The sequence below is a fragment of the Oncorhynchus tshawytscha genome, linkage group LG02 (assembly GCF_018296145.1).
Source record: "Oncorhynchus tshawytscha isolate Ot180627B linkage group LG02, Otsh_v2.0, whole genome shotgun sequence".
Taxonomy (NCBI): domain Eukaryota; kingdom Metazoa; phylum Chordata; class Actinopteri; order Salmoniformes; family Salmonidae; genus Oncorhynchus; species Oncorhynchus tshawytscha.
Window position 1 is genome coordinate 71,923,953 of NC_056430.1, and position 71,268 is coordinate 71,995,220.

Below are 71,268 nucleotides of genomic sequence, written 5' to 3' on the forward strand. Positions count from 1 at the left end.
TTTATTGTGTTGTCGTATTGGGGTTTTTGTAGGCATTGGGATTGTGGCTGATTAGGGGTGTGTCTAGCATAGGCTTGGCTGCCTGAGGCGGTTCTCAATCAGAGTCAGGTGATTCTCGTTGTCTCTGATTGGGAACCATATTTAGGTAGCCTGGGTTTTACTGTGTATTTTGTGGGTGATTGTTCCTGTCTCCGTGTAGTGTTCAACAGATAGGCTGTAATTAGGTTTTCACGTTTCCTTTGTTGTTTTTTTGTATTTATTTAGTTATTTCATGTATCGCTATTTTTTCATTAAAGAACATGAGTAACCACCACGCTGCATTTTGGTCCGACTCTCCTTCAACAGACGAACGCCGTTACAGAATCACCCACCACACTCGGACCGAGCGGCGTGGTAACAGGCAGCGACAGCAGGAGCAGCGAAAGGAGGAATGGACATGGGAAGACGTGTTGGATGGCAAAGGTTGTTACACTTGGGAGGAGATACTGGCCGGAAGAGATCGCCTCCCATGGGAACAGGTGGAGGCATTTAGGAGAGCAGAGGCAGCCGGAGATAAGAGCCGACGATACGAGGGAACACGGTTGGCAAGGAAGCCCAAAAAGCAGCCCCAAAAATGTATTGGGGGGGGGCTCAGGGAGAGAGTGGCAGAGTCAGGAGTCAGACCTGAGCCAACTCTCCCTGTTAATCGTGAGGAGCAGCGATCAAAGGACTTCTGGACTTGGGAAGAGATATTGGACGGAAAAGGACCCTGGGCACAGCCTGGTGAATATCGACGCCCCAAAGAAGAACTGGAGGCGGCGAGAGCGGAGAGGCGCTGGTATGAAGAGGCAGCACGGCGACGCGGATGGAAGCCTGAGAGTCGGCCCCAAAAATGTCTTGGGGGGTTCACAGGGAGTATGGCTATGCCAGGTAGGAGACCTGCGCAAACTCCCTGTGCTTACCGGGGGGCTAAAGAGACAGGGCAGGCACCGTGTTATGCTAGTGAGCGCACGGTGTCTCCAGTGCGGGTGCATAGCCCGGTACGGTTCATACCAGCTCTTCGTATTAGCCGGGCTAGAGTGGGCATCGAGCCAAGTAAGGTTGGACAGGCTCGGTGCTCAAGAGCTCCAGTGCGCCTGCACGGTCCGGTCTATCCAGAGCCACCTCCACACACCAGTCCTCCGGTAGCAGCTCCCCGCACCAGGCTTCCTGTGCGTGTCCTCGATCCAGTACCACCAGTTCCAGCACCACGCACCAGGCCTTCAGTGCGCCTCACCTTTTCAGCACAGCCAGAGCCTTCCTTCCCTCTAGCGCTGCCGGAGCCTCCCGCCTGTTCAGCACAGCCAGAGCCATCCTTCTCTCTAGCGCTGTCGGAGCCTCCCGCCTGTTCAGCGCAGCCAGCGTTTTCCTCCTCTCCTGCGCTGTCGGAGTCTCCCGCCTGTTCAGCGCTTCCAGAGCCTTCCTCCTCTACAGCGCTGCCGGAGCCTCCTGCCTGTTCAACGCAGCCAGAGCTGCCAGTCTGCATGGAGCGGCCAGAGCTGTCAGTCTGCATGGAGCAGCCAGAGCTGCCAGGTTGCATGGAGCAGCCAGAGCTGCCAGGTTGCATGGAGCAGCCAGAGCTGCCAGTCTGCATAGAGCTGCCTGTCTGCATAGAGCAGCCAGAGCTGCCAGTCTGCATGGAGCTGCCAGTCTGCATGGAGCTGCCAGTCTGCATAGAGCAGCCAGAGCTGTCAGCCTGCATGGAGCAGCCAGAGCTGTCAGCCTGCATGGAGCAGCCTGAGCTGTCAGCCTGCTTGGAGCAGCCAGAGCTGCCAGTCTGCATGGAGCAGCCTGAGCTGTCAGTCTGCATGGAGCAGCCTGAGCTGCCAGTTTGCATGGAGCAGCCAGAGCTGTCAGTCTGCACAAAGCTACCAGTCTGCATGGAGCAGCCAGAGCTGTCAGTCTGCATGGAGCAGCCAGAGCTGCCAGTCTGCATGGAGCAGCCAGAGCTGCCAGTCTGCATGGAGAAGCCAGAGCTGTCAATCTGCATGGAGCAGCCAGAGTTGCCAATCTACATGGAGCAGCCAGAGCTGTCAGTCTGCATGGAGCAGCCAGAGCAGCTAGATCCGCCAGTCAGCCATGATCTTCCAGATCTGCCAGTCAACCAGACTCTTCAAGATCTGCCAGTCAACCAGACTCTTCCAGATCTGCCAGTCAACCAGACTCTTCCAGATCCGCCAGCCAGCCAGGATCTGCCGGAGCCAACTACCTGTCTGAGCTTCCTCTCAGTACTGGGCTTCCCCTCAGTACTGGGCCTCCCCTCAGTCCCGGGCTTCCCCTCAGTCCCGGGCTGCCCCTCAGTCCCGGGCTGCCCCTCAGTCCCGGGCTGCCCCTCAGTCCCGGGCTGCCCCTCAGTCCCGAGCTGCCCCTCAGTCCCGAGCTGCCCCTCAGTCCCGAGCTGCCTCAGTCACAAGCTTCCCCTCAGTCCAGTGGGGTTCTGGGTGAGGACTACGAGGTCATGGTCGGCGGCGAGGGTGGACTATCACAGGACGCAAGGGGGAGGAACGAAGACATTTATGGAGTGGGGTCCACGTCCCGAGCCGGAGCCGCCACCATGGACAGACGCCCACCCGGACCCTCCCTATGGTTTTGAGGTGCGTCCGGGAGTCCGCACCTTGGGGGGGGGGGGTGGGTTCTGTCACGCCTTGGTCTTAGTATTTTGTGTTTTCTTTAATTATTTGTTCAGGCCAGGGTGTGACATGGGTTTATTGTGTTGTCGTATTGGGGTTTTTGTAGGCATTGGGATTGTGGCTGATTAGGGCTGTGTCTAGCATAGGCTTAGCTGCCTGAGGCGGTTCTCAATCAGAGTCAGGTGATTCTCGTTGTCTCTGATTGGGAACCATATTTAGGTAGCCTGGGTTTTACTGTGTATTTTGTGGGTGATTGTTCCTGTCTCTGTGTAGTGTTCACCAGATAGGCTGTAATTAGGTTTTCACGTTTCGTTTGTTGTTTTTTGTATTTATTTAGTTATTTCATGTATCGCTATTTTTTCATTAAAGAACATGAGTAACCACCATGCTGCATTTTGGTCCGACTCTCCTTCAACAGACGAACGCCGTTACAGAACTATTATAAATTAGGCGAACTATTATAATTTTAGCAACCAGGAAATGGCAGAGCAATTTTTGCATATTGCACCCTTAACATTAGAATTATTCCACAATACTGACAATGGATCAGCTCCTAGAAAGACACAGTATTACCACCTATGGCTGCAAAGATTGAGGGGACTTATTCTAATCAAGATTGGGGACATCATTGTGCTCATGTTAGGCTACACAAGTGGTGCAGCGGTCTAAGGCACTGCATCTTAGTGCTAGAGGCGTCACTACAGACACCCTGGTTCAAATCCAGGCTGTATCACAACCGGCCCTGATTGGGAGTCTCATAGGGCGGCGCACAATTGGTTCAGTGCTGTCCGGGTTTGGCCAGTGTAGGCCGTTATTGTAAATAAGAATTTGTTCTTAACTGACTTGCCTAGTTTCTATCATGATCTCCTAATCATCCCCCTGATTCCTAATTGGCATATATCACTCCTCACCTCTCCACCATGATAGGTGATGTGTGTTGAGCCCAAAATAGTTGCCGTCCATCACCCAAGTGGGTGCTACACATTGGTGGTGGAAGAGGTGAGTTTCCCCCTTTGCTATGTACAACGCTTTGAGGAGTGAGCATCTACTGTCGGTGGATCCAAGGCGCTACATAAACGCGATCAATCATTATTATTATTACTGTTATTATTAGAAGTTACAATGAGTGTACAATACAACAACAACAAAACTTCCATGTATCTTATCCATTGATGATGTAAATTCATTCATGATGAAGGTTAATTCTACACTCAGTAACTTGTATAAATAGCTTTTTAAACTCAATTTACTGTCATTACTGTGGTTCCCTGGTGTTGTCTCTGAAGTCATCACAGTTTGTTTGAGGTAAAAGCTGATCTGTAGATTACAAAGCCTCACCGTCTTCTGAGTTATTAACAGGCGAAGACAAATTTACGTCCCAAATGCTACCCTATTCCCTACAGAGTGCAGTACTTTTGATCAGACCACCGGGTTCTATTCAAAGGGAAGGCACTACGTAGGGAATAGGGTGCCATTTGGGACTCAAGCAGAGCCTACCAGAAGAAAGACAAAGGAAAGGGGGATATCAAATGGAGGCAGCCAATCTTGGCTCAGGATTACGAAGGAGGGAGGAGCAGGGAATAAGGCCACGTTAGGGCAAGAGTTAAATCTGTCTAAATGTTCTGCCTAAACAGAAGTTATATAACATTTAACCCACTAGTGCTGGGGGACTTCTGTACTGAACACCATTGGTGTTGGCAGATTCACTCCACGCCCATGTGGTACAGATGTTTACCTTGACACAGTTTTATCTTGTGTCTTTATTGACCTTTTATTTCAGTATTTGCACTGTCTCTATGCACACTCGCAGGGCCCTACACACTCGCACACACTGTCACTCCAACACACACACAAACACTCCCTCCATCATTTGCTCACTCACACATAATATGCACATACATTTATACTGTCTCTACACACTAGCACACCCACTCACATACAAGCTGCGGCTACTCTGTTGATCTCATATCCTGTTGCCTAGTCACCTTACCCCTATACATATCTACCTCCATCATTCCAGTATCCCTGCATTTGTAAATATGGTATTTGAATTGAGTTCTAAATATTTGCTGTATATACAGTACCAGTTAAAAGTTTGGACACACCTACTCACTAAAGGGTTTTCTTTATTTGTACTATGTTCTACATTGTAGAATAATAGTGAAGACATCAAAACTATAAATAGCAAATATGGAATAATGTAGTAACCAAACAAGTGTTACATATATATTTTATATTTGAGTTTCTTCAAAGTGGCCACCCTTTGCCTTGATGACAGCTTTGTACACTCTTGGCATTCTCTCAACTAGCTTCATGAGGTAGTCACATGGAATACATTTCAATTAACAGGTGTGCCTTGTTAAAAGTTAATATGTGGAATTTATTTCCTTCTTAAGGCGTTTGAGCCAATCAGTTGTGTTGTGATAAGGTAAGGGTGGTATACATAAGATGGCCCTATTTGGTAAAAGACCAAGTCCATATTATGAACAGCTCAAATAAGTGAGGAGAATGACAGTCCATCATTACTTTAAGACATGAAGGTCAGTCAATACGGAACATTTCAAGAACTGAAAGTTTCTTCAAGTGCAGTCGCAAAAACCATCAAGCGCAATAATGAAACTGCCTCTCATGAGGACCGCCACAGTAAAGGAAGACCCAGAGTTACCTCTGCTGCAGAGAATAAGTTCATTAGAGTTCCCAGCCTCAGAAATTGCAGCCCAAATAAATGCTTCACAGAGTTCAAGTAACAGACACATCTCAATATCAATTGTTCAGAGGAGACTGTGTGAATCAGGCCTTTATGGTCGAACTGCTGCAAAGAAACCACTACTAAAGGACATCAATAATAAGAAGGACTTGCTTGGGCCAAGAAACACGAGCAATGGACATTAGACTGGTGGAAATCTGTCCTTTGGTCTGATGAGTCCAAATTTGCGATTTTTGGTTCCAACCGCTGCGTCTTTGTGAGACGCAGTGTAGGTGAACAGATGATTTCCGTATGTGTGGTTCCCACCATGAAGCATGGAGGAGGAGGTGTGATGGTGTGGGCGTGCTACGCTGGTGACACTGTCTGTGATGTATTTAGAATTCAAGGCAGACTTAACCAGCATGGCTACCACTGCATTCAGCAGCGATGCCATCCCATCTGGTTTGGGCTTAGTGGAACTATCATTTGTTTTTCAACAGGACAATGGCCCAACACACCTCCAGGCTGTGTAAGGGCTATTTGACCAAGAAGGGGAGTGATGGAGTGCTTACTTAGTGTTTTTCATATTTCTTATTACTATTATTTTTTTGTCATACATTGTTATTAATTATTGCATTGTTGGGCTTTGAGTTTGCAAGAAAGACATTTCAATATACTTGTGCATGTAACATTAAAACTTGAAGTTGTAAAGTCTGCTTCCAACTCTCACCCTCAAACACGTAGATCCCCTGAACACAGCTTACTTTCCAGACCATTTTCCGGCTTACACTCTCAAACACCTAGATCCCCTGAATGCAGCTCACTCTCTAGTTCCCAATCACCTGAATTCTAATCACCTGTTCACACACCTGTATGTCATTATCACACACTATTTAGTTCAGTTCTTTGGACCCCCACTGTGAGTTATTGTTGGTTTTGTGACACATGTCTTTTGGAGCACTGTTGCCTGTGATTTTTGCCTATTCCCTGCCTGATTTCCTGTTATCTACCTATTGCCTGATCTCCCGGACTACATTACTAGCCTTTTCCCTGCCTGTACTGTTGCCTTTTGGACCCCCTGTGTATGACCTTCTGCCTGCCCCTGGACCCAGCTACCTGCCTCCTCCTGTGGTCCTTTGCAATAAACACCTGCTGCGCCGCGCGCTTGAAACCAGCTCTCTGTCTCCCCTCGTGTTCATTACAGATGTAGGACCTTAATTTGAGTCAGTTTACTACAGCAGGAAAACAATCCTGCAGCAACAGGAAATGTGAATTATTATGTGGATTATAATTTATGGACATTTTTTTATGGGTTGATGGAATTTTCAAAAGGGAAAATCAAGTCTGAAATGTCAGTGGATTCTTTTGTATTTATTCCCTACATTGCAGGAAAGTTCTAATTAAGATCCTACATCTGTAAAGCTAGTCCCGAGAACCAGGGAGTCATTGATTTCCACAACAAAAGCGTCAGTCTATATGGAGATTGTGCAGACAATATTATATAAGACATTTGAAGACACCCTTCAATTAATAAATTCCATTGAGTTGCTATGGGCAGGTTGCTGAGAATGTATCTGTTTTGTTACATTGCATTACAACAATGATGGCAAGAACAAGTAAAGACTATAAACAAACTGACCACAAAGTTGGTTGTCTAACACATATACAGTGCATTTGGAAAGTATTCAGACCCCTTAACTTTTTCCATATTATGTTACATTCCAGCCTTATTCTAAAATTGATTCAATTGTTTTTTTTTTCATCAATCTACAAACAATACCTCATAATAACAAACAAAATATCACATTTCATAAGTATTCAGACCCTTTATTCAGGACTTTGTTGAAGCACCTTCAGCAGAAAATACAGCCTCAAGTCTTCTTGGGTATGATGTTACAAGCTTGGCACACCTGTAAGCTCTGTCAGGTTGGATGGGGAGTGTCGCTGCACAGCCATTTACAGGTCTCTCCAGAGATGTTCCATCAGGTTCAAGTCCGGGCTCTGGCTGGGCCACTCAAGGACATTCAGAGACTTGTCCTGAAGCCACTCCTGTGTTGTCTTGGCTGTGTTCTTGAGGTTGTTGTCCTGTTGGAAGGTGAACCTTTGCCCCAGTCGGAGGTCCTGAGCGCTCTGGATCAGGTTTTCATCAAGGATCTCTCTGTACTTTGCTCCATTCATCTTTCCCTTGATCCTGACTAGTCTCCCAGTCCCTGCTGCTGAAAAACACCCCCACAGCATGATGCTTCCACCACCATGCTTCACGGTAGGGATGGTGCCAGCTTTCCTCCAGACGTGATGCTTGGCATTCAGGCCAAAGGGTTCAATCTTGGTTTCATCAGACCAGAGAATCTTGTTTCTCGTGGCTTGAGAGTCCTTTAGGGGCCTTTTGGCAAAATCCAAGCGGACTGTCATGTGCATTTTACCGAGGAGTGGCTTCCATCTGGCCACTACCATAAAGGCCTGATTGGTGGAGTGCTGCAGAGATGGTTGTCCTTCGGGAAGGTTCTTCCATCTCTACAGAGAATTCTGGAGCTTTGTCAGAGTGACCATCGGGTTCTTGGTCACCTCCCTGACCAAGACCTTTCTCCCCCAATTTCTCAGTTTGGCCAGGTGGCCAGCGCTAGAAAAAGTATTGGTGGTTCCAAACTTCTTCCATTTAAGAATGATGGAAGCCACTTTGTTCTTGGGGACCTTCAATGAGGCAGACATTTTTTGGTACCCTTCCCCAGATCAATCCTGCCTTGGAGCTCAACAGATAATTCCTTCGACCTAATGGGCATGACTTGGTTTTTGCTCTGACATGCACGTCAACTGTGGGACCTTATATAGGCAGGTGTGTGCCTTTCCAAATCATGTCCAATCAATTGAATTTATCACAGGTAGACTCCAATCAAGTTGTATAAACATCCCAAGGATGATCAATGGAAACAGGATGCACCCGAGCTCAATTTCGAGTCTCATAACAAAGGGTCTGAATACTTATGTAAATAAGGTAAAAACCTGCTTTCGTCATTTTTGGGGTTCTGTTTGTAGATCGATGAGGAAAAATAATAATTTGATCAATTTTAGAATAAGGTTGTAAAGTAACAAAATGTGGAAAAAGTGAAGGGGTCTGAATACTTTCTGAATGCATTGTATATTTAAGAGAGAGAATGAAATAAATAACATTGGATGATTTCTTTGTTTAACCTCAGAAGACACCCTCTGAAACCATTTGTTCAGCTGAAGATGGTGGGAACATTGAACAAAAACCTCTGAATTTCAACATAGGTTTCCCATGAAAAATTATTTGAATTTGAAAATGAATCACCAAAAAGTGGAGAGTCCAAAACACATAATGGAACAAGGACTATGTTCACAGGGCAGCTCAGCAGTTCAATTCATGGGTCAATTCATAGTAAAACTCACGCAAACCCAGATCCTTAGTATGATTTACCCATCATTTTAAACATTTACACCCAGATTTCCTTAGCGTTTGAACCAGTTTTTTTTTCCAAAAGGGGAATTCAACATTGAGGAATAAACAAAAAGATCAAATGAAGTTGGAATAAATTATAAAACACGAATGGCTCTATTCAATCCGTATCATGGCAGTGCAGCGTTACAGCGTGAATGAAATTAGCGGGGACTGTGTTCACAGTCAAATCTGAATATGTCAGCTCAATCGGAAATGACTTTTACATTTCTATCACACAATCGGTAACACTTCAGTGAGACAGATTGAATAGAGCCCAAGTGTAAATCCTACATAACGTTTGTTTTAGACTCGTTTTTTGTTGTAAACACTTAGTTCAACTGGGCCTTAATAAGACTACAAAAGCTCTTCTCTTAGTATCTCTGCAGTTAACACAATTAGCCCTTGCAACAACTACAGACCACTGATACACTACCCTCTCACCCCTACTAAAACAGTCCCTCTCTCCCTATAAATACCAACCTGAAGCTTACTTTACATCAGGGTTACCAATGTGTGTTCATCCATTCAATTACACAACAGCCTACACTTGCCAAGACATTATACACTGCTGTACATACTCAAAGTGGCCGGTGCCATGTGTAAGCCTATTACAGGGCCTTAACTCTGCAGGAACGTGGCCCAGAGTGGATATACATATACACTGCATCCAAAATGGCACCTTTTTCATTACCCATAGGGATCTGGTCAAAAGTAGTGCGCTATAAAAGGAATAGGGTGCCATTTGGGACTCGCTATATGCTCTGGATGTTATGTCAGGCCAGCTAGCAGCATAGGACGGGCTGGTGGCCAGTAAACACCCAGTAGGATACACAGTACACACGGTCATGCATTGGCCACTGGGTTTACCTCAGGTTGACCTGCAGAGATTAACTCTGACCTCTGGGACAGAGTGCACGAGCGACAGAGCAAAGGTCAGAGGGGATTAAGTCAGAGGTGTATAAAAGGGGAGGACAGTCAGAGAGAAGGAAAAGAGATACAGCAGGATCTCAGTAGGATCAACCCAACTCCGGAGAACTGTTCACTACAGACTGCAAAGACAGGTAGGATGAAACTGCAGCGTCATGTTACGCTCAGCTCTGAGCATTAGTTACCTTTATTGCATGCCCTGTAAGGGTCATTTGACGTGAATGCCTTAGACAATTGCAGAAAACATTTTAAAGTGCAGAGAATTCGCTGGAAATATTGTACTGTTTCCATGGAGTTGTCTTGTTGAGATTGTGCTACATTGCTGATGGTCATTGACTGGTTAGTGTTCAATGCACTTGCTTTAGTGCTGGCCTTGGAGAAGGACTTTTGTGGACTTCACAGGAGGTTGGTGTCACCTTAATTGGGGAGGACGGGCTCATAGTTGGAACGGAATAAATGGAATATCAAACACATGGTTCTCATGTGTTTGATACCATTCCCGTCACTCCATTCCAGCCATTATTATGAGCCGTCCTCCCCTCAGCAGCCTCCTGTGGTAGACTTGTGTGCTGTAGACTTGAGACAGCTCACACAACTGACTCTTGAGGATGAGAGCAGAGTCTAATAGAGAGGCTGGAGCTTTTCATTCAACACACTGATAGACAGGGAATTGAATTGTGCTGGAGGACACTAGGGGGAGACCAGTAGACAATACCAGGACACTAGGAGGAGACCAGCAGACCAATTGTCAATACCAGGACACTAGGAGGAGACCAGCAGACCAATAGGCAATACCAGGACACTAGGAGACCAGTAGACCAATAGGCAATACCAGGACACTAGGAGGAGACCAGTAGACCAATAGGCAATACCAGGACACTAGGAGGAGACCAGTAGACCAATAGGCAATACCAGGACACTAGGAGGAGACCAGTAGACCAATAGGCAATACCAGGACACTAGGAGGTCAGCAGACAAATAGGCAATACCAGGACACTAGGAGGTCAGCAGACAAATAGGCAATACCAGGACACTAGAAGGTCAGCAGACAAATAGGCAATACCAGGACACTATATAATGAACACATGCAGATCAGTAGAGCAGCTATGGAATGTGATGTAGGAGAGATGTTGATTGGCTGTTGACTTGACAACAGAATGTCATTCACCTGTACAGGATGCATGTCTAGAGTGGTGGAATAAAACGTGTTTGGGAGCAGAGTATTGCTTACATGGACAATGAACTCAAAAAAGCATCTGTGTGCAATGTATTCTACTGTAGAAATAAACATTGAATAGTGTGCAGTTGAAATGGAAGACTGGGATAGGCTACTACTGGTTTCGAAGGGCTAGAAGAACCTTCTAGTTACACAATGTTCTGGTTGAAGTGACCTCAGCCGAACTACAGATTGTAACGCTAACAAGTAGCTTTGGTACTATTTTGGCCTTGGTTAGTACAGTACTATTTTGGCCTTGGTGCCAGATCTAATCTGGTATGATTGAATCAACATAGACCGCTCAGGGTTATTTTAGAGGGATTATCACTCTTGGGGTGCAACGGGACAGAGAGAGGGAGGGGTTGGTAATAACTAGGTATTAGGGAAAGGGCTTTGGATTAAGACAGATTGAGGATAAGACCGATGGAGTTAAAGAAACCGATAATCTACTCCTGACTGATATCTTGATGGGATTTACTACTGTTATTCAGTTATGTATTTCCCAGCTACCTCTTTCCTCCCTCTCACTCTCGGTAACCAACAGAAATGGCAGATGTTGCAACTGCTGCTGAAAAGAAGGCCCCCCCTAAATTCAAGCAGAGGACTACCCGTACCTTCAAGAGCAAGGCCCCCAAGCCTGGCCAGAAGGGGTGAGTTGGAAACTCTCTTAGAACACACAAATATAACTCTACTACAACAATGAAAACTAATTGCGCATATGCCTTCTAACATAACAAGCATCCATCCCTTACATATCAAATGCAACTCCTTTTATACAGTACCAACACACTTCAATACATCTTTCTCTCGAACTCAACTTTACCACCACTACCCTCGTCTGCTGTGTCTCTATCCCTTTAGCTCATGGAACTTCTCCCTCTCTCCTCTCCCACCAGATTCGGTGACGACATCCCCGGCATGGAGGGTCTCGGCACAGACATCACAGTGGTCTGCCCATGGGAAGCTTTCGGTGACATGGAACTCAGTGACCTGGCGAAATATGGAATTGTTTAGACGCCCTAACCCTCCTTCCCTTCCCTCGACCACCCCCTCCACTTCTCTTTCCTTCACTCCCCCTCTCCTCCTCCTTTCTGGACCCTGAGGTCAGGGAGTCCAGTACTCTGAACTGATTCTTGTTGTTTTGTTATGCCATCTTGTACAAGGCGCTTCCACTTTCACATCAGCTCGTTGTTTAAGAGCCGGGCGTACTCGGGTGCACTACCGACCCTGAGAGCCGGGCGTACTCGGGTGCACCACCGACCCTGAGAGAATTGGTGAAGTCACACAAACACACAGTGATACTTGGGAAATATGCACATACCAGCTTTAAACTGAAGACACATAATACCAAACCTCATCCTGCCACTGTCCTCCTGTAGAAATCTCACAAACGACCAGCTAAGCAATGTCCTAACAACTGAAGTCAAATGGCACTCAAGTTATATGAATAAGACATGTAATGTATAATAGTGATGTGCATTCGCTTTCTGCGGTCTGGTAGGTAAATAAATGGTCATGTCAGTGAAGCTTACTTCGACACTACTACTACAGTTTCACTGGTGCACTTCCCGAGAGAGAAGCTGGACTAAATTTACAATGTTATTAAAGAGGGTTTGATTAAGCGTTGTTCATATCTCAATCATAGTTGGTTTCCTCCCGCCTGACTATTTTCTCAACCTGCACCCGCTCTCCTTGAAAGCACTTTTTATATACAGAAATATATATTTATGTACAAAATAAAATCAATCCATTTTTTTTTTTACAATGAATGTCAAATGTCTGTGTAATTTGACTGTTCATTTGAGAGCCGATCACTCTTGCAATGTGTCAATCACAAATGAACCCTCTTGAATTATATGAAGAATAACCAATTGAAAAACATCTACTTCTTCTGGTACTTTGGCAATACTTCATCAGAAGCAATCAACTAAAATTTAAATTTCTTATCTTGGATCCTCAATAACACAAAATACAACCACCAGCGACTCAAACACACATTATTAAAACACAGGACAACATAGGAAATTGCTCAGTCCCCTTCTGTACTCCCTTGTTCACTCATGACTGCATGGCCAGGCACGACTCCAACATCACCATTAAGTTTGCCAATGACACAACAGTGGTAGGCCTGATCACCGACAATGATGAGACAGTCTGTAGGGAGGTCAGAGACCTGGCCGGGTGGTGCCAGAATAAACCTCTCCCTCAACGTCATCAAGACAAAGGAGATAATTGTGGACTACAGGAAAAGTAGGACCAGCATTCCCCCATTCTCATCGACTGGGCTGTGGTGGAGCAGGTTGAGAGCTTCAAGTGTCCACATCACCAACAAACTATCATGGTCCAAGCACACCAAGACAGTTGTGAAGTGAGCACGACAAAGCCTACGCCCCCTCAGGAGACTGAAAGGCATGGGTCCTCAGATCCTCAAAAGGTTCTACAGCTGCAACTGGTTGCATCATTGCCTGGTATGGCAACTGCTCGACCTCCAACTGCAAGGCACTACAGAGGGTAGTGCGAACGGCCCAGTACATCACTGGGGCCAAGCTTCCTGCCATCCAGGACCTCTATACCAGGCGGCGTCAGAGGAAGACCCTAAAAATTGTTAGACTCCAGCCACCCTAGTCAGACTGTTCTCTCTACTACTGCACAGCAAGCGGTACCGGAGCACCAAGTCTAGGCCCAAAAGGCTTCTTAAGACCTTCTACATCCAAGCCATAAGACTCCTGAACAGCTAATCAAATGGCTACCCAGACTATTTGCACCCCCGCCCCCTCTTTTACACTGCTGCTACTCTGTTTATTATCTATGCATTGTCACTTTAACTCTACCTACATGTATATATTACCTCAATTAACCGTTGCCCCCGCACATTGACTCTGTACCCCTACCCCCTGTATATAGCCTCTGTTATTTTACTGCTTCTCTTCAATTATTTTTTACTTAACCAACAATGTAGTTTTAAGAACAGTAAGTGTTAAGGGCCTGTAAGTAAGCATTTCACTGTAAGGTCGACACCTGTCGTATTCGGCGCATGTGACATCACATTTGATTTGAAATTGGACACCAAAATAACATGAGTCACAAACCACAACAAAATATTTGATATAAAAGATTTTATATGGACATTCACTAACAAAATAGCATAATGGCAGCCAAGGGATAAACATGACAGAGGGGAAGAGATTCATAAAAGGACAGTCACTTCTATTTGAAACCTATAGTGATTAAGAACCACCTCACTGTATAATATAATACAAGGAGCCTACTCCATGGCTCTGTTCCAATATCCACACAAGTATACTACTTAGTATGAAGCACTGTATCAAGGTATGAATTCAAAGTAATATGCTGGTATGGAAATTAGAACGTTGCCATTGTGTTCTTGCCTTGTTGTGGCGGCCATTTTGTTTAGCCCATCACTGGGCCTGAGTCTTTGACAAACAGCACTGTGCTCTTCTCTGCTACACTAGCATCCTAAGCATAAAAAAAGGGCTAGCTGCCGAGCATTCTCCATGGAGTTTAGTGGTAAAAGATGACTACTGCAACCGAATGCTGTTGGAGTCTGATCTCAAAAGACAGAATCAAAATCATGCAAAACATTTAGGTCAGGGGTCTCAAACTCTACTTCCTGGAGAACGACATCATGCTAGTTGCCCATGTTGATTGGGTTCAATAGGTTGTCAATCATTTATCCACTTTGCTCTGCGTTTCTCAATTTGGTAACCGTAGAAATAGGGCATAAATAACTCTTTGGCTGCATCTTTTCAGTTATTCATATTTCAGTCCACTTTTGCAATACATGATAATAAAGTCAAATGACCAGAGAAGAGTTTGACCCCTGTTGAGGTCTTAGATTAAGTTCACACTGAGAAGAGTGGTACGCACAGCCAGAAAAACGAAGATAAAATGAAAAATAGAGCAAACATTTCAAAATAAACAATGACTGCAGCATTTTGTAATATTGTTTCATAGTAATTAGTTCATGCCCCACATAGCAGTTTTACAAAGAAAATGTTCTGAAACATTTACCATTGTACAAACCAAACGATAACACATACAACCTTTTGTATACTTGGATCATTCAAAACTGCATGCCCTTTAACCTTGACAGCACACGAACGCTACACTCTTCACACCCGTTTTAAACCTCAACTGACTAAATTTCAGCACTGAAATGTTAGGAGTCTTTGTCTACGACAGAGTGACTAGATTACTTCACCAGGTCAGAAGAAGTGCTTGTCAGGCCACCATTCATTCCAACATATTCTTGTCTACTGTAAACTTTGGACTTGGAATAAATTGTGAGACCCAAACATTTCAGCCTTTCCCTATCTTTTGGGGGGAAATTAGTTTGGTAGTTTAGTTTTACATGCTTTCCCGTTTTGTTCGCGCCATAGATATAGAACACTAGATAGGCTGATGTCATAGTGGTATACTTCTATGGTTCCCTCCCTCTTTGAAACTACTAAAGAGTCCATTCCCCTCTGCCCAAGAAAACAACACAGGAGGGGGAAAAAATATCAGATTTCAACTAATCTTGATGGAGGAAATGAAAATGTCACCTTACTTTAGGAGGAACAACATTTACCAATAGAAAAAAATATAACGAGCTAATGCAACAAATAAAAAGTCCACACTTATAATAATAACCACAAGAACGATAATATATTTATCATACACATGACTAAAAGTGTGCTTTTCTACAAATCTTTGGAACAAAAAAAAGGCAAAAACAACCACATTTTGGAAATAGAGTATAAGGATATAGAAATATGCACAATAGTATGGTATTTTGCATTAAATATTTTTCATATTGATGGTGTCCCTCTTTCAACGCCTGTTGACAGAATCTCACTATCTATTACCAACGTAGCTATTCTCAGGAAGACTGTACTTGATGTTTACCTGCTCTTCTAAAAGACAGAACAAGTTAAGGAAATCAATCATATAGCCAAATAATACATCTCTATCATAACTTTTCAAAGAAATAACTGAAGAAGTTTATTCTAGGACACTAGGTTCTGGTTGTTTCAATGATATCAGTGATATATGTCTCAGCCTAACATTCACAATGCAATAAAAAAGCCAGTCGGTACCTCGATAGCAGTGATGAAATATTATATAGTTCTGAGTGATGTGTATAGCGTGACGTCTTGTGAGAATATGATGTTGTGCACTGGAAGTTTAGTTTGGTATAATATTGTGTTATGTAGAGGGGACGTGTAGTGTTGCCCACTGTAGTGAATGACTTACAGATATTATCTACACTGTAGTGAATGACATAGATATTATCTACACTGTAGTCCTAGCCCCTAGACCTCGTTTCTAGGGAAGTGGAAAATGTGTGTGGAGGTGTGCTCAGAGAACCACTGAAACTAACAATATTAACGCAATAAAGACAACGCTATAAATCAGCAATAATAATAATAATTTGGTAACTTTTTTTCTCTATCTAATTTATTTGCATAATTGTAACAATTAAATTTTTAAAGGTTCGCCATTTTCACAGACTAAGAAAACTTTGAGGTAAGGAACAGCTATGATAATCCTTTTACTGCTCAGTTTGAAGTGAGTCATTTCTAATAGTGTTAAAAAAAACATCAGTCCATCCCCTCTCTCTCTGCAATGATGATGTCATTTCCTCTCTCATACTCCTTCACCCCACAACAGGAAACATGGAGTCACATCCTCCACTTTGTTTGCAAATTGTCTTTCTGTTCCAAAATGCTTCTGGTGCTCGGTTGCTGTGGTTTCTCACTCATTCAGGCTCCACAGACCTGCAGACACTGGCAGTCACAGTTCTGTCTTCCATAACTAGACTCCAGCTCCATTCTTGATGTATGAGTTGTGTATAGTACATGCCACATTACACCTTGGCTGTTATACGTGTGGTAGGGGGTTTGTCTCAGTGTTCAGTTAACGGTCCGGACACCAGTTACATGATAGGCTCTGGAGGTACGCTAGCTGGGGGCGACCATTCTGTGTATTGTGCTGCTGAGAGTGTCGAGAGGGAGAAACAGGGGGACTATAATACAGCCGTGCAATGTAAACAAGCGGCCATTTGGTTCAAATACAAGGTTTTTTTTTCTATTTTCTTTTCTTTGTCAAGGCTTTCTACCAGTCTTTAAAACGGCATTCCTATTTTTGTTTGAAGCGAAAAAAGAGTGGACAGCAGGAGATTTTGAAATATAAATGTTTCCATGGTAGGCGACAAACTTGCGTCAACGTGTTGCAATCTCCATCCTGGACAGCAGAGGGAGCTCTTTTATAGATTGTTCAAACAGGATGAGAGAGCTCCTGGGAAATCTTTAGTAGGGCGCAAATCTACTGTAGCCTCCCCTGTACAGTGTGGCCTGGTAGAGACAGAGGAGAGGTAATATGGCAGTTAGTGGGTTAGTGATTGGCTAGAGCTTTACCATAGAAGTAGAATTACTAGAATGGACAATCTAATTCTATGATATTTTCTTTGTTGTGGATAGTAATGTAAATAGATGTTCTTACCATAGCTCCTACACCATAGGCTGCAGCAGGGTTTAGTGCAGCGTGGTAAGGGTCTGTCGTGTACACCCGTCCGTAGCTGGACACCAGAGATTAGTACATTACAAACCCGCAGCTATGCAACCAAACATGTTCCAGAATAGAAAGTGAAGTAGGCCCACTACTTTTCATTTGAATATGTTAATATATAGTCATAGTACGGTGTGCTACTGCTTTATTTTGTGTAGTATCTTGTGTCTATCACTCACCCATCACTGTAGGCAGCTGCTGCGGCAGCCGCTGCTCCTGCAGGACCAGCTACCGCAGTCGGCTGAGCGTAGCGATACGCAGCATAGCCACCCTAAAGAAGGAAGGGACAGACAGACAGCGAGAACACGGTTGTTAGTCCATTGTTATCAACTCCCTCACACAATACCCCAGGAATGAATGAGAGTGAAGATATGTTCCTTTATAACAGCAGAAAAAGGAGACTAACACAAGCAGCAACAACAGGTCATCTGGTGCAACATGGCATTCAGAGAATGTAGCAGAGGCCTTTTCCCCGTGTCGGTCTCCCTCCATGACCAACAAAAAAAAACACTAGGGCCTCGGTTTGTGGCAATGATATAGGCCCTGCATCAAGTGTGCCGCAGCTTTTCTACATTCAATTCATCTGATAATTGATGTCTTGTTGGAGGTGGGGGGAGAGACAAAGACAGGAGAAAGTGTGCATAACCTCAGGTGTGAAATCTCCTCCTTCCCATCAAAAACACAGCGTTAAAGAAAGAGGGGGGGTGAATAAACAGGTGATCAGGATCATTATTCCTTTAATGTGGAAAAACGGATGATGAACACACAGAAGACGGCCAGCCAATACAATTAAGGGGGAGGGGACACATACACACTCGCATGGTCACAACCAAATCACTGACGCCGGACAGCATGCACCCCAAACTTAACAGAGGAGGCCGCCTCCTTGGCAACACACCACTGCATTCTAACCTATAGATCATTACAGGACCAAGTCCCCATATTCAGTAACACACACATCTGCTGGGGTGAGGGAGGGGATAGGAAGAGGAGGATACAGAGAGAGAAGGAGAATGGGGAAGAGGGGTATAAGTGTGTCTGCATGCCAACATTGATTCAGTTAGCATGCCACAGCTGGAACAGATATATGGAGATACCAGGAAGGGGTCAGAACGACTCATTAAGATGAAGATCCATGTCCCTGAGAGTCTGTGGACCTGTGTTGATCCTCAGATCCTGGAGATCCTCTGTGAGCTGTCTTTAAGCTACTCAGCCTCAACTTTCAGAAACCATGTCAGCCATTACTGGCAAAGTGTACCTCTCATTTTGGCTACACTTCATATCTAAGGGTGGCCGTTATAAAGACTGCATAAGAATCATGGCAAAATCCTGTTGTTTTCATCTGTGTATATGATTTATTGTACAATTCTTTTTTTTTTTAACTGAACAAAACTTTAAAATGTCCATCATGTTACGTGTAATTCCTTTAGAAGGTAATATTGTCATTCATGTTATAACGATTCCCTTTCTCCCCCGTTCTGCAACTCCACCCATGTCAGAATCCAGTGAGTTAGTAATAGAAACAGAAATAAAGAGGCATTTCAATCTGGGATGGTCAATAAAACACCAGTAGCAGTCAGTCAGTCAGTGGAACGCATAGTAATAGGATGGATGCACACTGGCTGATCACACAGTGACGTGATGATGGGACCCTACCTGGGGCAATCTGCCACTAATGTCCTGAAACACTATTCTACAGAGAGAACAGAGAACAGCTATGGTCAAGCTGGTACCACACACACACACACACACACACACAATCACAGTCCACACGCAGGCAAACGATGCATAGAGCAGTCTATTCATGAATGTATAGAACTATGAGGGCGTGTAGTATAGATCCTGGAAGACTGGACATTGCACATGGCATGCACCGCTTCATATAGCAATATGATTCATCAAGAACAAAATGTGTGCCGTGTGTGTAACAGCTGTTATTGATCTGCCTAATTAAAATAATTGACTGAATAAAACGATTTTTAAAAAAAAACGTGTGTTCAATTGTAAAGTTTACTACATCACCCACATATACACAGCTCTGAGGATTTGGTCCATGCACACACGCTCACACACTCCGACGGAGGGAGGGGAAAGGAGAGAATGAGAGAGAAAGAGCGAAGGAGAGAGGTATACTTACATAGAGGTCTGCTGCACCGTAAAACCCTTCCTGATACATCACACTGAGAGAGGGGAGGAGAGGAAAGACCAGAAAAAGAGCGATGGATAGAAGAGAAGTGATGGATGGTGATTGAGCAGTGGAAGGAAATACAAGTTGTGAGGAGGAGCAGAATAAAGAAGAGGGTGTAAAAGAGGAGAGAAAAGGGGCGGGTGATTAATATATACACACGTGCAACATGCGAGATAAAATACCACTTCTCGTTTGGCCAAACGTAGCCCTTTACAAGTCATATTGGAGTGATTGTGACCACTGCGCAGTAGACCGCAATATTATCTCATGTTCAGACAAAGAAATGATATTTCAGCGCAGCACCAAACTAACGCAATTAAGTGGATTTGTTATATCACACCATGCAGTAAAAGTGTGTGTTTTATTGAGTAACACCTACCCTGGGTATGTAGGTATAGCTTGCTGGGGTAGGGCTGCCCTGACAGCACCGTAGACCGGCCGGCCACGACCCCGGAGGTGGGCGCCTCTAAAGGTCGCCGCCGCTGTGGCAGCCTGTGCAGCCGCCGCAGGGTACGGGAAGCCAGGGACTGAGAGAGACAGGCCAGAGAAATCAGAGAGAGGCAAAAAAGAACAAAGAGTTAGTCTACACAAAAGAACAGCCTATCGAATAACAGCCTACCGAAAATAAACAGTCTACAGAAAAGGGAAACGGGCTATTTTGATTATGATGGAGATCCATTGTGGGGCGAAGGGTCCTAATATAAAGGAATACATACGGGCTAAAGCTAGTCATATCAACATCTCACCAATCTCCTATTCTGATGAAATGAGGACTTAAGCTAACAATGTTAGCAGCTCACCTATACTGATGAAATGAGAACTTACAGTGCCTTCGGAAAGTATTCAGACCCCTTGACTTTTTCCACATTTTGTTAAGTTACAGCCTTATTCTAAAATTGATGAAATTGTTTTTTTCTCCCTCATCAATCTACACACAATACCCAATAATGACAAAGCAAAAACAGGTTCATTTGCTGAAATATGACATTTCCATACGTATTCAGACCCTTTATTCAGTACTCTGCTGAAGCACCTTTGGCGGCGATTACAGCATCAAGTCTTCTTGGGTACGACCCCACAAGCTTGGCACACCTGTATTTGGGGAGTTTTTCCTATTCTTCTCTGCAGATGCTCTCAAGTTCTGTCAGGTTGGATGGGGAGCATTGCTGCACAGCAATTTTCAGGTCTCTCCAGAGATGTTCGATCGGGCCCAAGTCCGGGCTCTGGCTGGGCCACTGAAGGACATTCAGAGACGTATCCCAAAGCCAATCCTACGTTGTCTTGGCTGTCCTGAGCGCTCTGGAGCAAGTTTTCATCAAGGATCTCTCTGTACTTTGCGCCGTTCATCTTTCCCTCGATCCTGACTAGTCTGCCAGTCCCTGCTGCTGAAAAACATCCCCACAGCATGATGCCACCACCATGCTTCACCGTAGGGATGGTGCCAGGTTTCCTCCAGACGTGATGTTTGACATTCAGGCCAAAGGGTTCAATCTTTGTTTCATCAGACCAGAGAATCTTGTTTCTCAGGGTCTGAGAGTTTTTGGGTGCCTTTTGGCAAACTCCAAGCGAGCTGTCATGTGCCTTTTACTGAGGAGTGTCTTCTGTCTGGCCACTCTACCATAAAGGCCTGATTGGTGGAGTGCGGCAGAGATGGTTGTCCTTCTAGAAGGTTCTCCCATCTCCACAGAGGAATCTGGAGCTCTGTCAGAGTCACCATCGGGTTCTTGGTCACCTCCCTGACCAAAGCCTTTCTCCCCCGATTCCTCCGTTTGGCCGGAGAGCCAGATCTAGGAAGAGTCTTGGAGGTTCAAACTTCTTCCATTTAAGAATGATGGAGGCCACTGTGTTCTTGGAGACATGCAATGCTGCAGACATTTTTTCGTACCCTTCCCCTGATCTGTGCCTCAACACAATCCTGTCTCAGAGCTCTACGGACAATTGCATCGACCTCATGGTTTGGTTTTTGCTCTGACATGCACGGTCAACTGTGGGACCTTATACAGACAGGTGTGTGCCTTTCCAAATAATGTCCAATCAATTGAAATTGCCACAGGTGGACTCCAATCAAGTTGTAGAAACATCTAAGATGATCAATGGAAACAGCATGCACCGCAGCTCAATTTTGAGTCTCATAGCAAAGGGTCTGAATACTTATTTTATTTTTAATACATTTGCAGAAATTTCTAACAACCTGTTTGCCTTTGATATTATGGGGTATTGTAATGTTATTATGGGGTATTGTGCGTAGATTGCTGGATAATTTAAAAAGCAACGTAACAAAATGTGGAGAAAGTCAAGAGGTCTGAATACTTTCCTTAGACACTGTAAGCTTAACAATGTTAGCATCTCACCTATACTGATGTAATGAAGACTTAAGTTAATAATGTTAGCATCAGCTGTGTTGATGAAATTAGTCTAACAATGTTATTAGCATCTCACCTGTATAGAGCTCTGGACTGTACATGGCTCCAACCATTGGACTCAACTTCCACCCGGCTGTAGGGGAGTTGGCATTTAGTAGCCCTAATGTACATTTGAGGAAAAATAGGATAAGAAATATGAGTAACACTCAACAAGTTAAACATACTATGCAATTACACTGATGTAATCACACGCAACTACATTGCTACTAATGTGTTGGTCATATTCAGCAGTTATAACCAGCAATATTATCTTTACCATAAGGTAGAGCGGCGAGCCCCTCTCCTCCATTTGAATATGGGGTGACCATTTTCTTATTGGTCATCACCCTGGCTGTGGCGTTGTTGACCTGGGTGTCAGAGAGAGGTCAGAGGTCAAGACAACACGACGAGGGGTGACACCGGACCTGAGGGACAAACGCCCTTGCCTGCTCCATGCACAAACAACATGCACAAACATCCTCCTGTATACCCAAAACCATAGAAACAGAATGAATAGAACAGGCGTGGAACCTCTAACCCTGGAAAACTGACGGTTAAATTCAAGGGTACACTAACAATATCTGGTACTGTGAAGTAATAATTTCCATGATAGTGTAGACTGTTCATTCAAATAAATAGTGATGTGGCTCATGCAATGTACTGTATTTTTTGTAATGTCCGTTTTTTAAAATCACAGCGCAGATTGATGGGTACACTTCTTTTACTTACTGCTTTGGTCTTATGGGTACACGCAATGGCCGACAGACCACCCATTATGCCATCACTGGCTTTAATGGGGACATCCGTTCTATTCATTCTATTTCTATGCCCAAACCACACAGTACAGGCACCAACATAACCTTCAGTACTACCAGAACAAATAGGCCCTATATATTTGAAATATGAGTGCGTCAATACACTTAGAACTGGCTATGACTTTACTAACTCATATTATTAATACATATGTAACTAACGCAAATAAATTGAGATTAGTAAAAAAACACTGTTTGTACTTGTCAACATTTATCTGCTACTGTGAGCCGTATGAATTGAAAAAGTGACAGTAGTGTCTAAACGTTGATAAGAGGTTCATTTTTCTGATGTAAAGTGATGGTAATTGATTGATCCATGCATTCTTATGAAGGATAAAAAAATAAAAAACTACGAACGTGTGAGTATTCACAATAATTTAACCATGGACACACTCACACAGACTGAACAAAAATAAAACATTTCAGATTAAGGCATTCAAAAGAAATCCCAAGACCATTCCAGGCAATGCTACCTTTAAAAAGAGGGAAAAGAGAGGGTGAAGTAAGCTTCTGTTGAACACGATGCAAAACGTTTCATCACTTGAACAGGTCACACACAGATTACACGCAGCCAGTCAATCAAGAGCGCATCACATGACCAGAAGGTGAGCCAAACCAGCCAATCAGCAAGCATCAGATGCAGTATATATAGACCAATCAAAACATTCTGGCAGCCCTCCCAATCAAGTCACACACATCATACAGAGAGAGAGGGGGAGAAGAGAGAGCGGGATGCAGGAAGAATAGCCAGTCCACATTAAAAGACACGGGAACACAAATGATGGGAGGTAAAGAGAGAGTGAGAGAGAAAATTATTTTTCTCACGAACAAAAAACAAAACAAATACCAAGATGCGGAACAAACGAATCAAAACAAAATAAAAAACATCTAACCGTTTGCCTACATATATGATCCAATACATGAGCTGGGATAGAGAGGGATGAGAGAGAGAGAGGACAGAATAAAGAGATAGAGGATGGGGGGATGCAAATGTCATTCCTCAAAAAACCAAATCAAACCATGACTGTGAAACACTGTCAGGCATTGCAATTCAGTGTCGCACGACAAATAACTAGAAGCAGACACCAATATAACACACCATCCAAAACCAAACCATTGCTCAACATTTTTAAAAAGAAACTCCTCGTGGACAAAATAAAAAGGTCTGGGCACATAATCCAATTCAATTCAATCCTATTGAGAGTCAGATGTGATACTGATGGTGGTTTCAAGATGATCTTCTCTCTAGCGGTGGTCTCCATTGGTAACTAGTTTGAAGTATTTTATATAATCTATATCAGTTGCATATCCTTAGCTTGTACAAAGTGTCATTTTACCTTTGTTTTCATGTGAAGAATAGACTACTTTGCCCTTCTACATCGACAACTACAGCCAGCGCACAAAACCTACTGTCTCGTTACCAAGACTGACTTCTACAACAACGCGTACATGCTTTATCATGCCAACCCACTACTAGTGTACCAAACAAAATGCTGTTGAATCAAAGCAATCTACCGTTCGGTATTCACTAAAGAAAGGTAGCTTATACATAACAGAGATGACAGTGGCACTGTATGATACAGATGACAAGAGATAGTCAACCATGCAGGAAGTCAATAGCTCTAGAATGAATGTTTGAATGCAGTTAGAGTGGTGAATGGAATTAATGCATAAAGTGGTAGTCAGTTGCGCTTGTAGATGCGTTTTATATCAGGTTATCTTAATGTTACAGAAAGAGTCTGGAAGGCCATGCGGTCAAATGCCGTTGGTTTTTCTAATCAGCATTTTATTCGCCAGCTCCACAATCAATCACAGGATTAGCCAATCAGATCCTTTCGATCAAACCCTGCCGTGTCATGGACACTTTTATTGTATTTTTTTGTGTGTGTAGGGTGCACTTTATCTTTATTTGGCGGAAGGGGGGTGGGGGGTCATTCAAAAATGATGCCATGTGTACACAACTTACCATTGCTGGGGAAACGGTGTGAGGACACGCGAGCGGTTACCGTGGAGACTGACAACAACACAGAAATCATCAGGGGGAAATAGAGAAAATATAATAAGAAATTAACCAAAACAAAAACAACCAATGAGGTGATGAAAAGCAACCACCCCCACCCTGAGGTACACAGAGGAAGTGATGTCATGAAGTGATGTCAGGGGTGATTGGTCACCCTTTGACATAAAACAGACCTCTATTGATGTAACTACTACAAATACCCAATACATATGAGCAGATACAGCCATACACATATGGGAGACAGAGGGGGACAGTTGAGGGATCAATCTAGAAGCCTATGGGTCAGGGAGAAGTCACTGAACTTTTCAACACAACCAGTGTTGGGGGTAACGCCTTATAAAGTAACGTGCTACAGTAATAATAATACTTTTTGTGGTAACGAGTAATATATCAGAGTTACTGTTCAAATTGCAGTAATAATATTAGTTATTTTGTTATCATTCCCTTCCTATTACACTTACGGATCCAAATGATTGTGAGATTATTATTCCCTCTGTTGGCGCAATATATATAACATTTAAAAAATGTCCTCTCACCAGGTTCCTGTTTATGCATGCACACACTACTACTAACTGCTTAAGTGAGGGCGATGGGAAAATGGCAGAAGAGTCTAAAACACTTACTTTCCCAGCGTGGAAGTGCTCCCATTACTTTAATTTGGTAGGACAAGATGACAAGAATAACACAGTAAAATGTCAACTCTGCCCAGGTGAGAAACACCTGACCCTGCTGCTGAAGATGACTGTGGGCCTACCTCATCCTAATGCTTCAGGAGGACAGGCTGTGACCCAGGGAGAGCTGAACCAGCATGTAGCTGGGTATGTAGTAGAGGAAATGCTGCCCTTATCCTCAGTAGATATTGTGTCGGTCATTATTAGGCTAATTGTGTTGGTGCATAGGCCTACGTAGGGTAACGTTGACATTGTTTACATTGAGTGAGGAAGCGCAACGTTTTGGGGTGTAACAAAGGTAATAACGATTAGTGTAACTAATTACTTTTCCCAGGGAGTAATAAGTAAAGTAATTCATTAATGTTGAAAGAAGTAATAGATAACTTTCTTTTTTGTAAAAAACCTATTAACACTGCACATAACAAAATACTGTATTGGAGTACACTTAAAAAGGAGAATGGACAGATGGAGAGAGGGGTATATATCGACTTGGCTTGGGCAATATACCATTTATACCGTATACTAGGGTATTTGGAAAAGCCACAGGATGGTTTTTCAATAAATTTGAATGTGTAGTAACTTTTTAAGTTAATACCTGCAGTCAACTTGTGCAATACGTTCGGCATTAAAGCAGATTGCGTTCTTTATTTCACCGGTCTTACGTTCTGAAGATTACCGCAGTTCCCAGAACAGTTGAGCCAGTCAAGTGTTTGTTTGTAAATGGCAGAGGTGTGGACTTGAGTCACGACTTGGATTCGAGTTGCAACTCGACTTTGACTTCAACACCAATGACTCTCGTCTTGACTTGGACTTGAGCCTTATGACTCGACCTGACACCCTCCCCAAGCCCAAATATAAAAAATAATGCTATTAAAAAAAATGTGCAGCGCATCAACTCTTCATTTAAGGGATTACAGTTTGAATCGGACAGCAGCCAATCAAATTGTGCCGGCTGAGAAAAAGTTGTGTGTGGCAGTGCAGAGGAATGTCGCCGGGTGAATTCAGATGGAGCCCTTGGAAAGATGATACCTCAAATGATTATTTTCAGATATAAAGACGACTCTGTATCAACAAAAAACGTATTGCAACTCGCAAAACATGCTGGAAGAAAATTACAGACGGAGGCGCAACAATATCCAACTTTGTTCGACATTTGAAGCTGCACAAAGAACGTAAGTCGTGGCTAATACAGCCGACAGCTATATATTTTATTACTTTACTGGTGTATTATGTAGGCAAACGTAACGTTAAATCAATGAGCCTCCACACAGTTAGTCAGTACGGGAACATGATCATTTCCCCCAAGATTGAGCTACAACTGGCTAGGCAGTTGGTAGCCTAAATCCTGGCTGATGTTCCTAAAACAAGGTTGGGTGATTGTGTACAAGCCTACATCGCCCGATAGCATCACTATGGGGGGGCTACCCATGTATTTCCATGGAAATATAATGTTTATTTAGAAAGTAATAGTTATTTTTTTTAAAGCATTCATGATTTGCGTAAATGTAATATACTAACTATTACTCTTGTTAAAAATATGGAATTGTTTAGGGGTTGAGCGCCAAGACTTGAGACTTACTTGTGACTTGTAAAACAATGACTTGGTCCCACCTCTGGCAAATGGAACAACAGGAGACGGCGGGAGCTGGTGAGACCACAGCCTTGTATATCTATCGGCCAATCACTGGTGTGCGCCGCACGAGGCGATGTAGTTACACTCATAGAAATCACTACGAAATGTTTGCCATCAGATATCTTATCACGGCTTTCTGCCGTGTGTGAGAAGTCAAAGGGCTCTTAGTTATCTGCCATTTTCCCCCTGTGCTTCCTTACTAGCAGGTTTTTTTTCCTCCTCCGTTCTTCTCACCTCTGCTGGATGTACACATGCTGGATCTTCTTTCAGAAAAGCATGCATCACAACTTTGTTCATGTGTACAATTTCTCTCGTTCACCTTCGCTTGTACAAGTCCAGACGCAACGAAAATGACATTCGGTAGCTACTAGCTATGATTGTATAACTTCATGAGCTGGATTTGCCGGTCTTTGCAAATAGTTTGTTGTTAGCATTCTAGTAATAGACGCCCAACGGGCTTTTTCTTGTGGTTTTTAGTGCCCCTTGTGGGCTATGCCGGTAATACCGTAAATCCTGGGATGGCAGGTAGGACGGTATGAAAATCTGGATACCGCCCAGGCCTAATATGGACAGGTGTTGAGGGTCAAACAAACACAGGTTGATATAAGGGGAGAGAGACAAACAAGGATAGACAGACCGACCGGCATGAAGATAGAGAAAGAGTGGAGAAAGAGATGGAGCAGAACAGAAAAGGGGGGAAAGGAGAGGAAGACAGCCGTATCATCACTCTTCACTCTCTCCATCGCTCTCTCTCCCCCTCTTCCCCCGTATTTCTCTTTCTCACCCACACGTTTAGGCCCACATTCACACAGCAGAGGAGTGCATAACAGTTGAGAGCATGCAGAAGAGCTCAAAATGAAGCATGGATCTAAAACCAAGAGCCAAAGCGATGGCAGAGCATGAGGTGTTTTCCTTCCAAGATCTTCCAAGTCATGCTGACCAAGAAAAACAGAGGCATCGCAGCAGAACTCATTCCCATTACACCACGTATTACTCTTGGAAAAGGGGGATGCAAGTGAGGGTGAGGTGTGGGTTGCCTTTATTTATTGAGTGATATATAGACCCCCAAAATCACCAGTGAATCTATAAGCAGCAGATTAAACACGTCACCACCACACTCCCTCAGGGCAGTCTCATACCAATACCTACCAACACCTAATGCATGCAGCAATGTCAACATACAGCAACGTAATCAGACTACTTCAATACTGTGCACTGACTCACAATCAAGCACACAGGTATTGGAATGTAGGGGAAAGAAAAGGCGGCAATCTTTTATGTCACATCACCTGACCGGTCTTCTGAAACACGATTGGTAGCCCATGCAAGAGAATCTCTCACAAACACAAGCAAGCATGGTTGTTTGTCAGAAGAAGAAAATAAGGAAGAGAGGAGAGGGAGAACGTCCCCTCAAAAATAGTGAACACCAATAAAGCCCGGATTCTGATCGTGGAAGTGATGGTGATGATGGATATAAAGAAGGGGTGCAGCAGAGACACGCCCTCTCGCATGCCGTGTCATAAGCAGCATCCAGAGGCACAGTGTGTAAAGGTGTCACGTGAAAACACTGTTCCCAGACCATTTTGTTGCCAAACCACCCAGCATGCTTTGCAATCCAGGCAGACCCATAAAGCTGAAGATCAAAACGTGCAAATGGACAGTGTGCGAAACAGGAAGTGATGTAAAACCAAGACATCGTGCGCATCGATCTTTCTGTGAGGCACCACCGCCCCATGCTGGAAGGGGGTTATAATAACACTAAACACAAACAGACTCCCCGAAAACATTTGAGACAGTTCAACTGGAGATGGAGGAGCATACTAAGCCAACCGGACCTCATTTCACTGCTGAACATGGGACAAAGACAAAAATCAAAATGGCCACCGTTCTTGGAGGGGTAAATTACCTCAACCTTGCGTCCTTCCACCAGAGTTCCGTGGAGAGCGGCTCTGGCCTTCTCAGCGTCTGCACTCGTCTCAAACGTCACAAAGCCAAAACCCTAGAGAGGAAATAGGGTTGAGGATGGAAACAGAAGGGGATGGAGAGAAAACAAGAGGGTTGGAATATAATAGAAGGATAAGGGATGTGAAGAAATATGCGTAAGCTATGTCCATTCTGTGCAGAGTATTGTCATGTAACTTAAAATGAACAGGTTTGGTATTTTGATGTATACATGTCATACCTTCGATCCTCTCTCGTTGAATATGATCTCTACGTCGAGGATCTTTCCAAATTGCTGTAGAAAAAAATGCGGGGGGGCAGCATCAATAAGCATGGCACTGTATTGAACTACTGCATTGAAAATGAAATACAAAAATGTAACACAAGGCGTCAGTATTGTACCGGACATATAAACTAGCAGAAATCATGCTGAACTTTTTTAATGATCAGTTCTATTCCTCTTAGAGCAGAGAATTAAGAGAGGCACTTTTCCTGCTCCATGTTAAGGAAGCTTTACTAAAACACAAATTTCAAAGTCCTAAAATGGATGTAGCAATCGCAGATTGCTCCTTTAATCACTAACTAATCTAAAATGTCAGGGTTGTGGATGGGGGAAAAGGACAATATTCCTGGTCTCGTACCCCAAACATCTGCCGGAGGTCAGGGTCTCTGAAGCGGAAGGGAATGTTGGAGACGTGGAGGCGTTTGGGGGTCCCCTTCTCTGAGTCGTCCCCTACGGACCCCCCGCCACCACCTCCTCCTGTACACACCAACTGGGTATCAATCTGTGACGACACATCTGACTGCTGTGAGAAAGAGTGAAAGAAAGAAAAAGACAGAGTGAGAGAAGCAGACAGACAGAGAAAGAGGCAGAGACACAGAGAAGGAGAGAGAAAGTGGGGATTTAATAGACACTTACTCCCTCATTCACAGCGTGAAACAAACTCGCTGGTAAAGTTTGTGCAAATAAAAACAACTCACGTGGGTGGTTAAGCTGTTTGGGACACTTGTCGGGGGGTTAAGGCCTGCCTGTCCGGCCTCCACCGACCCCTGGATGGCCCCTGCGGCGTACAGACTGGCCCCGTACTCCAGGGCCAAGCCGTTCTGGGGGGGCGGAGGGGGAGGAGGGGGGAAGGTGGAGAAGGATGGGGGGACGAGACCCTCTTGACCACCTGCTGAATCCTGAGAGCCCTGAGGATGGGAGAGAGAGAGGGAGAGAGCAAGAGAGAGCGCGTGAGAGGAGGAAGAGAGAGGTGAGTGGTCTTAAGTAACTGGCTGGCTATACTCCACCGTATTCCTTTACCGACAGAGAGCCGGAGAGAGAGCCTGAGAGAACATCACTAGGGGTAAGACCACTTTCCCAAGAGGTTCAGTTTAAAAGGCTTACAGGCACGGATATTATATTTCCATCCCCCCGGTGTGTGTGTGCTGTTGTCCATTAAATATTCACTACAGGCCCATCTATTATTGAGGGGGTCAGCAGCTTCCACACAGAGAAGCAGCACAATAGATGTTGACGCCCACACACAGACAGATAAGACACATACACACCTCAACACACTAACTCGGACACGCAAACGCCCACAAGCCTAAACACTCAAAGGCTGACTGTTGGATAACGGCTGTGCTATAATCTAATGCCCACAACTACCCGAAATACTCTCATAAACACACACACACACACACACACTACAGTGCATTCCTAGCTTATTGGCAGAGGGGCATCGCTACCCTAAATGGAAATGGTGAGTGCTGAAAGAGATGACGGAGAGGCAAGAGGAGAGGAAAGGGGGCTGGGATATGGAGAGGGAAAGGACAGGCAAGAGGAGAGGAAAGGGGGATGGGATATGGAGGGGGATGGGATATGGAGAGGGAAAGGACAGGCAAGAGGAGAGGAAAGGGGGATGGGATATGGAGAAGGAAAGGACAGGTCAAGAGGAGAGGAAAGGGGGATGGGATATGGAGAAGGAAAGGACAGGCAAGAGGAGAGGAAAGGGGGATGGGATATGGAGAAGGAAAGGACAGGCAAGAGGAGAGGAAAGGGGGATGGGATATGGAGAAGGAAAGGACAGGCAAGAGGAGAGGAAAGGGGGCTGGGATATGGAGAAGGAAAGGACAGGCAAGAGGAGAGGAAAGGGGGCTGGGATATGGAGAGGGAAAGGACAGGCAAGAGGAGAGGAAAGGGGATGGGATATGGAGAGGGAAAGGACAGGCAAGAGGAGAGGAAAGGGGGCTGGGATATGGAGAGGGAAAGGACAGGTCAAGAGGAGAGGAAAGGGGGATGGGATATGGAGAAGGAAAGGACAGGCAAGAGGAGAGGAAAGGGGGATGGGATATGGAGAAGGAAAGGACAGGCAAGAGGAGAGGAAAGGGGGCTGGGATATGGAGAAGGAAAGGACAGGCAAGAGGAGAGGAAAGGGGGCTGGGATATGGAGAAGGAAAGGACAGGCAAGAGGAGAGGAAAGGGGGATGGGATATGGAGAGGGAAAGGACAGGCAAGAGGAGAGGAAAGGGGGATGGGATATGGAGAGGGAAAGGACAGGCAAGAGGAGAGGAAAGGGGGATGGGATATGGAGAAGGAAAGGACAGGCAAGAGAAGAGGAAAGGGGATGGGATATGGAGAAGGAAAGGACAGGCAAGAGGAGAGGAAAGGGGGCTGGGATATGGAGAGGGATAGGACAGGTAAGAGGAGAGGAAAGGGGGATGGGATATGGAGAAGGAAAGGACAGGCAAGAGGAGAGGAAAGGGGGATGGGATATGGAGAAGGAAAGGACAGGCAAGAGGAGAGGAAAGGGGGCTGGGATATGGAGAGGGAAAGGACAGGTCAAGAGGAGAGGAAAGGGGGATGGGATATGGAGAAGGAAAGGACAGGCAAGAGGAGAGGAAAGGGGGATGGGATATGGAGAAGGAAAGGACAGGCAAGAGGAGAGGAAAGGGGCTGGGATATGGAGAAGGAAAGGACAGGCAGGAGGAGAGGAAAGGGGGCTGGGATATGGAGAAGGAAAGGACAGGCAAGAGGAGAGGAAAGGGGGATGGGATATGGAGAAGGAAAGGACATGTGAAGAGGAGAGGAAAGGGGGATGGGATATGGAGAAGGAAAGGACAGGCAAGAGGAGAGGAAAGGGGGATGGGATATGGAGAAGGAAAGGACATGTGAAGAGGAGAGGAAAGGGGGCTGGGATATGGAGAAGGAAAGGACAGGCAAGAGGAGAGGAAAGGGGGATGGGATATGGAGAAGGAAAGGACAGGCAAGAGGAAGGAAAGGGGGATGGGATATGGAGAAGGAAAGGACAGGTAAAGAGGAGAGGAAAGGGGGATGGGATATGGAGAAGGAAAGGACAGGTCAAGAGGAGAGGAAAGGGGGATGGGATATGGAGAAGGAAAGGACAGGCAAGAGGAGAGGAAAGGGGGATGGGATATGGAGAAGGAAAGGACAGGCAAGAGGAGAGGAAAGGGGGATGGGATATGGAGAAGGAAAGGACAGGTAAAGAGGAGAGGAAAGGGGGCTGGGATATGGAGAAGGAAAGGACAGGCAAGAGGAGAGGAAAGGGGGATGGGATATGGAGAAGGAAAGGACAGGCAGGAGGAGAGGAAAGGGGGATGGGATATGGAGAAGGAAAGGACAGGTAAGAGGAGAGGAAAGGGGGATGGGATATGGAGAAGGAAAGGACAGGCAAGAGGAGAGGAAAGGGGGATGGGATATGGAGAAGGAAAGGACAGGTAAAGAGGAGAGGAAAGGGGGATGGGATATGGAGAAGGAAAGGACAGGTCAAGAGGAGAGGAAAGGGGGCTGGGATATGGAGAAGGAAAGGACAGGTAAAGAGGAGAGGAAAGGGGATGGGATATGGAGAAGGAAAGGACAGGCAAGAGGAGAGGAAAGGGGGATGGGATATGGAGAAGGAAAGGACAGGTAAAGAGGAGAGGAAAGGGGGCTGGGATATGGAGAAGGAAAGGACAGGCAAGAGGAGAGGAAAGGGGATGGGATATGGAGAAGGAAAGGACAGGCAAAGAGGAGAGGAAAGGGGGATGGGATATGGAGAAGGAAAGGACAGGTAAAGAGGAGAGGAAAGGGGATGGGATATGGAGAAGGAAAGGACAGGCAAGAGGAGAGGAAAGGGGATGGGATATGGAGAAGGAAAGGACAGGTCAAGAGGAGAGGAAAGGGGATGGGATATGGAGAAGGAAAGGACAGGCAAGAGGAGAGGAAAGGGGATGGGATATGGAGAAGGAAAGGACAGGCAAGAGGAGAGGAAAGGGGGATGGGATATGGAGAAGGAAAGGACAGGCAAGAGGAGAGGAAAGGGGGCTGGGATATGGAGAAGGAAAGGACAGGCAAGAGGAGAGGAAAGGGGGCTGGGATATGGAGAGGAAAGGACAGGCAAGAGGAGAGGAAAGGGGATGGGATATGGAGAAGGAAAGGACAGGCAAGAGGAGAGGAAAGGGGGATGGGATATGGAGAAGGAAAGGACAGGTAAAGAGGAGAGGAAAGGGGGATGGGATATGGAGAAGGAAAGGACAGGTAAGAGGAGAGGAAAGGGGGCTGGGATATGGAGAGGGATAGGACAGGTAAGAGGAGGGAAAGGGGGATGGGATATGGAGAAGGAAAGGACAGGCAAGAGGAGAGGAAAGGGGGATGGGATATGGAGAAGGAAAGGACAGGCAAGAGGAGAGGAAAGGGGGCTGGGATATGGAGAAGGAAAGGACAGGTCAAGAGGAGAGGAAAGGGGGATGGGATATGGAGAAGGAAAGGACAGGCAAGAGACAGGAAAGGGGGATGGGATATGGAGAAGGAAAGGACAGGCAAGAGGAGAGGAAAGGGGCTGGGATATGGAGAAGGAAAGGACAGGCAAGAGGAGAGGAAAGGGGGATGGGATATGGAGAAGGAAAGGACAGGCAAGAGGAGAGGAAAGGGGGATGGGATATGGAGAAGGAAAGGACAGGTGAAGAGGAGAGGAAAGGGGGCTGGGATATGGAGAAGGAAAGGACAGGCAAGAGGAGAGGAAAGGGGGATGGGATATGGAGAAGGAAAGGACAGGCAAGAGGAGGGAAAGGGGGATGGGATATGGAGAAGGAAAGGACAGGTAAAGAGGAGAGGAAAGGGGGATGGGATATGGAGAAGGAAAGGACAGGCAAGAGGAGAGGAAAGGGGATGGGATATGGAGAAGGAAAGGACATGTGAAGAGGAGAGGAAAGGGGGCTGGGATATGGAGAAGGAAAGGACAGGCAAGAGGAGAGGAAAGGGGGATGGGATATGGAGAAGGAAAGGACAGGTAAAGAGGAGAGGAAAGGGGGATGGGATATGGAGAAGGAAAGGACAGGTAAAGAGGAGAGGAAAGGGGGATGGGATATGGAGAAGGAAAGGACAGGCAAGAGGAGAGGAAAGGGGGATGGGATATGGAGAAGGAAAGGACAGGTAAAGAGGAGAGGAAAGGGGGATGGGATATGGAGAAGGAAAGGACAGGCAAGAGGAGAGGAAAGGGGGATGGGATATGGAGAAGGAAAGGACAGGTAAAGAGGAGAGGAAAGGGGGATGGGATATGGAGAAGGAAAGGACAGGCAAGAGGAGAGGAAAGGGGGATGGGATATGGAGAAGGAAAGGACAGGCAAGAGGAGAGGAAAGGGGATGGGATATGGAGAAGGAAAGGACAGGTGAAGAGGAAAAAGGGGGATGGGATATGGAGAAGGAAAGGACAGGCAAGAGGAGAGGAAAGGGGGCTGGGATATGGAGAAGGAAAGGACAGGTAAAGAGGAGAGGAAAGGGGGATGGGATATGGAGAAGGAAAGGACAGGCAAGAGGAGAGGAAAGGGGGATGGGATATGGAGAAGGAAAGGACAGGCAAGAGGAGAGGAAAGGGGGATGGGATATGGAGAAGGAAAGGACAGGTGAGGAGAGGAAAGGGGGATGGGATATGGAGAAGGAAAGGACAGGCAAGAGGAGAGGAAAGGGGATGGGATATGGAGAAGGAAAGGACAGCTGAAGAGGAGAGGAAAGGGGGATGGGATATGGAGAAGGAAAGGACAGGTAAAGAGGAGAGGAAAGGGGGATGGGATATGGAGAAGGAACGGACAGGCAAGAGGAGAGGAAAGGGGGATGGGATATGGAGAAGGAAAGGACAGCTGAAGACTGACAGAAAAGTCCTGCTACTGATCCATGAAATACTAGATTCAACGTGTTTCATTCATTTACTATATCAGACTGCTAGAAAACGGGGTTGGCTTAGATTGCTGGCAACATACAACTATATTTCGTCTCCAAATGTTTATTGAAAACAAATACATTTGCACAATGAGCTCTTGTCTCTCAAATACATTGTTAGTTGTAGGTTAGCTAGCTAGCAAATGTTTTGCCATATTAGCATTCACATGAAATGAGTCAATACGAGACATGGGACCACGGCTGTGATACCATGTGGCTCAGTTAGTAGAGCATGGAGCTTGCAACGCCAGGGTTGTGGGTTCGATTCCCACGGGGGACCAGTACGAAAACGTATGCGCCCACTACTGTAAGTCGCTCTCGATAAGAGCGTCTGCTGAATGACTTCAATGTCAAATCAATAACAAGAAAACTATCAGAATGTCAGCTTCTTGTCATTGTTGCTAGCTAGCTGACAATTTTTGTGACATTGTCTATAGGTAATGACAAGCATCAGCTGATATAGCAAAAATGGTGTGTTATCTAAAACACAACATCTGTCTGTGTGTGTGATGGGGTGAAGCATTTCCCTGCTGTGTGGTACAATACATCCAGAGTCCCTGAGGGAGTGTTAGGACAGAGTGTGTGTGTGTGTGTGTGTGCCATCTGTTTAAGCGCCTGACCTTTCGCTGCTTTGCACCTGTGACAAGCTGGGGTCGCTGGGCAAGCCTGGGTCATTTAGATTCTTACGGAACAGAAAAATACATTTTAAAAAACAGGGCAACCCCCAAGCCCCTTTCCCACTGTACATGTTTCTAACCGTGGGTTGTTCTATGTAGACTTGGAAAAAGCCTTGAAGCTAAAATATTGGCAAATAATATCCCATTCTATTTCCTTGCTTTGGTTTCATTTCTGCCAAACCGAAACACAGAAAAATAGAGCAACCTTGAGCCTTCCATTTTAGCTGAACGACTCTGCATGACCTTTCAAATAGAATATTCATGTTCCATTTTCCACACAGGCCTCATACTGCACACCATGGGTATCTCCCAAATGGAGCCCTGTTCCCTGTATAGTGCACTTATTTTGACCAGAGCCCTGTGGGCATCAACTGGAATGGTCTCCTGGTCTGTCAGGATCGCCTTGTTATGTGATTTAGACTAAGTTGCTTTGTCATTCTCTCTGGATAAGAGCATCTGCTGAATACATACATAGCGTAACGAAGAGAGGGATGGCTGAGAGAGGGATGGCTGAGAGAGGGATGGCTGAGAGAGGGATGGATGGAGAAAGAGCGGGACGGGGAGAGGGAGAGATATTGTCACTGATGTGGGGTGTCCTGTAGACAGATATGTGTCACGCATCTTGTCAGCACATTTGTAAACGCTTGTGTGTGTGTGTGTGTCCCTGGTTGTGTAAGCTTATGCCGTCAGTTCAGCGGAGCCTGTGATTCAGAGGCAGTAGCTGATTTACTTTCGGGTCAGTTAGCGCCGGCTAGCTAGTGTGTTTGAGGAGCCTGGCATGTTAGAAAATGGACTCCTCTGCCCTGTCTGACTGCAGCAGTGTCACTGTGTGCAGGTAACCACGGCTAACCAGGCCAGATCTAGGCTGTTTGACATGAATAATGACTTATCAGGGACCTCTTTGTCTAATGGGTGTATGGCATAAGTCTACAGCCTAATTCTAAAGCACTGGAGTGTATGAAGAATGGGGGTAGGTGGCATTCAATGGCCACTACTGAACTGTAGATGATGCAGGAATTGAAAGGTGCAGTTCTGTTGTCAGTACATTAGACACGGAACTTAACAGTATACAATTCAAAATGCAATTTATTAAATTCTTGGCACATTTACCAGCTATCTATACATTCCTAACATAAGGAACTGTAGAAGAAACCCTTCCCTTCCTTCCTGGTTAAATAATTCCATCCTCCTAAGCCGCCCCCTCTCCCCATCACTCTCCTCCCTCCCACTCGCTCTCCTCCTGCTGCTGCTGTTCTCCCTGTCCTCCCCCTCAACTCCACCCTTTTTTTAAAAACGCTTCATTAAATCCAGACGGGACCCTTGCATCCACCCCCCCAGTCAAACTCGCTGCCAGCAGCCTCATAGCAACAGAACATTAGCTCACCCCGTAAACTCCTCCCACTCCACATCTCCTTATAGGGTAACATGTCTGCTTGTCATGAAGCCCCTCTCACTCCACCCCCACATCCATTTCCTTGTAGGGTCTTATGCATGCTCCAGATTATCACGTGTACACCACGTTCTCTGTCATCTCTCCTGTATTGTGTCTGGTATTAATGGTCTGTTAGGCTCCGGTGCAACTCTTTATGAAAAAGGTACACATTCAAGACAGACATAGTTGGCAATATCTATTGGTCAATATTGCTTTACTGTACCGCTAGTTAACCATGCAACGACGCACGCAGACCCCAGACAAACAACCACACACAGGTGAACACACAAAACAGGAGTCTATTGACACTACATATGACGTTCCTCCTCTTCCAACACATTGTCAGTGACCATGGAACTAGTTCGTCTTGTTCAGAGGACACGGAGAGCTCAATACCAATCTGACTCTGGCTTTCCCATGGCCAACGTGTTCATGTGTGTACATAAGCTAGTGCCTAGATGACCGCTGTACTGTCAATCACACCGTGCACTGAGAGGTTGGAGCAAGGCTTGTTGGGATTTCACATCCTGCCCTCCTTTGGAAAGTGCATCATTAGTTTTCAAAAGCATATGAGTTTAGCGCTGCCATAGAGTGGACACAAATGAACATTCAAAATGGACCTCGGCAAAGACGACTTCCACAGTCCCAATAGTAGAACGGTTTTGCAGTGTTAACTGGACCCATTAAATAATCCATTATTATTACATTTGAAGCACGGCTCAGGACATTGTGTATGCTTCATGCCCATGTGGGCCTGTGCAAAGTTGTTCCTAGTGACACTTCACACCCACCTCGATCAATGAATGGTCGTCATAGCAACACCACTAATATACCATTTTGAAGAAAGGGGGCAGAATCATAAATCACCAGTACTGTAGGCCTTTGAAGAATGTCAAGAGCTTTTGACCTCCATAGTTTGTGTGTGTGTGTGTGTGTGTGTGTGTGTGTGTGTGTGTGTGTGTGTGTGTGTGTGTGTGTGTGTGTGTGTGTGTGTGCCAGGTAGGTGTCTCTCCCATGCCTTAGGGCACACGCTTGGGTGGGGCTCTGCAAATATTTCTCCAATCCTCTCTCCTTCTCTCAGTGCTAGGCTATCCCTATTTGCACAAAGAGCTCTGTAGTAAAGGTACACCTTAAAACAGAAGCTATAATTTACTGTGCCTCTCCACAAACAAACAAAAAAAATCCCCCTTTCAAGTGAATTGTAACTTTGGATCCGCAGAACTGCAATGTCAGCGATTCAGAATTCTATTACATCATGCAACAAACTAGCTTTATCCAGTGAGCTATCCATCTCACTGTCTAGATTATAATGTCTACACCCATCTACCTCCCTTATCCATGTCTCTATCAGTCCATCTGTGTATAATATATCCTTTAGGAACTACTATGACTTCTATGGGCCTTCCTGCAAAGACAAGTCTGTCTTTCACCTTTCATTTCAATGTACATTCTCCTGTTCCCCCTCTCTCTGTCCCATCCCCCTCTTTCTGGGGCTCTTTAAATTTTAAAGGAAAACATTGAGATAACAGCTGCTAGGGCCCCAGGGAGAGGCACAGGGAAAAGAGGTCAAATAGTAAAGGGAGCAGGATTCAAAAAGGTACTGCTGAAAGAAGTGTACAGGCCAACGCATGTATGCAGGCAGAGCACTAACCAGGGTAGTCAGTCAGACACTGGTGGAACACATGGTGGGACCACTGAGTCATCCCTCAAATATAATGATATGACGATAGTCTGACACACACACACGGGAGTCTCGACCTTCAAAGTTTGTGTGTGTGTGTGTGTGAGAGAGAGAGCGTCTCTCAGAGAGATAAGAGTGAGGGGGTATTGGTTGAAAAGAAAGAGAAAGCAAGACAGAGAGAGACCGGCAGAGAGTGAGACAAGAGTGAGAGAGAGACAACTGTTCTTGGGGCACCTGTCCCTTTCGCTCAGAGCATAGAGGGATACGTATACAGACAGCTGCAGAATTTCTTTACCCCCCCATTTGCTCTCCTCCCTCCTATTCGCAAACATGTTGAGGCTTACTCAGATCCTGAGGACAGTGCAGGCTAGAGGCCTGTACTTACACGGTCATCCTAAACAAACCCTATATCCTTATTCTCACACACGTACACATCCCTTTCCCCGTTCTCCAGATTTGCAAATACTCAAATATTCCCGTCCATATGTACTGCATATAAACATAAATGCTACGACGCATGAATTGAGAAGCCAGAGTACAAATGTAGCCAGCGAACGTATCTGTGAGCACTAGAGGCCCAGGGCAAGAGAACAGATGCCATGACAATACGGTACAGCAAAGCTCACACAGCATATTATAATACAGATTCTATCTTCAAAGGCTCCCATCTCTGTCCCTCTCCTAGTGCAGCGCAGTATTCCAGTGTTGATTTCCTATTTACCGAGGCTTCTGACTGATGATTGGGTGGAAAGCCATGCATGAAATGGCCTCACTAGCACACCGCTCAAGTAAAAAGGGTCAAACACAACGCTTGGCATTTACGCTGAATTAAGAATCGCTGCAGCTAAAGAACAGACAAACCTAGTTTATGTAATTTAATTGTTGTTCCTTTAAAAACAGCAACAGAAACAGTAGAATAAGCCTTGCAGAGGGGATTTCAAGATAGGAACTCACCGACAACACGGAAGGATAGTACAGTCCCATCATCGTATTTGTGCAAAAACTTGAAATATCCGTTTATCCTCGCTCTCCTTTCCTCCGCTCTATCCGAGTGCGTGTTCCCGGTCCAGCTCACTCTCCCGTCTATCTGTCCCTCTTCACAGATTCAAAATCTCCCTCCTCTTCCCTCGCTTGCTCCATATACCATGCCAATCCCCCCTCCCCACCTCCTCCGCTCTCTCTGTCCCTGTCACTCTCCCTCCCTCTATTGTGCTTTCCTTTCCCCTCAACCCCCAGCCTTCCGTTTTCTCTGTCGTGCCGTTGCCTGTTCACTGCTCATCCCTCTCCCTCCCTCACCCAGATAGCCTGATGCTCCCCAGCCACACTTCCTCCTCCCCTCCCTTTACGCCACCTCCTTTCCCTTGCTGTCACACCTGCAAACTTTCCCCCTCCCCTACCTCTCCCGCCGTGTCGCAGTATCTCCCTCCCCCCTGTTCTCTTTCTCTCCATGTAGGTGAGTTAAACTGGGGCTGCTCGCACCACTGGGAGACTGAAGAGAGAGAGACTAGAGTGAGCGAAAGAGAGAACAGAAGCTTTGTTTCCCTCCTTCCTCTCCTTTCTCACACTCTCTCTTCGTCTCCTGCGTGACACTCTGGGCTCTTCCATCGGAAAGTCTTTGATCACCTCGTCTCATGCTGTCAGTGACAGTTTAGCAGCTCTTCCCCAGGGGGCTTTGTGAGCAACTTCTCATCGTCTCGTGTTTTTAACCTCTTCAGGCATCCCGTAACGATACCGCCGTGGTCTAAATGTCTTTTTCCTCTATACCGCTTCCTTGAGCAAGACTCGTTTATGAACAGACAAATTCTAGGTATTTTCAGTTAAAAGATGCCATTGTTTTCCTTTAGCTGCCATTCCACACTACACAGACGTATACAGTAAGTGGACATGAGGACCGTCCGTATTCTTTTATTTAGCCACAGAACCACCAAGGATATAGAGATATATAGATAGTGGAATGGATACATTGTCAGCCATGTAAAACGGTCATGATGAATGTTACACAGCATCCGTAGTGAGCGGGGGATAAAGAGAGGGGGATGAGGGGATTATGGAAAGAGCATGGAGGATGATCTGAGGATTAACAACACCAACTAAACCACCTAATAACACAATCAGCCTCTTAAAAACACACCCAGGTAAACACACTGGACATACGGTACACACACAAACACATTTATAAGGTAGGCCCCTATGTATGGTTTTTATTGGTCATATGGGCTGTGTTGATTGCAAGGCACACACACACAGTTTGTATCTCAGTTACTAGTGTTTCCACTAGGATTTATTATAGCAGTGGTGGCAAATACCTTATATCTGGTTCAAGTTTACATCGAAAAAGACCACGGAAATTATTTCAAAATAAAAATAATACATACAGTTGAAGTAGGAAGTTTACATACACTTAGGTTGGAGTCATTAAAACTCATTTTTCCAACCACTCCATAAATGTCTTGTTAACAAACTAGAGTTTTGGCAAGTCAGTTAGGACATCTACTTTGTGCATTATAAGTAATTTTTCCAACAACTGTTTACAGACAGATTATTACACTGTATCACAATTTCAGTGGGTCAGAAGTTTACATACACTAAGTTGACAAGTCCTATATCAACATAGCCTGAAATGCTGCTCAGCAAGGAAGAAGCCACTGCTCCAAAACCACCATAAAAAAAGCTAGACTACTGTTTGCCATTGCACATGGGGACAAAGATCATACTTTTTGAAGAAATGTCCTCTGGTCTGATGAAACAAAAATAGAACTGTTTGGCCATAGTGACCATTATATGTTTGTAGGAAAAAGGGGGAGTCTTGCAAGCCGAAGAACACCACCCCTACCGTGAAGCATGGGGGTGGCAGCATCATGTTGTGGGGTGCTTTGCTGCAGGAGGGACGGGTGCACTTCAAAATACATGGCATCATGAGGCAGAAAAAGTATGTGGATATATTGAAGCAACATCTCAAGACAGTCAGGAAGTTAATCTTGGTCGCAAATGGGTCTTCCAAGTGGACAATAACCCCAAGCATACTTCCAAAGTTGTGGCAAAATGGCTAAAGGACAACAAAGTCAAAGTATTGGAGTGGCCACCCACACACATATATACACACACACAAAACGCTGTAGTATATACTCAAAACAAACTCTATTATGTTTTAGAATAGTGAGGGAGAAATTGAAGCTACTGGCAGGACAGCTCTACGACATCATCCATGCCATATCTATGTGCTTATCTAGATATTGAATTGAAATTCCTACCATATTTCTTGGCTATCCAAGGGCAAACAGGAAATAAAAATAAACCTAGAGAGCAACCATAAACTTAATGTAAAGCCATATTAACAAAGAGTAAACTTACATAGAGAAGGTTATTCAGAAGAGGTTGTGTGGAAAAAACATTTCAGTTGAATGCATTCAGTTGTACAACTGACGAGGTGTCTCCCTTTCCCTTACATGAAGTTGTCAGGCTCCCAATCAGAAATGATCTGAATCCACATCACCACCTTGTGGCTTGAAGAGCTTAGAAAATAACTTAAATATGTCGTTGCCCATATATGGAAGAGCACAATGGCGGACATAAGATAATGAAAATATATCATACAATATGCAAATGTCTCACATGTATGCAATTATGTTAAGGAGACTGTAGTCTTACCTGACTGTGGGTTGGGTATCCATGGTAACCAAGGGTCAGGGGGTCATTGTTCTGAAAGAGAAGGCATTTAAAAACAAGGTCACCAACTACAAAGTTCACCAATTATTATTATTTTTTACATCGTTTGACCCGTTTGTGTCCGTTTTAAGTTGTATAATCTTCCCTCCTTTATTCTCTCTTTCCAGCCAATCATCCCCCTCTCCTCACCAGTATATTCCACGTTCCAGTTAATTGATGCATTAATGGCCACACTAATCAAATTAATTCTGCCTGTGCCTCACACACACTCCTCTAGCTAGCTCCTCCACTCAATGTCCTGGTGTGTCCTCTTCCTCTCACGCCAGTGGAGCTATTGTGTGTTCGTTAGGAGAGATAAGAGGACAGGGAGAGAGAGAAAGAACGAGGGAGGAGGAGGGGGAGAAAAAGAGAGAGAGACTCACCATAGCGCTTAAATCAGAAATAGGTCACAAGTGTCATGGAGTATACTGCCTCCCTCACATCATCTGCCCTGATGCAACCCACTGTCAGATTCCTCGCATTGATTTGCTCCGTTATAACTGGTGGTGGTGGTGTTGCAAGAGAGAAAATGGAAAGAGTGAGACGTAGGCTAGCTACCAAATATTTGGTGAGTAATTGCCTAGAGTCCTCATTAAGCTCTCCTCTTCCCCCATTGTGCTATCAGTTAATGTTAGGTTACCCGATGTTAATTAAGCTGTGACTGTCTGTTATAAAACATACACTTGTAACGCACTTTAATCACACCATGTACTGGCATTTATGCAGTGCTCTATCAAAATACAACATGTGCTGGTTTTACAGAATTTACAATTGTATCGGTTTGAGGGGAATAAAATATATAGGCTTGTCTGTGTATCGCTACATCAAAACCATCTCTCCTTTTTGTTTTCCTCCTCCCTCATCTCCCTTTCATCTGGAACCAATGTCCCTCGCCTGTGTTGTCCCCGGAGGGAACACTTTGCTCCGTGCGCATCACAGCTTGAGCCCTCACAATGAGCGCTGTAGCCATCACCCTCAAGCGACGTTACACAAAACACTCCATCGGAATACTTTTTATGGAATTCAAAAGTAGAAAGTAGAGAGAAGAGTTGCTATGCTCGTTCACTGCCGTTTGAGTAAGTGTCCTGGAGAGCCAAAAATGTACTTAGCGAGAACAGATTTGAGGCAACAGTAAATTATTAATTGCCTTTTAGAAGCCTGACTAACATGAATAAAGTATAAACATCTATTTGAAACGGAGGGTAAATTCCCTGAACTGTGTTGTAGTCATGAAGGCAGACATGCAATAACACTAGGCAAATCCAGACATTTTTAAGGGGCACCGCGAAATCGGATAATTATGTTGAAAGATCTAAGGGGGAAGGGCCGGGGTGAGACGGTAAAAACACATCTGGAATAAATATTTCTGGAATTGCTCAAAAAAAAGGAGGGTGTTCGCGGAAAATGAAGGGATGAAAAGGAGGGAGGAGTAGAAATTGTGGGAGGAACCCGGGCTAGACAAATAGAGAGAGAAATAGGAATAGGGTTAAAAAATTTAAAAAAGTCCAAAGGGGATGACTCCATCCCAAATAGCACCCTATTCCCTACAAAGTGCCTATGGCCCTGGTCAGAGCAGTGCACTATATAGGGTGCCATTTGGGATGCTGCCAAGAACAAAGACAGTAAGTCATACATAAGCAGAGTCATGCGCTTAATTTCCTTAAGGAGGAGGAGGGAAGAGGAGAGAGTAGAGGAGGGAAAAGGAGAGCTGTCTGAACAGAACATGTCCACTCAGACAAACACTAATACACAAAAATATATGTGCACACTCTCACTCACATTGACATGCACACACACACATGCTCTCTGGATAACAGCTTTGCTATAATCTAAACGCACACAACAACCCAAAATACACACACACACACACACACACACACGTTGTGCTACCCAACCATTACAGCTAATCTACTAGAGTGACTCCATCTAGCATCTGCAGCCTTTTAATAAACCATCCAAGTATGTAAATTCTACTTCTACTTATGCCTTCTGTCTTTGTCAAATGGACAAATTAATGGGCTATTTCTGTTTAGAGGAGAAGCTGAATAAAAGCAGAGGACAAACTGAAGGAGGGGAAAAAGAGCGAGAGAGAGAGCAATCAGGAGAAAGTAACAAGATGTCTTGAAGTCAACAGATGGTGAAAGGAGGGAGGGGAGAGGGGGACTCCGGGGAGGGTGAAAAAGGACCCAAAACAGAGGTATGGGTTGAGAAGGGCATGGTGTGTGTGTGTGTGTGTCAACGTGAACAGGAGTTCAGTTACTTCCAATGGTCCAAGTTTCTCACTCACATCACCAGTTCACAGGATTGTGGTAATCCCTTGTACACATGGACCCAGTGCCCTCCCAAAACCACAGGTTGTGTGTGTGTAGTGGTGATTCTTTATTTTCACAGGCCACCTGGTTATTCACTCATTTGATACAGGATCACTTTTTTATGGAGTCAACTCCAAGTTGAAACCACATCAAATTGTATTCCATTTTTCCCAAAGAACATGAGGGCCAAGAAGGCATGAGGCACTCAGAGGATGTGACTCCATTTCAACCACAGAGCCATTACATTCTAAGCCTCACAGCCAGCCAGAGGATCCAATAGTGTATTCCAGCACTCTATACTTCCCATTCTTGTCCCTTGACACAGAATACCTACGCTTATAGTCCTATGCTTTCAGAGGGGCTATAACTGGTTTTAGTGGATGTTGCCTGTACGTGCAGCTCTTGGATCAGTTTGAACTGTTCCTGCTGATGGTTGATGCTAGAACTGGGGCAGGAAAATCTGATTCTAGATCAGTTTATCAAGACAATGTCGACCTGTAATGCACAGATAACAAATGAACCCCTGCTACACAGAACCCAAAATAAACAACTTGGGGTTGAGTCAGTGAACCTGGTGGAGGAGACCGTCATCATCCTCTCGGGGAGAAATGGGACCAAAACTAAATAAATATTCTCAAACTCGGAGCAGAAGAGGAGAACATTTTTCTTGCTGACGTTTCATTCTATTTCGGTCGGGCGGACTGAAATAAAAGTACATCTGAGTGCTGCTGCTCACTAATCTGCTGACCTGGGTTCAAACACTATTCAAAATCATTCCAATTTCCAAACCATTTCATCTCTGCTTGATTGAGCTTGCCTGATTTTGATGGACCAATTGAATAGCCTCAAATTTGTCAACCTGGCCCATCTGGCTCTCCGGGCTTGACTAGAGCAAAGGCACAAAGCATTTGAAAGATGTCAAATAGCTTTAAACCCGGGTCTGCTGCTCTGTGCTCCTCCACCTACATTAATGTTGTAGTCCAGTCATTCATACTGGCCGCTGTCACCCCAGGCGGGTCCCTATTAGGTTAGGGACCCGGGTCGTACGCTGCGTGACAGACGCAGGGAGCTCTGCATACGGAATCAAATTGGATCCGACAACCTCGACATCTCCAAAATCTCGATTTGCAGTTCTTATTCTGATTCTAACCCATGCATTTTGGATCGCAGCCAACGTGAAATATGAAGGTTTTCAAAGAGCTATGCAGCTGCAGGGTAAGAATATGAAATAGCAGCTTCATAAGTGTACGATTCGGATAAACCCATTCAGGTTAGAGCTTTTATTGTTATGACTGAACTAGATGAGATTAATGATAAGGACTTTCGCGACTTTAATGTGTGCTTGTGCTGTTTTACACTACTCCCTATTTAGGGAATAGGTACCAATAGTCAAAAGTAGAGCACTATGTAAGGAAATAAAGGTCACATTTGAGACACGCACATCAACTACAATGGTGTCTATGACAAAGTGTGCAATGGCTGACGGTCCTCTGTTGTGTGACGGTGGAAAGGGATGGCTTATCACCATTACCACCACATCCCATTCTACTGGCATTAACCAGAGGTCAGAGGTCATGACGTGGTGTGACGAGCAGCGTGCCAAACATTGTGATTAACAATCAGTAGAGGGAAAGACAATGAGAGGGAGAGAAAGAAAGACGGTGGAAATGTTGAGAGAGGGAGAATGAGATGAGTGAGACGTGTCCAGTTACTGGACTACTTAAAAAGGAATAACCTCACATAACAACACAACACTTTCCATGATTCATCCTACCCATGGGGGAGAGGCCGGGAAGGGGAAGATACTCATGGGGGAGAGGCCGGGAAGGGGAAAGATACTCATGGGGGAGAGGCCGGGAAGGGGAAAGATACCCATGGGGGAGAGGCCGGGAAGGGGAAAGATACCCATGGGGAGAGGCCGGGAAGGGGAAAGATACTCATGGGGGAGAGGCCGGGAAGGGGAAAGATACCCATGGGGGAGAGGCCGGGAAGGGGAAAGATACCCATGGGGGAGAGGCCGGGAAGGGGAAAGATACTCATGGGGGAGAGAGGCCGGGAAGGGGAAAGATACTCATGGGGGAGAGGCCGGGAAGGGGAAGATACCCATGGGGGAGAGGCCGGGAAGGGGAAGATACTCATGGGGGAGAGGCCGGGAAGGGGAAGATACTCATGGGGGAGAGGCCGGGAAGGGGAAAGATACTCATGGGGGAGAGGCCGGGAAGGGGAAAGATACCATGGGGGAGAGGCCGGGAAGGGGAAAGATACCCATGGGGGAGAGGCCGGGAAGGGGAAAGATACCCATGGGGGAGAGGCCGGGAAGGGGAAAGATACCCATGGGGGAGAGGCCGGGAAGGGGAAAGATACCCATGGGGGAGAGGCCGGGAAGGGGAAAGATACCCATGGGGGAGAGGCCGGGAAGGGGAAAGATACCCATGGGGAGAGGCCGGGAAGGGGAAAGATACCCATGGGGGAGAGGCCGGGAAGGGGAAAGATACTCATGGGGGAGAGGCCGGGAAGGGGAAAGATACTCATGGGGGAGAGGCCGCGGAAAGAAGTTAAGATTTGGAGAAATGCAATCGTGCATTTATGAAGTCATTTCTTGGAAAGCTTAGCGCCACTCTCGTTTAAGGAAGGAGCATTTAATATCTCTTAACCTACTTTCAGCTGAAATATTAATGGAGGCATCAGGTCAGGGGAATAAGAACACAGCACCGGTACCACGTATTCACTAAGTGGAAAATTATTAACAGTACTCAATCTAATGTCGTAACAATGAACAGTCTGTATGATAATAGTGTGGAAGCCTATTGATTACAATAGACAATAGGAATTTAAAGCAATGTCAATAAATGTACATCACCAGCTTTTGTAGCCAAAATATGATACTAAGCTCTACCGCCTGCATTATGCAGTGTGTGTGTGTGTGTGATTAATCCTTCCCCTGTAGATAGGGATCAGTGTGGTTCTAATGCCCCCTCCTGAATGAGCGGTGATCCCGTTAGCCTAGCGGAAAAAGCCTCTTTATTGCTGGTGATAGGGCAAATCTGCTCCCTACTACCAGGGAAGGGTGGAGGAGATCTACGAGGGAGGGGGGGATCTACCAGGGAGTAGTGGGATCTACAAGGGAGGGGTGGAGGGGGATCTACGAGGGAGGAGAGATCTACCAGGGAGGAGGTGGGGGTCTTAGACCAACCCAAAGACATTCTATACCTTTTTAGGAGCTAAGTGACCATTGATCCATCCATACCTCTCCCTCCCACACAAACGCAGACACATACTGTCTGTTTTAAGTGAATTAGACATTATAAGATTGCCTTTCAGCACCCCTGTAGGAGAGTATCGTGGTGGACTACCTCTAAAGACAGTCTCCCCCACTATTACATGAGGGCAGCAGTCGCCAATTCCCCTCCATTAACGCTACTTACAATGGCAGAGAGAAGGGCATTTTACCTTTGGATGGATCGGTTAACTTCCCGCTGTAACTTAATGCAACATGATACATTTAGTGCATCACGTGACATCCTGCCTATGTATTTCTCTAGAGATGTGGAAAATGTGGGCATTTGACAGCACTGAAAATTACTGGGTAGCCGGGTCAATTTGATTTAAATAAATCTGCTGTGATGATACTGGCAGTTCCATCATTAAGTGGTAAATGTCACCGCCAAGTGCAATAGACTAAAGCATGTGGGTTTGACTTGTTACAGTAGGACTAAAGGACTAAATACACAACAGGCAGTGATTGTATCCCAGTCATAGAATGGGACGTCTTTGTTTAAGGTCCCCCACCCCAACCCCCCAAAAATCACACGCAAACATTTCACTCCCATTATAAACCAAATACTATTAACACCAAGACGCCAGACGAAGTATGACTGTTTTAGCATAACAAAGGTTACTTTTGTTTACATTCCTGCTATTTGAAAACATGCTTTTCTCAGTGATAGAGGCCAAATGCCGCTGAATTCGACGGAGTATAATAATGTAACCGCTGGAGAAAGAGCATAGCCTGCATAACTATGTAAACATGTCGTTGAATAGGCCTACAATAAACAAAGGACCTCTGATGCATTGTATCGTTTCAGGAAAATGACAGTTTTGTGTACACTTCAAAAGACATGGCAACATTGTAGCAGCCTCCGTAGTCATCGATATTAATAGGCTATATATTGCTTGCCGAGTCCACGGAGAGCTAAAATGCAGATAGGATACTGTAAACTACTACTAGGCTATTGTGTGGGTCAACTCGTACACCGATCTCTCTCGCGCTCTCTGGCGACACGCTAATTAATCACACCAATAAATAGATGAAAATGGTCGGAAGATAATTAGCCTAGCGACCTCATTCGAGTGCTATATTAAATAGTTTGGGTTAGTATGGTGTTTCCTGTTCCATGTGTGGTTTTAATGTCTACGGTAGCGAATAATTAGCCTATTAGCAGCCTATCTGGCATGAAAACACCAGTTTGAGATCAAAGCCATCTATAACAGCGCTTTGCTTTGTGTTTTGGCTGTAAAGCATGCAAGTGGGTGTATTAATTCGAAAAACAGAGCAATTAAAATGCCCACTCCTCTCTCGGTTCCTTCTCACCTGGCCGACCTCTGCGACTACTCCAGATGCGTCAATCCGGGGACGCTTGCACTCTGCCCCGGCCGATTCCACAAGAGCTGCCGACGTCTGCGCGTCAGATGCTGGGTCTCCTCGCTTCATTCCCCGGACAGCGCCAGAAGCCCCGGTCGAGTTGGGATGCACCCCGGCCATTGTGTCCTGGAGCTCTCGATCCCGGTCCATGATAGCCCGAGATACAGGCAGCATGATTGATGTTACGTCGGTCGACATTAACATTTAAAAACGCCTGATGTTCCCTGTCTAGTGCTAGAATTTTAACCTATCCTTTCTACCTTGGCCTCTGTCGAACTCTTTTCCGTGGTCAAAATTATGTTTGTAAGAAACCGATTGGGGTTTTATATAGTCTGTCCCTGTTATGAAACCCTTGATATTAGATGATCAGATGTGTATAATCTGATCAAGTAATTCGATATAACTAATTACTTGTTTCTTTAAAAATGTGTTGCTCTTACTGCCATTGATACGATGCAGATTACAAATAAATTATATACAAAATTAGTAGTTAACGTTAATTTATCGGTTTATAGCCTTGTGTTTAGGCCTAGCCTACTAACGTTAGTCATGTAACGTTAAAGCAATATTCAGTCTGCAGAAGGCCTAGGCTATTTCACCGTTTTATTAACCTAAGTAATTAACTACACTGCTTAATGATACGGTGCCTGGAATAATATGCCCATTCACCGTTGACCCCTTATTTGTGCCAGAAACAAAATATTTTATGAAAATACATCAACATCCTACCTCAAGCGCAGGACTAAAATCACTAAACATGTCTTCCCTGACTGCTATTGCCTTTTTCAGTCTACTCGCCAGACTTTTTCGCATGGAGAGAGGGTTATTGAAAGTCAATCCTTATGAACCATCTCCCCATGTTAGTCTTCCGTTCTGTGTTAGATGAATTCCCAAAACAAAAGACAACGGGGTTGCGGTATTTCCTTTACAGTCTTCCCTATATATTTTTTTCGTCCTTATCCCGGTGTATTCTTGCGGCGTGTACACTACAGAAAGGAAACGATCTTCCCTCCCCCTCTGTGCTCTCGTGTAGGTCCCTCCCTCGTTCCCCTTGGACGTGCGCCCTCCTATCTTCCGTTCTCTCCCTAAAAAAAAAAAAAAAAAAAACGCACACTAGCATGGCAGCCACAACAACAAAAAAACGTAGTGTGCCGCAGTGCTTACAAACAATTAAAATGGGGGGGCATGTGAGGGCCATGTTCATTTTCGCAGCATTTTGAACCTAGACCTCTAACCAGCGGAATATGAATGACGCATGATTCGCGTGCTCCTCCTTTAAAATAGACTAAAGGCCTACTAACCTGTGCTGTAGAATAAAATAAACATTTCGAAGGTGACAACATTACTCAGATAAATGTGCCATTGAGATTATAACATGATTGCGCTCCTATTATTACACAACAGCCAGTTCAAGGTCTTCAGACCCCTCAACTACAAATCAAGAGCCTCAGGAGGCATTCTCGATCCTGGTTTAGAGCTTGGCTGACACCCAGTGGTCAAAACTTATGATCTTCATGCAAATTAATGACTATGTATGTATAAATGCATGTATAATATGGAAGAGGTCTGCTAACCTATATTCAAAAGCCATTTTAGACAGTAATCACATTGAATGCTATAATGTATGGAATAACATTGGATATCCAGAATGTTGAGTCGGGCCGTTGTCTAGAACCTCCATAGGCGGAGTCAGTGTGAACGTAAACAATTGAGTACAGCACTGGTGGAGTCAGCTTCATGCCATCTAGACTAGACTGAGAGCAAGAAACACAGTCTCCTTTTAAGGGGTTTTATTAGGGATGAACGAGCAGCCTTGGGCCTGGAGATGAAAAGAGAGAGGAAAGAAGTTATACATTTCCATTCTTAGTAAAGTTGAATCTGTTCCACTGACAAAGGGAAAATCCTACCAGTTAATCTTCCATGACTATTGCTTTCTGTCCATCTTTTCTCTGTGGAACAGAGGCAGGAAATGCATTAGTCCTATTAAATAATTAAAGTAGCCTTAATTACAAAACCATATTTTTGCTGTGTGGCACCACACGTCAGCCTTTTGCTCCATTTCTGGGAATTAAATAATAATAAAAAAACTTTTTTTTATCACATGCAAGTTATGATGCATCCCAAATGGTACCCTACTCCCTATATAGTGCACTACGTTTGACCAGGGCTCTGCCGTGTCCATAGTGACTGAACATTGTGTGTGCGGTTCCTTACAGTCACTGGCCAAAGCATCCCTCTACACACAGGCTGCCGTCCAGCGGCGAACACACTTCAGTAGAACACATGAAGTAGATCTGAGGGCAGGAGAGAGTGAGAACAGAGGACAAGGGAGGGTCAGATGAGAAGCAATTCAGCCACACCTACAGACAGAGCTGCTGTTACTGGCCTCTTCTTGCCTTTGGCTATAGGTCTCAAAACTCCCGTTGTTCATGGCCATTGATCGATTAAAGGGCTAAATGAATGGTGGGAAACTGTCACGCACTGCCAGGTCACTGAGAATGGAGGAAAGAAAAACGGGGAAGATGGCTACTTTAACTTAAGACGGCCATTGGCTCCAAGTTAAAAGGTCTAGTGCAGTCCTCACCTCTTCATGGTCCTCCAATGTCTGGGTCTGTCCAGAGGTGAGGAACTGGAAGGTGGAGATGGTGAACCTTCGTGTCTGGCCTTGGTGGAAGGGTGGGGGTGGAGGAGATGGGTGAGGCTTCTGAGAGTCCGGGTCCAGATGGTTAGGACATCTACACAGAAGGCGAGCATGTGGTTATTCAGCGCAACAAGAAACTCTTTCTGAAGATACTTCCCTTTTCCTCCATCCCTGTGATGGTCTGCCCACTGACGTGTACAGTTTGTAAATGTTAAATCATTTCATGTAAAATTACTTTCAATTGTACCCCAAAATTTAGTGCGTTACAAAAGTATTGAAACAGTGACAAGTTTTGAAATTAAGCGAGTCAATGACTGAAGGTTTCAGTGAAGACCGTCAGCTTTCATCTTTAGGGTATTTATCAATATCAGATGAAACGTTTAGAAATTACTGCACTATTTGTACATTGTCTCCTAAAATGGGGGGGGGAATTCACTTGTGTATTAAAAGTTGTTAACAGTATAGTATTTACATCCCATGGATTACAGAACGGGAAAAAAAAATGAATACATTTTTAAAAAGTTTCACTGTCCCAATACTTTGAGCTCACTATCGTAGTTGAACACAGACATGTAGGAGCCTAGAAGGTCAAAGGTAACCCTGCAGCATACCCATTATAGAGGAGTACCCAGACAGTCTGTCCTGATCTGGGGTAGGCTACGCAGTAGTGTACCAGCAGGACCACTTTGTCATCTGGGGGGTTGAGCAGACGCACCTCAAGGTGTAAGGGTTTACCCAAGAGCATCTGCAGGGGCCGGTGGTACTGGGGGTAGAAGCTACTGTACTGCTCATCTGGAGTGGAGTGGGGGAAAGGGAGTTATTTTAATGTGTTACATAATAATGTTCATCCTTTCCAGGTGCTTGACAAGGTTTCTTGGCATCCAAAGCAAATTGACACTGTTAAAATGCTCTAAAAGTGATCTTTATAAGTTTACATGCAAGACTGACCACTTGGAGTGTGGAGTTGGAGAAACCGACAGCAGCAAAATGGGTGAGATGTGTGAGCAACTATAGCTGCGTACCTGTGGCAATCCTGAGCTGGACCCCCAACACGCCCTGGGCCTGAATGGAAGGGCCAAAGGAGGGGGTCTTGACCAGGAAGCCAACACTCGCTACAGAGCCAGGAGTGTACTGGCACTCAACCAGCAGCCTAGGAGCAACAGGAAACAGCAGATAGGGAGGCCACAACTCAGAAACTTCATACATTCCTGCACTGAAAAAAATATAAACTCCATTCCTATTGAATAAGTCACTCGATAAGATAATGCATTGAATTATTGTTGTTCTCTCGTTTGACCGGAACGTTTGACCAGTTTATAACTGACCTGATAGGAGAGTCTCTGGTGATGGTTCCATAGTTGAGGGTGATTGACTGGACCGTGTTGATGATCTCCACCATGTAGACTACCGTTTGGCCAACCTCCTGTTGGAACAATAGGGTCCAGTTCAGTAGGGAGAAAACAGTTTCAAACTGAACTTGTCCAATTACAAACACAGATTGATGTCGAAAACTTGATTGGTGACATGCAAAACATTTTGGGACTGTATCAACTGTAGACTAATGAAATACCAAAAGATAGTTTGACTGAATGTTCCTTTAAGCCCAGTGCCCTCCAGAGCACACAGATTCAGATTCTGACATTTTGGAGAGCAATGTTAATGAAGTGCACCCATTCAGTGACCCATGAGGCTTAATGGAGTCCCATCCATTGCTAATCAACTCCGACTTTTAAAAAAATGAACTCAAACTGTACAAGAAGATAATTTAAAAAAGGGCCACTCACGTATCTGTGGGCCCCGCAGCCGCCCAGTGGGATCTTGAACAGGGCGTAGTCTGGAGTCACCCTCTGAGGGGCGCAGGTGGGGTTGCCAGTGGCAGTGAGCAAAGCAGGGGACAGAGGGGGGTCCGTGAGGGAGGCAGGCACCAAAAAGACAAAGTGGCGGTCCAGTGTGCATTCTGGGAAAGAACATGTAAACACTCTGGGTTAGCTAAAGGTGGATCTAGAGTGGCATTCCAAGGTTTTGACTGATATTGGGACCATATATATATATATATATATATATATATATATATCTCAGACAATTAAGATTTATTGCAGGGGTGAATCTTAATGGTATTTTCTTGATTCCTCGTGTCCTCTTCCTGCATTGGAGAAGGTCAGGAGCGGACAAAAAGAATCAAGAAAATACAAATTGTGATTCATTTGGGGTTATACTTACCATCCATGGAGTAGTAGCAGGCAGAGGGCTTGGTGCTGTAGCAGCAGCCCAGAGAGAGACACTCTGCCTGGGATAGAGGGCGGCGGCCGCAGGGGAGGCGCTGGTCACTGGGAAGGTTACACTCTACAGGGGATACACATTAAATGTCAATGGACAGGAGTGACCAGTAATCTGAATGAGCTGGATATAACATCCTACATATCCCTTTATTTCCATTCAGACAACACAGGACAGGTAAGGCTCAATGCTCGCTCACCATTAAAAAAACAAATTAAGCAATTTTAAAAAGATAGATGTTTCAGCTATTAAAGCATTCATCAGAACGAGGACCAGTTAACCAGTTATGTTTCTACCTTGATGAGAAACGGGTATGGAAACTGGACAGGACAACTGGGCCTTTCCTTTTTGTCCATTCAACGTGGAGTAAATCACATCTATGCGGTGCTCTTTACCCTGTTAGGAACAAAGATGGGAGTCAGTTTAGCCTTTTAGACCATAATGAATGAGATTACAGACTGGGAGGACCTGATCCTTGATCAGCACATAACACACCTGGACAGTCATGTGACAAGAGTTGAAGGGGAGGTTCAGGGTGATCATGCCATCCTTTCCCTTGCTTGCCACATACCCACAATGCTCTGGGGCATCCATCAGGCTCATCTCAATCCCTTCGATGTCTGAGAATGATTTGTAGCCATTATTGCACAATCACTAAGAAATTCTGAAAATAAAATGCCCATATTTTGTCTAACAAAGCCATTTACATTTAAGACAACTGCAGTTCTGGTGAAACATCGTATGGTACTGCACAAAAACACATTCCCCCCCCACCCCAATAAACTGGAAAAAAAAGCTTAGGTCCTCTCAACCACGTTAGAATTCAACTCATGCAGGGATGACGACAACCATATGCACCTGAAACATACACCATCCCCCAACAGACACACACACTTACCCTTGACAACGACTCCAGATATGGGACCTGGGGGAAGCGCCACCCTCATGAGGCGAGCAGAGCAAAAGACGTGTGGCTTGGGGGGAGTGGGAGGCCTGGTGTGGGTCGTCGTTGGGAGGGTGGTGGTAGTGGTGTGGGGTGATGGGGTCACAGTTGACGGGCAATGGAGCTCCAGAGATCTGTATTGCCCCAGGACTGTGTCCCAAAACTTCAGGGGGAGGGAGAGCTGGTGTGGGTTGAGGGCCTGGATGAAAAAAAAAAAAAGGAGGAAACGTTGGGTTTAACAGCCAAAACCAACAACTTCCACTTCAATGGGCCACATCAAAATAGCAAACGGAGGTCCATTTTCACAGCAAATACATCAAAATGAAAACAGGGTTATAGTCACCAAGCAACAAATGGAAGAAAACTGACAAACAGGGAGGGATCTGAACCTGTCCAATAAGGAACACATTTTCCGTTGCGAAACGCTTTGCTTCATTTTCTACTCTGTGCAGTAATGAACACAACCCAGATTTAAGTTCTGGGGGACTCACCATAGCCTGGCTGTGGCAGGCAGGGAGAGGGGAATGGAGGATCACTCCACCACCCTTACGCAACTGTAGGATGTATCTACAAGCCGCCGGGGCACTGGAGATAGCCACCCAGCCATTCATCGGATCTGAAAAGAGCAATGTAATTCAGTGAGCATTAATGTAATAAAAGTGAATCATGGGCCCGTGTTCTTCCTGATTGGGTCGTATGGTCAATTTAAACAGCAGCCCACGTCACAATTGGAGGAAACACGGGTCTAAAATCCATTCCTTTATAGATACACAATGAAGCAATCAATGCAGCAGTTAGTACATCAAATAAGGGAAGGCCAATTGTGTTTCTGGACATCACAAACACCGACCATGTGGTGAGCAGAGGGACATTCTGACCTTTGACCTGGATGGAGTCCAGGAGAGCAGAGGGCAGCGACACCATCATCTGCCCAGCTAGACAGTGGAGGGAGGGCCGAGGGGAGAGCCCAGGAGAGAGGGAGGGCTGAGGGGGGAGAGTAGGAGTGAGGATGGACATCCAAGGAGTGAGAGTAGTAGTGGACGATATGGTCCTGGAGGAGGGTGAGGGGGTGGTTGGTGAAGTCTGGGGTGGTTGAGTAGCACCAGGCAGAGCTGCGCCTGTGGAGGGAAGGGCTGGGGTGGTCAGAGGGGGGCTGGGTGTCAGGTAGAGAGGATATGGGTGGTGTGGCACATCCACAGGATATGGGTAATAGCTACAGATGGTATGGGAAGAGGGAGAGCAGGTGACTGGCTGAGGGTAGTGGTGGGGTGGGTAGACCGTGGGCATTGTAGGGTCCTGAGGACCTGAAGGGAGAGTCTGGGGAGGACTAGCTTTGACTGGGCTAGGCCCTGGGGTAGGTGAAGGGTAGTAGATGGGTATGAAGGGATAATGGTGAGGACCAGAAGGGGGGTAGTAAGGACCATAGGGGTAATAGTATGGACCCACAGGCCATTTAGGAGGTTGGGTATAGGGATCAGGATTGGGGCTCCCAGTAGCAGACATGGGCTCTTCAGTAATCAGGGCCTGATTAGTCATGTGGACCCCATATGGGTCATTTGGATCTGCAGGTGGTTTTGGAGGTTGGAAAACGGGTGATGAAGTTTTGGATCCAGAAGGGGGAGGAGGAGATCCGGTAACAATGGGGTAAGAACGACGTTCAAAGGCAGTAGGTATTATAGGAAGAACAGGTTCAGTATCGAGAGGTGGAGGAGGTGGTTTGGTATAACCGGCAAAAGGAGGAGGTGGTTTGGTATAACCGGCAAAAGGAGGAGGTGGTTTGGTATAACCGGCAAAAGGAGGAGGTTGTTTGGTATAACCGGCAAAAGGAGGAGGTTGTTTAACCGGGAGGAGGAGGTTTGGTATAACCGGGAGGAGGTGGTTTGGTATAACAAAAGGAGGAGGTTTTGTTTGGTTTGGTATAACCGGGAGGAGGAGGTTTGGTATAACCGGCAAAAGGAGGAGGTTGTTTGGTATAACCGGCAAAAGGAGGAGGTTGTTTGGTATAACCGGCAAAAGGAGGAGGTTGTTTGGTATAACCGGCAAAAGGAGGAGGTTTGGTATAACCGGCGGGATGCGGTGGTCGGATAGCTATAAGAGGAGTAGGATAGACAACAGAAGGACGGTGGACACCAGGGGCGATTTCATTATAATAGTAGAGCATGGGATCGTGGGTAGGGGGCGGGGAGTGGTAAAAGGAGTCACGGTGGTCTCCAGAGCCGTAGGGGTGATTCCCAGGCCCCATGGGGAAGAAGGGCTGCTGGCCTGGGTATCTCCCTGGGAGAAGATGATGGGAGCCAGGGTATGGTTCGTGACCAGGGTGGAGGAGAGGGTGATAACCAGCTCCACCGTAAGGGAAATGGTGAATTTGGGGATACATGCCATGAGGGAGGTGGTGGGGGAACGCAGGAAGTTGGGGCATCTGTTCCTGGGCTGGGGGTTGAGTATAAGGGGTGATGGGAAGAGAGGTAAGGGGAGGGCTGGTGGAGGGAGCAAAAGTCACAGGGTCAGGTATCTGCTGCTGCGGGTCACCAGGAGAGAAGGGTTGAGAAAATGGAGGAGAGGGAAAAAAGGGAAATGGAGGAGGGTGGTGTGAGGGGCAGGAGAGGATCAAGTCCTGGCCGTCCAATAGGACCAGTCGATGAACTCCATTCTGGAAGAGGAAACATTTTATTTATATAGAAGCTCAATTCAATGCTAGAGTGGACTCGAAGTTAAACTGAATGATTGAGTATCAACTTCCTACAACTTACTCCGATGGTCACACATGGGGCTGTAAAGGGAACATAAAATATGAGGTCTTCTGAGTGAGACTCCACTTGGTAGGCACACTCTTCAGACACAAACGGCACCCACTTGCCTTTCTCTGTTAGGGAGAGAGAGAGAATGAATGAATCAGTCATAATCCAAATGGGAACATGAGCAGAACAAGCCAACTCACCTATGACCTGTAGGGTGTGTATGACCTCCTCCCCTCCATGTATCTGGATGGCCATGCCAAAGAGGGAGCAGAGTACTGAGGGGACAGCATTTGGGGGGACAGGGTGGGGGACTGGGGACTGGGCAGATGATCTTCACAGGGCTGCCCCACCACAGCATGGGCAGGACATAACTACCATGCTGATAGGGGGCATGGAGAGTGCAGGAAGAAGAGAGGGGAGAGAGACAGCACAGACAGTGATTAATCTCATGTTCTAGTATGAACAAAAGCAGGGTGGATTGTACCGTGAATGGACAGGAGGCAGTCTGACTGGAGGTTTCTAAGAGGAACAGAGCATCAAGGCTGAAATGACATTTTTGCAGCTACCTACAGTATTCATTTTGAGATGTTGATATTTTAGTTCATTAATATTATTATTTTCAGAAGGTAAAAAATACATTTAAAATTCTCTTCAGTTTATCAAACTACAGTCAGCCTTCTAATTCATTTTAAGCACTTAAAATGGACATAGGTCAATCATTTCAAATCTCTACTTTAAATTACACAATTTAAAAATCAATTTCAGAGTGTAACAAACTGGACTATATTTAGTAACTTAGTTTGAAGAGATGGTGATTTGGTCTAAATAGCAGTCTAGCAGTCTAATGTCAGTGTACTGACTAACTGCCATTTCTCAAAAGTCAGACTACCCACACGCCAACTCACTTTCCTCAGCTTCACCGTAGGGATGGTGCCAGGTTTCCTCCAGACATGACGCTTGGCATTCAGGTAAAATAGTTAAATCTTTGGTTTCATCAGACCAGAGAATCTTGCTTCTCATGGTCTGAGTCCTTTAGGTGCCTTTTGGAAAACGCCAAGCGGGCTGTAATGTGCCTTTTACTGAGGAGTGGCTTCTATCTAGTCACTCTACCATAAAGGCCTGATTGGTGGACTGCTACAGAGATGGTTGTCCTTCTGGAAGTTTCTCCCATCTTCAGAGGAACTCTGGAGCTTTTTCAGAGAGACTATTGGGTTCTTGGTCACCTCCCTGACCAAGGCCCCTTCTCCCCCAGATTGCGCAGTTACCCTTCCCCAGATCTGTGCCTTGACACAATCCTGTCTCAGAGCGCTACAGACAATTCCTTTGGATGGTTTGGTTTTTGCTCTGACATTAACTGTGGGACCTTATATTAGACAGATGTGTGCCTTTCCAAATCATGTCCAATCAATTGAATTGATCACAGCACAGGTAGACACCAATTAAGTTGTAGAAAAATCTTAAGGATGACCAATGGAACCAGGATGCACCAGAGCTCAAATTCCAGTCTCATAGCATCAGGTCTGAATACCAATGTTATGATATTTTTAATACATTTGCCAAACCTGTTTTCGCTTTGCCATTATGGGGTACTGTGCGTAGATTGATGAGTAAATTTCTTACATTTAATCCATTTTAGAATAAGGCTGTACATAACAAAATGTTAAAAGTCAAGGGGTCTGAATACTTTCCAAATGCGCTGTATATTCTCCGGGCTTACCCAGAGAGAAATTGGTGATATTAAAAAATTAAAAATAATTTCTACATACATTTTTCATTGGAAAAAATGGACAATCTGCTCTGGACAGAATGTACATTTTTAGGCTGACTTCAAGTTGTCCAGAAATGTATTTGCACGATATGCAAATATGTGCATATTTAATGACAACACATCATTAGCACATTTTAATACAAAAAAGGTATAGTTGAGTCTAGTCAACTGGTGAAAGTGGATTGTGATATGATTGGGGGTGGGGGGTGTTTACCCTGTCTTTGGTGGTGTGGGGCTTGGCTTTAAGCAACCTGGGGAAAATATTCTACCTCCTGCATGATGTAGCAGCCATCGTATGGTGCCATCATCACCATCTCTCTCCAGGTAGTCTTCACATGGTAGCCACAGGATGGCGGCAGCTGGAACAGGGAGATAGGCGAGGCGCCCGCTGGAACGATAAACAGGGGCATATTCAATATTCAGGAACCTACCCGAATTTGTCCAATATAAACCCGTTTGCTTCTTAAAAACAGTAAATGGCTTCCATAATGAATACTTAAGGGCCAGGAGTTTCTAGACCACATGACCTTGCCAGGAAAAACTCCTGCAAAACATTTGCAACAGAATTAGTTTACTCTAGGAACCAAATGGAAGGGAACAGTGCAAACGGAACAAAACGGGGAGGGACCTACATTCAATTTGTCCAATAGAAACTAGTTTATTGCAAAATATCCCTTTTGGAGTAAATGGTTTCCGTTGCAAAACGTTTTGCAACAGAATCTGCTAAATAAATACACTCCTGGCCTCAGACAACTAAACTAATGATCCCATTTAATTATATTCCATAGCAAGTCAGTGATGCTTTCGCATTGAGGTAAAGATATTTTAGAAATACTGGATGGGTCTCCAACACTTACCTCTATCCACCAGTAGATGTGTGTATCCTCGTCCAGATGCAGTGAGCATCATGAGGTTGTCATTACACTGGACCAGAGGCCTCATCAACAGCCATTCACTGGAGTGGGGGTTGTGGTCAGCTGATGGACCATAGACCTTCCCTTGAAAACCGTGGCCTTCAAAACCTATTGGATAAAAGGAGAGATCTTTATCCATGGCCAAACACCAATTTAAAATGCATATACTACTGTTAAGATGTCCTAATATATGTGATATTAACGGTGGTGGTGCCAAGTAAACAACCGCTCCGTCGACGTCAGCAAAACAAAGGAGCGGGTTGTGGACTTCAGGAGGAAACAGGCTGGGCACCACCGTGGAGTCGGTTAAAAAAAAAAAAAAGAGTTTCTTGGGGAGGTGAAATGGTTAAACCACATAGACACCTCGGTTAAGGCACGACAGCAACTCTTCAACCTCAGGATGCTGAAACCCCATTGAGAGCATACTGCCGGGCAGCGTAACAGCCTGGTACAGCAAGGTGCTACGCTCAGTCGAACGCACCATTGGGTGCACACTGTCTGACCTCCAGGACACCGACAACACCAGGTGTCGTAAGAAGGCCAAGGTGATACATCTGAGATCCCAGCCACCTGAGCAAAGGCCTGTTCTCCCTGCTTCCATCACTCAGACAAGGGCAGTACAAGAGCATCATGGTAAAAACTGGTAGACCAACCAAAAGCTTCTACCCCCAGACCATGTGGCTGCTGAATAGTCACCTACCTGCTCCCCTGTCACTCTCCTTAAACATGTACTCTGCCAATGAACATTTACCATTGTTAGTGTTATGTATAAATTTTATTTATATTCTTTATTAGTACTTTTTTTTTTTTTTTCACTTTGACCTGCATTGTAGGAACTCAGAGTTCAAGATTCACATTACAGGGTTGCAGGTGTAATTACAGGGTACATGTGACTATTACACTTGAATCTAATAATATAAAACAGATTCACCTTTGAAGACTGCCTGATGTCCAGCATTGTAATCCAGAGATCTTTTCTGGACATTGAAACCATTACGCACAATCAAAGGCGCCCGCAAATCAGTTGACTTTAGATCAATGTTGGGTTGAATCGAATTATTTATGGAGTTCTCAGGAACGTCAATGGACTCTGCACTCGGTTCTTGAATGCTGGAATTATTAACAGTAGGTCGAAGATTGCGCCGAAGAATGGCCAGTCCGCCAAGGTACTCAGATTTGTGCTTGGCGTCTTGTTTTGTGTTGATCCTCCGCTCTCTGTCAGCATTTGACGCCTTTTCATGATCCGCATTAAAACCATTGAGAACAAACTTGTCTACACTCAACGCACCACAGAACATCAAGTTAGAAAAAGCTACAGTTATTATACATAAAAACACAACTATGTTTCTCTTCTGTTCGGAAAACATCGCCAGATTGATGCTTCTGCGCATATGCGCATAGAGGCCAACGCGCAGGTAAAATCAACCACAGGGCAATAAATTAGGCCTAATTAGTGAGGACCAATCAGATGGCAGCTCGTTATGAAAAAGCCTGATTCCGTCTCAATTAACCTTATTACAATAAAACGTTGATAAGGAATTTTCCTAACACTTTCCAACAAGTTACTCAACATTTCCAAAAAGCTGTCGGTCCTTTTTGAAAAAACATGCAAGTCTAAGGCTGTGTCTACACTTGACCCTTACATGTGAATCGCATTGGAGATTGAAGAATCCATTGAAAAGACGTGTCTAGACGCAGAAAAGTCGCATTGTGTTCAAGGGGTCAGGGATGCATTGGCACTCCCTAGTAGGAGCAGTCCTCCATTGGAATGAATGGAATTCGACAGTATTTCAATTAAATATTTCAATGACAAAATTACATTTATTTAAGTATTTTTTGTTGTAGTGGGGACAGTAACATTAGTACTCTCTAAAAACAATAGAAAATGTTTTATATATAAAAAATACAAATAATGTTTAGCTAACATAATATATTTGAAAAGTATATATTGAAGTGTCTGTAATAGAATAAACGTGTCAAAAGAATGTAGACATTAATAAATTACTTTCTACAGATTCCTAAATCTTTTTTTTTACAGTTTACATCTTCAATATGGCGCCTCCTTTCAGTCATACAGGGTTTATGCACGTCATTGGTCGGGACGCAATCAGGCAACCGAAAGCGCATACAGTGGGTGACGTCAGCAACACTCCGCTCACAAGTGTTTTGAGAGAAACAACCCCATTCCTAGTGTATGAGGAACGTGTTTGCTGGCTTCATAAATGCTAGCTAGCTTATTTAGAAAAATGTAGTTATATTAACCTGTTTGCAAACCCTTTAGCTTTGCTGGCTAGTTACAGAGGTTAGCTGGCCAGTTAGGTTCAGTAGTTGGCGAAAGCCATCAAGTTGTTGTGTTATCAGATTTAGCCTGTTCCATCATTTGCAGAATGCACTATAGTGCGGGAAAGGGGAATCCCGCCACAACGTGGACACGGTAGAAACATTTAAATGTAGACGCATGTGGAGTTCGTAATTCCATGATCAGAATAACAAAGCAGCATTTACTCTCAAGTCTAGACACAGCCTACTGCGTTTAGACAAGCAGCAAATTCCGATTTTTTTTTTACAGGAATTGGTCTTTTGACCAATCAGATCAGCTCTGAAAAAGAGCCGTTGTGAAACGATCAGATGTGATTGGTCAAAAGACCAATTACTGGAAAAGGATCAGAATTGGGCTGCCTGTCTAAACGCAGCCTTAGTAAAACCTCAAGGGGGATTCATGTTATGAGTTTCATACACACATTAGTGATTTACTAGGCCTCAAGTTATATGCACATCTCAAAGTTTGTCTAGGCCTATGGGTTCATTTGATTTTGCGCATTTCACAGTATGATCATCAGGACCTCAGATAAATTAACTGCACAACTGCACCGCCCACAACCGCAGGGCTCTCCAGAGGGGGGGTGCGGTCTGCACAATGCATCACCGGGGACAAACTACCTGCCCTCCAGGACACCAACAGCACCTGATGTCACAGGCCAAAAGCTTCTACCTCAAAGCCATCAGACTGTTAAATAGCCATCACTAGCACAGAGAGGCTGCTGCCTGTCACACCCTGATCTGTTTCACTTGTCTTTGTGATTGTCTCCACCACCCTCCAGGTGTCGCCCAATTTCCCCATTATCTGCTGTGTATTTAGACCTGTGTTCTCTGTTTGTCTGTTGCCAGTTCGTCTTTTTTTTGTTGTTCAAGTCAACCAGTGGTTTGAGTCTCAGTGCCTGCTTTTTCCAGTCTCTCTTTTCTTGCCCTCCTGGTTTTGACTCTTGCCTGTCCTGACTCCGAGCCCCATTGCCTGACCACACTGCCTGAGCCTGCCTGCCGACCTGTACCTTTGCCTCCCTCTGGATTACCCTGAGCCTGCCTGCTGTCCGGTACTGTTGCCACCCCTGGTTTTCTGACCCCTGCCTGCCTTGACCTGTCTCTTGCCTCTGTTGGAACATTAAACTATTGTTTATTCGACATGGTCTGCATCTGGGTCTTACCAGATATCTGATAGCTGCCTACATACAGACTTGAAATCATTCAAAAATCTAATCTTTATTGACATTTCCATAATTCAACATCTGGCGTCAACAGACTTCTTCCCAGGCATGGTCTTGGGTCAACTTCTTCCCAGGCATGGTCTTGGGTCAACTTCTTCCCAGGCATGGTCTTGGGTCAACTTCTTCCCAGGCATGGTCTTGGGTCAACTTCTTCCCAGGCATGGTCTTGGGTCAACTTCTTCCCAGGCATGGTCTTGGGTCAACTTCTTCCCAGGCATGGTCTTGGGTTGTCACCTCACATTTCCTGAGAAGGAGAAACAGTTCAAAGCTGTTACAAGTGTATTCACCATTCTCACGGTTTAGAGGACAAAATAGATTGAAACACTGTCTGACATATGCTGCTCACCAATCAGTGGACTGAGGTGCCGGTGGGCCTCTCTCTTGGCACGTGGGTATGGTAAGTATGGAGCTGTAGGTTCAGGGTGCCGAAAACCATACAGAGAGAAAGAAGGGTTCTTTTCAAGAGGTGTCACGGGCAACTATGTGCGTGAGGAAGAATCAGGAGCAGAGAGCATATAGTTCCACAGGGAAAAAGTGCACTTTAATATCACACGGAAAACAATGACCACAACACAGGGCGCGGAAAATGTGGACCAACTCAAACACACAGGGTACCAAGTCCAGAGCACGAACACCAAAAATCATACACACGTAACATAGGAGTAATCCCGCACAAAACAAGGGCAGGTAGCCTAGCTATAAATAAGGAAGCCCATCAAGTAAACACAAAAGACACAGGTGCAACTAATAAGACAAAACAAACAGAAAACGAAAAAGGGATCGGTGTCGGCTAGTAGGCCGGTGACAACGACCGCCGAGCACCGCCCGAACAGGCAGGGGAGCCAAATTCGGCAGAAGTCGTGACAAGAGGTGGGTAGAAGCTGGGGCATGGAACCTAGGATTTGGCTGTTATTGGTGGAATTGGTATGAAGGGGAGTGATGCTGAATGTTTGGAGGGTTAGAAGGAGCTGGAGGTGCTACATACTTCTGATAGTGCTGTAAAGTGGGGTCAGGGACACTGTATTGCTGATAGAGAGGAGGATGAGAGCCAGAGGTATGCTTACTGGGACTACCAGGCTGAGAGTGTGTGTAGTGGTACATGTAGGAATAGTGGCTGGGTGAACTAGGGTGATGGTGTTGAGGTCCAGAGGGAGGAGAAGGCCTATTCTGGTGGGATAAGGGGGCTGGAGGGACATACTTAGAATATTGGTTATGGTGCTGGACAGCCTCCATATGGGGGAGTTGTAGAATCTCTAGATCCTGTGGTGTGCTTGTTGGAGGAACAGGGCCAATATGCTTCCTCTGCAGGTGTTGATGCATAGAGGGACTGATGATACTGAGGGAGGAGGAGGGGAGAGTAGGTGGTTGAGTGACAGGTCTGGTGTGTTGGTTAGGCTTCTCTTGCTGGGGAGAACTGGGGTGATTAGTGACAGAAACAGTAGGATCATATGTCAAAGCCACAAACGCAAGTTGATGCTCCACCTGCACGTATTCTTGGTACTGCTCAACCCTTTGACTCTGTGATGTCTCAGCAGGCTGAGGTGGTATGGGAAAACTCAGGGGAGAACTTGAAAGGAACTGGCTTAAAAGGGACAGGCTTGATGGGGGGTGGAGTGGGTATCATGTGTAACTCGGGATTGTCGTGGATGAAGGGAAAGCAACAGGGGCTTAGCTGGGGACTTGGTGGCTGTGAGCGGTTGGGGAGGGGAAGGGGTAACAACAGCCTTACCCCTGGTATTTTTTGGGGTGTCGGGTAACTTCCGATGTTGTACTACTGGGAGAGGGGGTTGGATGGTGAGAGGGGTTGGGGTATGGATGGGTGTGAAATGTGAAAAAATACATAGAGTCTGGAGATGCATCAGGCTCATAGTGGGGGGTGTTTAGGGTGTTGTAGGTAAGGGGTTTGGAACAGGCAGGAGAAAGACAGGTCCTTTCCCCTAGATTAGATCTGTACTGTTTACATGCCATTCTATAGGAGAGGAAAAACAATACCCTTACATAAGGCATACATTTTAAAATAAACTGACCAAATAAGCGTAATAAAATCCCCTCTGGAATTGCAGGTACCAACAGCTCACCCACTTACCCCTAAACATAATGTACAGGAAACAGTTATAATTAGGTGAGTATCATCAGTGGCAGTTGTTACTGCATGGCAGTTGTGTACAGTTCCATACATAGCTTTAACATTACTGTTGTCCCACAAGTTGTGTTGGGAACTACAAACACCAGCGGCTCACTAGTGTCTTCAGTGTGGTACCAGCACCGGGACGCAGCATACAGGAGCGGCACCCAGTCACCATTTACTGAGGGGGGTGAGAAGGTCAGAGGTCAAAGACATTGCTCAGTGACCCCTATTCAACTGGTTTAGGCTGCATGCTGATTCTTCTACCACCCTTCTCCAAAATCGTGCATATGCACACTCCCTTTCATGGATTTAACAATGGTGAAAACTCCCTTGAAAACTATTTCTTGCACCAATCCATGTGTGTGGAGAATTGGGATGCAGTCATAGTCAAGATAGATCATGTCAATTTACCATGGCATGAGATCATAATTCCTGTGCATACAGTATTTACTCCACGGTCTCCTCTCCATAGATCATCAGATCCATCTCATATCCCAGACATGTGGCCTGGGGAGAGGGAACCCTGACTGGATGCGAGGCCCTCACTGGAGGTCCATACCAATACACTGGCAAAAAAAACCATTTTTAACCTTTATTTAATTAGGCAAGTCAGTTAAGAACAAATTCACAAGGCCTACTACAACAGGACTTCCACAAGGTCTACTGCAGTATGACTTCCACAGGGCCTACTACAGTATGACTTCCACAAGGTCTACTACATAATTACTTCCACAAAGCCTACTACAGTATGACTTCCACATGGCCTACTGCAGAATGACTTCCACAAGGCCTACTGCAGTATAACTTCCACAAGGCCTACTACAGCATGACTTCCACAAGGCCTACTGCAGTATGACTTCCACAAGGCCTACTGCAGTATGACTTCCACAGGGCCTACTGCAGTATGACTTCCACAAGGCCTGCTAGTGTTACAATATATGGCTTTACATACATCTGTCAATTAAGAAGTTTGGAATGTCCTGTTTCTGGAATGTGAACATCAGGATGTCTTTCCCACAATGGACAGTGGGGTCCACCACTGTATGGTATGCCTATGATGTCCCTGCTGGGGTTCGAGCCCAGGGACTGGAGAGTAGATCTGCTGTTTAACTGAGGCAATATCTTCAGGACATAGGGTTACATTAGAACAGACACATTATCATGTGTAAGATAAGGACATACTTGTATTGTTTTGTAGCCTAAGACTAGAAATACACCTATATATTTACTTACTTGAGAAGGTGTCATGGTCAGGCTGATATTGCTGTTGGACATCACCATGGTACCCACTGAGCATCCTGTAATTGACAACACAATGTTCCCCAAGACATGTCCAAAGTAGGCCTACCTACTGTGCAAAAGGACAGCTTTGAGGTGAAAAATCCCATCTAGGAAAAGTGGAACCACCAATTTGACCTCAGAATGTGAAACTCTACATGCGAAATTCGATTATAACGCCAAATCTGTATATTAGACCTGACAGCTGTAATTCCAAACTGATTATGCAAATGTAGAGCGCTTCTCACATGTGCGGTTAATTAACAAAACAAAAATCTGGTTGGATTTCATAATGGAAGAAAATGAGACACAGTAGAAAGAATTTGTTAATACCTTGAAATATTGAGGGTAAAAAAGTAGGCCTATAGACTAAAGTACAAAATGACATCCATAAACTATGTGGGGGGGAAACATTGCTATGGAAATGATGTGTGCAGTATATCATTACCCAAAACACGAATAGGTCATGGCTGTTGCTATTCTACTCATATTTTGGGTTGCTGCTGCGATACTGTGTACATAGGGGAATTGGGTGTTGTTGTTTACTTATAGGAATGTGAGGTATTCATATATTCATATTTCATATTTCTCATGTGTTGAGAGCTCATTGTAAAAGGGAGAGGTGTAGCCTACATGTTGCTTTGAGGGCGGGGGAGGAGGGCTAGAGTGGAGCGCAACATGCTTGTTTGGTTCCTTTTAGAATTAAGAATATACTACAAACTGGGACTATTCTACACACATTCTGTACACAGCCGTAATTGTCACTCCATTCATTCAACGAGTTCCTTTGAAGATCACTTAGCTTCACGCAGTGTTTTGACAGAGGGAAACGTTGCCTATTTGTCATAGACTGTTAAAGTTCCTGACTTTTTAAAGATACGAAACAGTTTGAGGATATGGGTGGAGTTTGGGAAAGGGGAAAGGGAGGGAAGGGGCCGAAGAGAAAAAAAAGAGTGATGTGTAGGCTATGAATTCGATGCTGGGTGGGTCTAACGCCACAGCTTTTCAGAATTGCAAATAACTATCGTGCGTAAAAGCTACTTCACAGGTAATGTTTATCAGCCTAATGCGGTTTACAATTTCTATTCAATGGGATTGGTGGAGGGTTGGTACTGTTTAGCGATTTTTTTTAAGGCTCTGTGGGCGAAAACAATAGTTTTGGGGAGGTATTTAAACGTTTTATAGTGGAACTACATTCAGTTGATAAGGACGTTCTGGAAGGATAACATGGATTTCACCTTGGCGAGCGGCAAAAAAACGTCAACATAGGTTTACTTCTTGCATAGTATTATAGATCATATTTTAATAAAGATTTTGTATTCATTTATGTATAACACATATGTTTCAGACTCACTTCTGTCGTCGTATTCTCGCGCTCTTTTCTCATAGCCTGTGTATGGGGCCCGTTGCAACTAACGGGGATATCATCCATAACAAACGGTAATGTGCAGCCAAGTAGTCCAGTTCAAATACATGGCCACGTTGAATAGCCTATTAATTTTTCTCTACTGAAACTTGCTATTGAGTCAAAAAATATATATATGCATATATTCAGGTAAATAATGATTAGTCTGCAGTTAAACGAATAGTCTAAACGTTTAGGCCTAATAACTTTATACACTTGAGTAACTTTTTAAACAATGTTGTTGTGATGGTAGACCTACAGAAACGACCATTATTACTTTACCCTCTAAGCGGTCTAATTGTAGTTGATAACAAATAAACGAATCTATAAACTCATTTTATAGGCTAAACGTGAATGAGCAATCGAATCCAATGATTTGAGTCGTATTTGAAACGAGCCCAATTGCTCATTTAGGTAGAGCGCTCTTCTATCCCAGACCTGGATCAAAAACAGACGTCAAATACTTTGTGTGCTTGATTTATCTGGGAGTTTGCACTTTTGGGTCTATTTTATTATTCCCATTGTAGGCAAACCAATTCAAACACAGTACAAGCATTTTAAAATATTTGAGCTAGATCTGGTTATGCCTCGTATTTAGCAAGTAAATACCAATAAGATAATTAACCAATAAGGCCCGATGGTGGTGTGGTATATGGCCAATATACCACGGCTAAGGGCTATTCTTAAGCACAATGCAACGCAGAAGGGCCTGGAAACAGCCCTTAGCCTTGGTATATTGGCAATATACCACAAACACCAGAGGTTCCTTATTGCTGTTATGAACAGATTACCAACATAATTAGAGCAGTAAAAATAAATGTTTTGTCATACCCGTGGTATATGGGCTAATATAACACGGCTTTCAGCCAATCAGCATTCACGGTTCGAACCACCCAGTTTCTAATAAGCAGCAAAGCCTACTCACTGTATATCTTTCCACAACACTTATCTTTTCTCAGTTAGTCACAATGTTGGTCCTGGCTGGAATCGTTGTTCTTCACATTACTGCCATCATCCTGCTTCTGGTTGCAACCATTGATAATGTAAGTAAATAAATATCCCCTCTCCTTTTTCTTACTTTCACATGCTTCCAATGTCACCTCAGTGACCCCTTCTTTTCCATCTGTTCTCCTGCTCCATATGAACTTCAGAACGTCTTTATGGACACCATAATAAATACAGGGGCTAGAACAAAAATGTCCACCGTTGGGCCTAAGTATCCAACACTGAAAACACGGTTACAACACTGTTATGAGATGATATAGCTGTTAGTAAGTTTTGTTACAATGACTTTGCTACTCTTCTCCTGTGTTGTTTTCTGCAGGCCTGGTGGCTCACAGACTCAGTGGCCACAGATGTGTGGGGCCGGTGGGAACTGGCAGACTCAGCTTGGCACTACACCAACCTCAAAGGAGACTATGCTGAAGGTATAGTACAGATGCTGTATCTTAATTTGATGACCCTGGTGTTGCAGGAATGTTCCTGCCCAGCAGGAAATACAAACTTGTAGTGTACTCAAGGTTTGAAAAGGCTTTGAAAGTTTGTAATTTCTACTTTAAAATGTCTGCCTTGATTTTCCCAACGAAAAATGTATCAACCCCTACAAAAATGTCATTCACATTTCCTGTTGCTGCAGGATTATTTTCCTGCAGGTTGAAACTGGCTCACATTAAGATATAGCATCTGTGTGCTCACCTCTTGTTATGGCTACACAGTATTAGCTTCTACCAAAACAAGATAGAGTGGACATGTGCGTATGCTTATACTCGCTCAGTAGGCAGGGGTCGAATTAAGCTTCCAAAGTGAAACTAGTTTTGA

General features: G+C 45.0%; 4 protein-coding genes across 12 annotated transcripts in view; 1 reads left to right on the top strand and 3 right to left on the bottom strand.

Moving 5' to 3' along the window:
- Window positions 1–14,035: 14,035 nt before the first annotated feature.
- LOC112238442 (RNA binding protein fox-1 homolog 2) lies at window positions 14,036–50,846 on the bottom strand. Of its 9 annotated transcripts, none has more exons than XM_042304049.1 (13): window positions 49,766–50,845; window positions 42,806–42,856; window positions 30,153–30,362; window positions 29,813–29,974; window positions 29,413–29,466; window positions 29,137–29,229; window positions 22,372–22,462; window positions 22,132–22,215; window positions 20,072–20,243; window positions 19,642–19,684; window positions 17,684–17,775; window positions 17,439–17,514; window positions 14,036–17,290 (listed from the first exon to the last, which is right to left on the bottom strand). In XM_042304049.1, exons 1-13 carry the CDS (start codon window positions 50,018–50,020, stop codon window positions 17,246–17,248), a joined length of 1,428 nt encoding a protein of 475 aa, XP_042159983.1. In that variant the 5' UTR covers window positions 50,021–50,845; the 3' UTR covers window positions 14,036–17,245. The 9 variants fall into 9 exon arrangements, 7 of the variants coding, with proteins under 7 accessions (XP_042159983.1, XP_042159985.1, XP_042159977.1 ...); XM_042304051.1 differs by lacking the exon at window positions 19,642–19,684 and adding an exon at window positions 19,161–19,197 and having other exon boundaries at window positions 29,813–29,977; XM_042304043.1 differs by having other exon boundaries at window positions 29,813–29,977; window positions 49,766–50,843.
- A 1,184-nt stretch (window positions 50,847–52,030) lies between these two features.
- On the bottom strand, window positions 52,031–57,511 carry LOC112216417 (zona pellucida sperm-binding protein 4). Its single transcript, XM_042304035.1, has 12 exons — window positions 56,556–57,511; window positions 56,169–56,293; window positions 55,633–55,876; window positions 55,230–55,354; window positions 55,031–55,130; window positions 54,678–54,800; window positions 54,242–54,414; window positions 53,783–53,880; window positions 53,480–53,607; window positions 53,069–53,249; window positions 52,401–52,551; window positions 52,031–52,110 (listed from the first exon to the last, which is right to left on the bottom strand). Exons 1-12 carry the CDS (start codon window positions 57,211–57,213, stop codon window positions 52,033–52,035), a joined length of 2,184 nt encoding a protein of 727 aa, XP_042159969.1. The 5' UTR covers window positions 57,214–57,511; the 3' UTR covers window positions 52,031–52,032.
- Window positions 57,512–57,514: 3 nt separating this feature from the next.
- On the bottom strand, window positions 57,515–58,728 carry LOC121840683 (extensin-like). Its single transcript, XM_042305457.1, has 3 exons — window positions 58,616–58,728; window positions 58,428–58,540; window positions 57,515–58,327 (listed from the first exon to the last, which is right to left on the bottom strand). Exons 1-3 carry the CDS (start codon window positions 58,668–58,670, stop codon window positions 57,515–57,517), a joined length of 981 nt encoding a protein of 326 aa, XP_042161391.1. The 5' UTR covers window positions 58,671–58,728.
- Window positions 58,729–68,989: 10,261 nt separating this feature from the next.
- The window catches only part of LOC112263555 (epithelial membrane protein 2), a 3,520-nt gene continuing 1,241 nt past the window's right edge, over window positions 68,990–71,268 (top strand). Inside the window, exons 1-3 of the mRNA XM_024439965.2 lie at window positions 68,990–69,093; window positions 70,410–70,493; window positions 70,775–70,877. Coding sequence (XP_024295733.1) covers window positions 70,419–70,493; window positions 70,775–70,877 — 178 coding nt within the window. The 5' untranslated portion in view covers window positions 68,990–69,093; window positions 70,410–70,418. The remainder of the gene's footprint in view (window positions 69,094–70,409; window positions 70,494–70,774; window positions 70,878–71,268) is intronic.

Bases quoted from the DNA above. Each gene is read 5' to 3' on its own strand.
- LOC112238442 (XM_042304043.1), bottom strand. From the start codon at position 50,020: ATGTTAATGTCGACCGACGTAACATCAATCATGCTGCCTGTATCTCGG. The intron at 29,978-30,152 runs GTGAGTTGTTTT...TCTTTCTCACAG, and splicing joins CAAACAGCTTAACCACCCAC to CAGTCAGATGTGTCGTCACA. The intron at 17,776-19,641 runs GTAAGTATACCT...TTCCTTCTTTAG, and splicing joins ACGGTGCAGCAGACCTCTAT to GGTGGCTATGCTGCGTATCG.
- LOC112216417 (XM_042304035.1), bottom strand. From the start codon at position 57,213: ATGACTAATCAGGCCCTGATTACTGAAGAGCCCATGTCTGCTACTGGG. The intron at 54,801-55,030 runs GTAGAAACATAA...TATCCCCTGTAG, and splicing joins CATACCCGTTTCTCATCAAG to AGTGTAACCTTCCCAGTGAC. The intron at 52,552-53,068 runs GTATGCTGCAGG...CCTTCTGTGTAG, and splicing joins TGGGTACTCCTCTATAATGG to ATGTCCTAACCATCTGGACC.
- LOC121840683 (XM_042305457.1), bottom strand. From the start codon at position 58,670: ATGGCCATCCAGATACATGGAGGGGAGGAGGTCATACACACCCTACAG. The intron at 58,541-58,615 runs GTGAGTTGGCTT...TCTCCCTAACAG, and splicing joins ACACACCCTACAGGTCATAG to AGAAAGGCAAGTGGGTGCCG. The intron at 58,328-58,427 runs GTAAGTTGTAGG...TTCCTCTTCCAG, and splicing joins CCCCATGTGTGACCATCGGA to AATGGAGTTCATCGACTGGT.